The 72,089-nt window shown below is 42.7% G+C and overlaps 1 protein-coding gene and 1 long non-coding RNA gene across 2 annotated transcripts; both read left to right on the top strand.

Annotated features, from left to right (window-relative positions):
- On the top strand, positions 43,839 to 44,720 carry LOC110436466. Its single transcript, XM_021463567.1, has 4 exons — positions 43,839 to 43,862; positions 43,992 to 44,024; positions 44,146 to 44,338; positions 44,424 to 44,720. The coding sequence occupies exons 2-4, from the start codon at positions 43,993 to 43,995 to the stop codon at positions 44,718 to 44,720; spliced, it is 522 nt and encodes a 173-aa protein (XP_021319242.1). The 5' UTR covers positions 43,839 to 43,862; position 43,992.
- LOC8075243 lies at positions 49,094 to 51,904 on the top strand. Its single transcript, XR_002454072.1, has 6 exons — positions 49,094 to 49,624; positions 50,187 to 50,259; positions 50,358 to 50,513; positions 50,595 to 50,675; positions 50,824 to 50,926; positions 51,041 to 51,904. It is a non-coding gene; the product is annotated as an uncharacterized LOC8075243 (long non-coding RNA).

Below are 72,089 nucleotides of genomic sequence, written 5' to 3'. Positions count from 1 at the left end.
AGAATATCTATTGAGGTGCTTATCATATTTATATGTGGCTAAGTTATGCTGATCAGATTAATTATCTTTGTCACCATTCATACTTTATCTATATCTTTTATGTGACATTTATCCCTGTATGAAAGAGATAGATAAATGCTTTCAATTATACACGCAATGATAAATGCTCAATCTTATATTCTATTCTATAATCAACATTGATGTTTAGCAATCCCTTCCCAGTGGTAAAAATATAAATAACGATACCTGGAATACTTCCCGGTTAAAATGCTACATCGGTATTAATCTGTGCGCTTGCAAATCTCATTTATTATTTATTCTAAAGAGCAATTGCATATTTCAATACCGCGTCTCTCATGTCATGCTGGGGATGACAACTTGGCTTATGTGGCATGAGGGATAGGTTCGGCATTTTTGGCGCCGTTACCAGAATTAGAAAACAGAGTCTACTTTTGGTAGTGACGTTAAGAATGCCCAACAAGCATTTTTGGCGCCGTTGCCGGGGAAGGTTGATTACTAATCAGGAATGGATATGGAATTTCGAGTCATCATTCGAATCACTAATATGATTAAGATTATCAATTCTCTCATACAGTTTTACCCCGATATTTTTCTATTTTATTTTATATAGGGTAATGTATGAATAGAAAACATCTTCTAGGAAATTTTGTTGACAATCCCGAAGCGTTATTTAGAAAAACAAGAGCCAAGCTCAAGAAGAGATCATCAACACTTTAGCACGAAGCTTCATCCAATTAAGAAGATCACCGAAGTTTCACCAGGAACTTGTCTTCAGAATTCAAAGTCATGGCGAACAAATCGATCCGTGAGTTCTGAGCTCCCACTACGGACAATATCCGCACTGGACCTGCTGCAGAGATCGATGGCAACTTTGAGCTCAAGTCTGAACTTATCAACATGGTGCAATCCAACCAGTTCTGTGGGAAGGCACACGAAGATGCTAGTGCTCATCTCCAACATTTCCTGGAGATTTGCAGCACATTCACCATATCAGAAGTCCCCAGAGATGCTATACTACTTCGCCTCTTCCCATTCTCACTGTTAGGGAGAGCGAAGCAGTGGTTCTACGCTACAAAGAAGAAGAATACTACGTGGGCACTCTGCTCCACGAACTTTCTGGCTAAGTTCTTTCCCATGGGCAAGACCAATGCTCTCAGTGGGAAAATTACAAGTTTTCAGCAACAACATGATGAATCCGTTCCAGAAGCATGGGAGCGCTTCCAAGACTACATCCTAGAATGTCCCCATCATGGAATGGAGAGCTGGGTACTAATGCAGACATTTTATCATGGGCTCGACAATAGTGCCCGAGAGACCATGGATGCTGCAGCTGGAGGAGCATTCCTTTCACTCACCATATCACAAGCCACAGCTCTTGTGGAGAAGATGGCATCCAACCAAGGCTGGAATGAAGAAAGGACCCAGACATGCAACAGAGGTGGAGGTATGCATCAGCTCAAGGAGGTAGACATGCTGTCTGCCAAGTTAGACCTGCTCATGAATAAGCTCGATGATAAAGCTGGAGATAAGAAGGAAGTCATGCACATCTACGACTCTCACATGACTTGTGAGGAGTGTGGAGATACTGGACACTCAGACAATCACTGTCCTGAGATGCTTGAGGATGTGAACTACATCAATAATAACAACAACTACTACAACCGTCCTCAACAAAATCAAGGTTGGAATCAACAGAGGCCTAACTACTCAGGTAATTATCAAGGTAACAATTCTTACAATAATAATAATAATTTTCCACCTCTAAGAGAGTTAGTGTCTAATCAAGGAATGCTAATGGATAACCTATCTAAAAAATTGGCATCTAATGATAAAATATTTGAAAATATAAATAATAGAATGGATAATTTCTATACTGCCATCAAGAATCAAATTAGCTTTAATAAAATGATTGAATCTCAGTTAAATCAAATAGCTGCTGCTATTCCTGCTACTAACCCCGGTATACCATCACAACCGGAAGAATTAGAATATGCAAATCTTGTAGACATGTTTGATACAGGTAACTACTAGAGTAACCCCATTGCGGAAGTTACTACTGACCTTCTGCCGGTCAAGAGAGGCGATCCAGGACGCCCCGTCATCCCGATCTCCATCGGCACGGTGGACTTCCCAGATGCACTCTGCGACTTTGGCTCTAGTGTCAACATTATGCCCAGGGTACTCTATGAAAAATTCTTTACATATCCTTTATTGGAAACAACCATGTGTTTGCAGTTTGTAGATCAGGCGTTAAGTTTCCCAATGGGAATATTGAAGAACCTCTGTGTCCGAGTTGGTACCTTATATGCCCCAGCAGACTTCGTGGTGATAGAGACCGGTAATGATAAAAGGGCACCCGTCATCTTAGGGAGGCCATTCCTGAACACCTTGGGAGCTTTCATCTACGCTAGTGCTACCAAGATCAGTTTCTACATCAAAAGGAGAAAGGAGACATTTTCCTTCAAGAACAAGACTATACAAATCCCAGAGCAATCCCGACATGATCAAGGAAGAGGACCAACAGGAGGAACATAAATAAGCAAGTATGGACCAAGTCAGCTAAGATGGTCACTGCAGTTCAAGGAGGCCACGATCATCAACTTAAGTCACCGTTTCTAACCAAGAAGGACGACCCAGTCAACTATCAGCTTCTGTTCGGAACCATGCCCTTAAAACCAACATACATTCAGCTCCAGATGGCAAATCAGACATTCCAAAAGGTTGAAGGTATATTAACTGATGTCCCTGTCAAAATAGACGATCATTTTGTCCATACAGATTTTCAAATTATTGACATGGGAGAAGACGAGTACGATCCACCCATCATCCTGGGGAGACTGTTCCTCAGCACCGTTAAAGCAATCATCTACATTGGAACCAAAGAAGTCCACATGCACTCCCCCTCAGAGAAGATACGCCGCTATTTTACCGACCCTAATTATATAGTTGAAGACTCTAAGCAGGTCAGGACAAGAAGAAGACGATGCAACCGTAACCAGAAGAGGCAAATCATCAAGGACGGAAGGGCAGACTATGGAGGAGAAGTAGTAAGATCTGAAGACATACAGCTTGAACAGAATTACCCTGAGGAGACTGTAGCACCGAGTCAGGTGTGGAGATAGAAGATAACTATACATGAAGAGGAGGCGCCACCGGAAGCACCGACTACGCCACCCAACGAATCCCAGGACAACTGAGAAAACGGAGAGTCCCGTTCGGAGGACTTAAAAACACCGAATGCGTTGAGTTACCTTTTCCTTTCAAATTATCTAAAATAGTTTATTTAGTTAATCAGGCTCATACTCTCTGCTCTATAAAAAAATAGAGAGTAATATTTATTGAGAAGTTCGAGGTTTGGCCCATTACGAGACAAGTTCGAGGCTTGATCCGACAGCTTGGAGTTTCGTGCAAGGAAACAAGGCGTGGAGATCAAGTAGGATTCTAGTCGGTTAGAATAGAAATTGATATCGAACTATCTATGGCAATTGTAACCGACTAGGATTAATTTCCAGATCTGTAACCCTACCCTCCGGACTATATAAAAAGAGGCAAGGGACCCCCATAGACATCTCAACTCAACACAATTCGATACACAACAATACAATCAGACGCAGGACGTAGGTATTACGCCAACTCGGCGGCCGAACCTGGATAAAAAGCTTGTCCGTGTCTTGCGTCACCATCGAGTTCGTAGTTTGCGCACCGTCTACTGATAAACTACTACCGTGGGTATACCCCAAGGTAGACTGCCGACCAGCTTTCGTCGACAGTGGCGCGCCAGGCAGGGGGTGTGCGTACAACTTCTCCGACGAACAAGATGGTCATCGTTCCAGCTTCCGCGGCTGTGCCTGAAGGCCTCACGTTCACCGTCGGCCAGATCACGTGGACGACGCGTGACGGCGGTCTCATGACCACGGTTTCGGAAGGAACCCAGATCCAATCTGGGAAGACGGCGGCATCGGCTCCGACCACGCGGATGCTGGCACTGAGCACCCGACCACCGCTTCCGCGCTACAAGGGAAAGAAGATCGACAGCTCGGATCTTCTCCGAGCACTTGATCGCGCTGATTTCAAGCTTCTCGAAGCTTCCCGATTAGTAGATGGGATCTCGCGCCAGCTTGATCAAGTCGCACCGACGGATTGTTTCAACTCTTACCGGCCAACTCGTGTCATCACACATGTCGACGAAAGCTAGTCGGCAGTCTACCTTGGGGTATACCCACGGTAGTAGTTTATCGGTAGACGGTGCGCAAACTACGAACCCGATGGTGACGCAAGACACGGACAAGCTTTTTATCCAGGTTCGGCTGCCGAGTTGGCGTAATACCTACGTCCTGCGTCTGGTTGTATTGATTTGTGCTGAGAGAATATCTCCTGTCCTAGGGGGGTCCCTTGCCCCTCCTTATATAGTCTGGAGGGCAGGGTTACAGATCTAGAAACTAATCCTAGTCGGTTACAATTGCCATAGATAATTCGATATCAATTCCTATTCTAACCGACTAGAATCCTGCTTGATCTCCACGTCTTGTTTCCTTGCGCGAAACTCGGGCTGTCGGATCAAGCCTTGAACTCGTCTCGTAGCGGGCCAAGCTTCCTGGCTGAAGTCTAGCCGTAAGGGTATAGGGGTTTATACCCCCACAGCTAGTCCCCGAGCGCCATGTATTGTGATGCAACACGCCGTCTTGAGCTTCTTCGATCAGTGAGGCTTGACGTCTTCAATAAGCAGGAAAGTCGCCCAAACAGTTGCAACGGTATTTTGACCAACTCCAAAGACAGTTGATCAACATTGACATCGAAGAAGCAGGTTGTTCGAAGAATGCATGGTGCTCTAAAAAAGATTTTTTCCTGGTGAAGTGTGCCCACTTTACTTTTCTAAAAAGTATAGACCTCAAAAAAGCAAGCATATTCACCGCAAGGTGAAGTGTGCCCACTTAGTCCCCGAGCCTGGTAGTAGGTGACGTAGGCACGTGGTGCCAGGGTCAAAAGAAAAGTCCTCAAAGAAATTCTGAAACTGAGATGCATCGCCAGATGCATCGTACCGATGTAGTCCCCGAGCTTGCTGGAAGGCGAAGTATGAGCCTTGTAGCAAGGTCTAAAAAATTAAATTTACCAGTCCCCGAGCATATCATGCTCGTATGCAATTGAATAGACTAATCGACCAGTCCCCGAGCATATAACGCTCGATGGTCGGTACAGTCCCCGAATTCTCAAATTGGTGGGCTGGTCGACCAGTCCCCGAACGTATAGCGCTCGGTGGTCGGTGCAGTCCCAAAACTCTCAAATTGGTGGGCTGGTCGACCAGTCCCCGAGCGTATGGTGCTCGGTGGTCGGTGCAGTCCCCAAGTTCATAAATTGGTGAGCTGGTCGACCAGTCCCCGAGCGTATAGTGCTCGGTGGTCGGCACAGTCCCCGAGCACGGCGTAGGGACCGGTGGACAAGTCCCCGAGCGTGGTTGGGAACGTAAACGTGCTCGGTGGTCGGCACAGTCTTCGAGCACAGCATAGAGAGTAGTCGACAAATCCCCGAGCGTGGTTGGGAACGTAAACGTGCTCGGTGGTCGGAGCAGTCTCCGGGCACAGCGTAGGGAATAGTCGACGAATCCCCGAGCGTAGCTTGTCGACTGGGCCAAACCCCTGAAAAATAAATATAAAGAATAGGTAGTACATGATGTATAAATAAACTTTAGATAAAAATCAGTACTGAGATAAGTTTTAGATTTTTTGTTATAAAATTAGCACAAGTAGTTAATTCATCCTAGAGCTTGTACCAGCTCTGGTCTAGCCAACAATCAGCATGAGGTGCGGAACCTAGACACGCGTGGGATTGCCAGCCTCGCCAGAGAGCTACTGCCGACCACCCGGAACGCAGAGGGCGGATCTCGTGCACGTGTAGGGAGGAGTCGGAGACAGTACCGGCTCTGGAAAGCTCGTGTAGGAGAAAAAACTAGTGTGGCTAAACAAAAAGTTGTTTTTGAAGGATAATAAAAAATATTATGCCAAAAATAAATAAGATATTAGAAGTGTACTTATCTTTGGATGAAAGTCTGGTCGGTGACGACAAAATTGTCTGGCCCTCGAGCTTTTGGACTTGTTATCGTGACGGTGGTCGCGGTTGTCGTAGCGCCGTTCTTCGCGGCGATTATTATTGCGACTGGTGGTCAGAGCAAGTAGGCCAAACAACTTGGTCGTTAGCCCGAGCAGATCGATGTCGTCGATCTGCCACTCTTTGTAGTAGGGAAGCAGGTGACGCATTGTCGGCGTGGTCGGAGACGCTGCTGGTGTGGTCGAAACCATAGCCAGCGTGGTTGAAGCCGCCGCCGACGTCGATGAAGAAGTGGTTGGCGCAGATCGGATCTACATCTCCTCCGTGGTCGTGGCGGTGAAGCTGTTGAAGCTGACGGTGAACGTGAAGCCGCCCGCCATGGCCGCGAAGTCGGAGATGATGGCCATCTTGTTCGCCGGAAAAGTTGCACGCACACCCCCTACCTGGCGCGCCACTGTCGACGAAAGCTAGTCGGCAGTCTACCTTGGGGTATACCCACGGTAGTAGTTTATCGGTAGACGGTGCGCAAACTACGAACCCGATGGTGACGCAAGACACGGACAAGCTTTTTATCCAGGTTCGGCCGCCGAGTTGGCGTAATACCTACGTCCTGCGTCTGGTTGTATTGATTTGTGCTGAGAGAATATCTCCTGTCCTAGGGGGGGTCCCTTGCCCCTCCTTATATAGTCTGGAGGGCAGGGTTACAGATCTAGAAACTAATCCTAGTCGGTTACAATTGCCATAGATAATTCGATATCAATTCCTATTCTAACCGACTAGAATCCTGCTTGATCTCCACGTCTTGTTTCCTTGCGCGAAACTCGGGCTGTCGGATCAAGCCTTGAACTCGTCTCGTAGCGGGCCAAGCTTCCTGGCTGAAGTCTAGCCGTAAGGGTATAGGGGTTTATACCCCCACACGAACGGCTGGGAACGTCTCTGACGATAACCTCCACCCCCTCAGGACGGTCCGTCAAGCTCGAGGCTGATCTGGAGGAAGGTTATCCTTGCGGTCTGAACAACTCGGCCTCTCTCTACTCGCGGCACATCCAATCCCTTTTTAACAAGGCTGGTTGGTTGCCAAAGTGGAGCGGTCGACTAGCTCGTCACTACGTCAACATGGTGACGATCCGAGAACTACGGGACGGCCAGGCTTCCAGCACAAATTCGAGCACTGGTTCCGTTCCCACTGAAGTCATAAACTCCGAGGACGAGGACTATGACCTAGATTTACCACCGTATCCTCCGGGTTTCCTTCACTTCCCGGTCTTTCCACCTCGGCATGGAGACCTCGTTTTCAACGTCAGCGCCGACGAGCCGGCCGTCGACGGAGAAACAGACGAGCAGAGGCAGCTCCGCGAACAGCGCAACGCTGACCGCGCCCGACGACGCGCGGACGAGGAACGCCAACTCCCGCCACATAACCTCACCGACGCTTTCGACATGGTCGGGGATCAGCCAGTCTACAAAACACCAAGCGCCAACGTGGCTGTTGCCATGGCCAACTTAGATCGACTCCCTGATACTCCCGAATGCCAGGGCGTCTGATCCAGCGTTTGAGCACACCTGATCGCCGCAATGGGACAGACAGCCACCCTGCTCAAAAGAGTCCAAGCTATCTCCTACACAGAGGTCTCCTCCGACCAGACTCATCGCAGCCGGACCTCACCACAACCCAGCAGGCACCACCGCAGCCGTTCCCCCAACAATCATCGAAAAGAATCACGACGTGACGATGGCGGTCGGGATGCTGGAGGCCATCGCGAGCAGAATCGCGGGCGTGGTCAGGAAGTAAACCAGCACAGGGATCTTCGATACAACATCCCTCCCAAAGACGCCCGAGACCGCATCAACAGACGCGCCACGGAGAGAGCAGTCCATGAAAACCTGCGTCGTATTGAGTACGACGCAACGCACGGCCCCCCGGGCCTGAGACAGTTCTCTTCACATCTCCGCCAGGTCGTATGGCCCCGCAATTTCAAGCTCGAGAAACTCAAAAAATACGACGGCAAGGAAAACCCAGAAAACTGGATCACTCTTTACGAGATCGCCGTCCGATCAGCAGCAGGAGATGAGCACGTCATGGCCAACTACTTCCCAGTAGTACTCGACCAGGCTGGTCACCAGTGGCTCCTTGGCCTGCTCGAGGACTCTTTCGACTCTTGGGAAGAACTACGCCAGGCTTTCATCGACAACTTCATCGCCACATGCGAACAGCCTGGGAACAAGTACGACCTCGAAAGGATAAGGGACAAGAAAACGAGGCTCTGCGCGATTACATCCGACGATTCTCAGATATGCGCCTTAAGATCCCGAAGATTTCCCACGACGAGGCCATATCTGCTTTCATCAAGGGGCTACGCTTCCATGAAGCACTGAGGAACAAGCTGCTGCGCAAAAGGCCAACAACGATGGCCGAGCTCCTCGCCACGGCTAAAAATTACGCCGACGCTGACGACGCAGAAAAACTCATCCGAGACGATGCAAGAGGTCCCGACTAGCCTCCTCGACGAGATGATAGTCGAGGTCGTTTTGACAATAGGAACCATCGTCGCCCCGACAACCGAGAAGGCTGGGACAGGTGGCGTGACAATCGTGATGACTTCAGAGGCAAGCGCCCTCGCGACCACGACCACGAGGTGAATACGGTCAAGCGTCCCAATGCGCGGCGAGACTACCAAGAAGACTACAACAAGACGTTGAAGGGACCATGCTAACTACATCCAAAATCCAACCACACGATGGAGGAATGTCGCGTCCTAAAAAACATCTACACACGGCGGGCTGCTCAAGACGACCCCGCCAAGAAAAATGAGAAACAGGACGGGCGCGATCACGAAGATGAGGACGAGGACCAGGACAGAGACCCACGACACCAGTATGTCAGTCCCACTGACGTGGTCCACTCCATCTTCGGAGGAAAGGTCTCCATCGAATCTAAGCGAGAAAGAAAGCTCTTAAAGAGAGCCTGCCTCAACATAGACAGCACGGATGGCCTGATCACAGACCCGAAATTCCCTCCCTGGTCACACAGGGAAATCTCCTTCAGCAGGAAGGACCAGTGGGCCGCTATCCCGGAGCCAGGACGTTTCCCTCTAATCTTGGATCCTTGCATCGACAGCGTCAGATTCGAGCGCGTGCTCGTCGACGGGGGAAGCTCCATTGACATCCTCTTTCGCAACAGCTTCCCTGCTCTCAAGCTAACCCCGGCACAGCTAAGGCCCTACGATGCTCAGAACTGGGGAGTCATGCCAGGTCAAAGTTCAGTGCCCCTCGGACAGATAACACTGCCTGTCCAATTCGGCACGTCCGACCACTTTCGAACAGAGTTCGTCAATTTCGTGGTCGCCGACATCGACGGAACCTACCACGCCATACTGGGCCGACCATCGCTGACGAAGTTCATGGCAGTTCCACATTACTCATATCTGGTCCTCAAAATGCCTACAGAGAAGGGCGTCCTAACTGTCAGAGGCAATGTATACACCGCATATACTTGCGAGGAGGAGAGTTTCAAGGTCACTGAAGCAATTGATGTTTCAATTCGCATGGCAGAGACAGCAACCCAAGCTGCACAGCTACCTCCCGACCAGCTCCGACTACCCGAGCAGGAGACCGCCAGGAAGAATTCAAAATCCAAGGAGCACAAGGAAGTACAGCTGGTCGAAGGCAGCCCCGAGAAGACGGCACTCATCGGGGCCAACCTGGACCCTAAATAGGAAGACGCGCTCGTCAGGTTTCTAAGGGACAACGTAAGCGTTTTCGCATGGAAACCCGCAGACATGCCCGACGTCCCACGAAACCTGATCGAGCACTCCTTAAATGTCTCGAAGACCGCGAGACCCATCAAGCAAAAGCTGTGACGGTTCGCTAATGACAAAAAGGAGGCTATTAGGACAGAAAGAACACGGCTTCTAGCAGCCGGATTCATAAAAGAAGTGTATCATCCCGATTGGCTCGCCAATCCGGTTCTTGTACGCAAAAAGAATAATGAATGGAGAATGTGCGTTGATTACACTGATCTCAATAAACACTGTCCTAAAGATCCTTTTGGTCTCCCTCGCATCGACGAGGTGGTCGACTCAACAGCCGGATGCGAACTCCTCTCTTTTCTAGACTGCTACTCTGGTTATCACCAGATCTTGCTAAAGGAAGATGATCAGATCAAAACATCTTTCATTACTCCTTTCGGCGCATACTGCTACACGACCATGTCCTTTGGACTCAAAAACGCCAGAGTCACCTATCAACGGGCCACGAAGCAATGCCTCCACGACGAGATTCGCGATGACCTCGTCGAGGCTTATGTAGACGACGTCGTCGTCAAAACAAGGGACGCAAGCACCCTAATCGACAACTTAGACCGAACCTTCAAGGCACTAAACAAATACAAGTGGAAACTTAACCCCAAAAAGTGCATCTTTGGGGTCCCTTCTGGCCTACTACTCGGCAACGTCGTCAGCCACGACGGCATACGACCGAGTCCCTCAAAAGTCAAAGCAGTGCTCGATATGCGACCACCCAAGAATGTCAAGGACATTCAGAAGCTCACCAGATGTATGGCCGCTCTCAGCCGCTTCATTTCAAGACTAGGAGAAAAAGGTCTCCCCTTCTTCAAACTCTTGAAGGCATCGGAAAAATTCTCCTGGACAGAGGAAGCTGACGCTGCGTTCACCCAGCTCAAGACTTTCCTCACCTCTCCGCCAGTTCTCACAGCGCCTCAGCCCAATGAAGATCTACTCCTTTACATCGCAGCAACCGACAGGGTGGTCTCCACGACAATAGTGGTCGAGCGAGACGAGCCAGGTCACGTCTACAAGGTCCAAAGACCCGTTTACTTCATAAGCGAAGTCTTAAACGAGTCCAAGTCTAGATACCCACAAATACAGAAGCTCATATACGCCATTCTAATAACGTCGAGGAAGCTAAAGCACTACTTCGACGGCCATCGGGTCTTGGTAACTACCAGTTTTCCTCTTGGGGATATTCTGCGCAATAAAGACGCCAACGACAGAATCGTAAAATGGGCAATGGAATTACGCCCATTCTCCCTGGATTTTCAGAGCCGTACCATAGTCAAGTCTCAGGCCCTGGTCGATTTCATCGCAGAGTGGACAGATCTCAACGAGCCTCCCGTTTCCGACGTCTCCGACCACTAGTCAATGTTCTTCGATGGGTCCTTGAACATCAACGGCGCCGGCGCCGGAATACTTTTCGTGTCGCCTAACAAGGACAAACTGCGTTACGTCCTTAGGATCCTTTTTCCGGCGTCAAACAACGTCGCCGAGTACGAAGCATGCCTGCATGGCATACGACTAGCCGTTGAATTGGGAGTCAAACGCCTCTACGTCTATGGCGACTCCGCTTTAGTTAGCAACCAGCTCAACAAGGAATGGGACACAACCCACGAGAAGATGGATCTCTACTGCAAAGAAATCCGCAAATGGGAATCCAACTTCTATGGGATAGAGTACATCCATGTGGTCCGGGATAAAAACCAGGCAGCGGATGCGCTGTCAAAGTTAGGGTCATCTCGGGAACAGATCCCGTGAGGTGTTTTCGTCCAGGACATCTATGAGCCAAGTGTGGGCACAGACCTGGTCGAAAAGCAACCTATTGAGGCAATGCTCATAGACGACGCTACTCCGACAACCAATAGCCGTGATTGGCGCACCCCGTTCATCAGATATATATCGGACGGGTCAGGCTTTCAGGATAAAACGGAGAATGAGCGCCTCATTCGACGATCAAAGAATTACATACTGGTGGACGACAAACTTATGCGAAAAAATGCAAGTTTCGAAGTGTTGCTCAAATGCATATCCCAAGACAATGGCATCAAGCTCCTAGACGACATACATGCCGGATCCTGCGGCAACCATGCTACCTCCAGAACGCTGGTCGGGAAGGCTTTCAGAGCAGGTTTTTACTGGCCAACAGTGGTCACCGACGCAGAAAAACTGGTCCGACATTGTGAAGGATGCCAGTTCTTCGCCAAAAGGACCCACGTACCCGCTCATGAGATTCAAACTATCCCGTCATCCTGGCCTTTCGCCTGCTGGGGACTCGACACGATCGGGCCATTTAAACCGGCCCCCGGCAACTTCAAGTTCGTCTTCGTATTAATCGACAAGTTCTCGAAGTGGATCGAATACATGCCACTGGTCAAAGCAACCTCCGAGAAGGCTGTGGAGTTCCTCAGTCAAATCATACACAGATTCGGGATCCCCAACAGTATAATCACCGACTTGGGTACTCACTTCACTGGCACTACATTTTGGGACTTCTGCGATGACAGAGGCATAGTCATAAAATACGTGTCAGTAGCTCACCCACGAGCAAACGACCAAGTCGAGCGCGCGAACGGAATGATCATTGACGCCCTAAAGAAAAGGTTGTACACCGAGAACGACAGGGCACCTGGTCGATGGATGAAAGAGTTACCGGCTGTGGTCTGGGGTCTCCGAACACAGGCCAGTCGGAACACGGGGGTGTCACCCTACTTCATGGTTTACGGCACCGAGGCAGTGCTGCCGTCTGATATAACCTTCGGGTCTCCAAGAATTGAAAACTTCGACCAGTCAACAGCCGACAGCGCCAGGGAGCTCGAAATTAACTGCATGGAGGAAAAGCGTCTAAATTCATGTCTTCGAACAACAAAGTATCTTGCAGCCATCAGACGGTACCACAACAGGAACGTCAAGGATCGTTCTTTCGTGGTCGGCGATCTGGTACTCAGGTGGAAAACAAGCCAGGAAGGAATGCACAAGCTATCCACCCCCTGGGAAGGACCCTTTGTGGTCGCCGAAGTCACACGTCCTACATCCTACAGATTGGCGTATCCAGACGGAACACGCGTGCCAAATTCTTGGCACATAGACAAACTGCGCCGTTTTTATCCATAAGTTCCAGTAACTTTTGCTTGTAAGTTTCTTATAATTGGCAGTAATAAAAGTTTTCCTTTTTCGCTATACTTTGTTTACAAGCAGAGCTTTCGACGAGCACAACAATATCCTCTGCGACGGAGATCCTTAACGACTATCAATCAAACGCAGTGATACGTCACTCAGATAACTTTACAGCGCTCAAAATAATAGGTCATGACAAAATCAAACTTTATTACAAACTTTACATACATAGTTTACAATAAACACCCTGACGGGCAGTCACTAGTCTACTCCTACAGACTATCCTACTGGCCTACTGCTCGGGCGGATCACCCGCCTGGCCTTGCTGCCCGGACGAAGGGGTCGGGGCCACCGGCGCCTGGCTGGTCGAGACCGCAGGCGTCGACCGCCCATCTCCGGCAATAGACGCATGCTGCTGCTACTGCAGAAGTACGCATCCACTTATATCCACCCATTTCTATCTCCAGAACCACCCAAAAAATATTCTACTCCTAATCCGGGAGAGAATAGCCAAAAACATTTCTGTTTTTCCCCTGTGAAATAAATGCTCAAATTATCTTGGTTACTACCACTTGCTATATTATTTCAGGAGATGAGTGCTCTAAAAGAGAGAGAGAGAGAGAGAGAGAGAGAGAAAAGATACGAGGAAATAAAAAGGGGCAAGTGCCCGGAACCTCGAAAGAAAAGAAAAAGTGAGACGAGAGGTAAAAATGGATAAGTGTCCGACAGTAGAATTAGGTGTACAAGATACCCACCTGATAGGAAAGAAAAAGAACATATAGAGCATCTCATTCTCCTCAAAAAGTTTCAAAAGAGCAAGAAAAGTATGTATCCCCTCAAAAGAGCAAAAGTAGAATTAGACTTTCACCATTGTTATCACCATCATCACCATACACCATTCATTCGCCACACATGCACATCTTGATTTGACTTATTGACTTGTTTCTCTGGATCCATGGTTTGACTATACAATAAATGTCTTGTAAGTATGTATACTTTATCTCCCACCTATGAGCTCCAGATATCAAAAGCCTTATTAGAGTAGGATGAGAGAGAAGGCAATGTCACTATGCCTTATACCGCAAATACCACATAATTTGAGAGAAGGCATGTACCATCACTGCCTTGGTAAGGATCCAGAAATACCACAAAAGAGAGATCTGAGAGAATCATACAAGGAATCTCTGAGTTTTATTTGAAAATCTGCAAAAAAAAACTCCAGAGCTATAGCTGATCAAGAATAAGAGACATGACACTTGTATAGACCGTTCTATCTTTTAACTACTCAAGACAGAAGTAACGGTTTCAAGTCCCATGGTGAAAGGTAAAATAAGTAAGTTTTAAGTCTTGACAGTTTACTCTAACTCAGAGATGAGACCTTATTTGAAAGCGTGTGCATCGTCAATTTTAAAGGCACTCCAGCAACTTTTGATCCATCACTGAGACTATCCTTACTCAGGGACGAGCAAGAGGTAAGCTTGGGGGAGTTTGTTGACGGTCCTTAAGTATCAAATTTAATTATCAAATAAACAAAGAAAAGGATCCAAATACAACCGACACCCAGACTTAGGGTTTTATCTGACAGAATTCCACAAGTTTTGGTGTTTGTCTATTTCTGCAGGGGGTTATCAGGAATTATGGAAGAAAGGCCCACACGTCAGGTTTACATAGAGATATTAACGTGCCGCGCAATTATCTAACATCTAGAAGAGTCCAGAAGCCACGGGAACGAACGGGAGACCGGACGAGCTCGTGGGCAGGGCGCCCGCCCTCCCCCCTTGGGCGCCCGCCTGAAGGGTCGAGATGGCGGACTAGAGGGAGGGTGAATAGTCCTTTCTAAAACTTTAAAACATCGGCTAACCGAAACAAGTGCGGAATTAAAACTATCGGTCTAACCAAGACTACAGCCCTCTATCTAAGTTCTCTAGCACCTTGAAAAGATCCTAAACAAGCAAGCAAGGTGCTACCTTAGCAAGAGCTCACCTGACCAAATCTATAAGCAAGGTCACACAAACCTATGCAACTAGTGCTTTGCAAACCGGGGGAGCTCCTACACAAACTAGTGAGGCAAAGCGCACAAAGCCTAAGCTCACTAGCAAGCTCAATAACAAGGCAACCAATGCCAAATTAGAGAGCGCAAATTACTTAGCTACACAAACTAAGCAATGTGACTAACAAGGTTACACAAACCAAATTAGTCACGCAAGGGAACTATTTCTAGCTACACAAGCAAGAAGGTAACTAGCAAGCTACACAAGCTAACTAATTACAAGAGCAACTACATAAGCACAAGTATACGAATGTAAGAACAAGCTTGTGTTAGGGACTTTGTAAACCAATGGGAAGAACAATGTTGACACGATGATTTTCTCCTGAGGTTCACTTGGTTGCCACCAAGCTACGTCCCCGTTGAGACAAGCTCCAAGGTTGCCGCCGGTCCTCTTGCTAGTGGTGACCCGCAAGTCACACTCTCCCATGTGGAGTGCTTACCACAAGCTCTAGCACTTGACCCGGTCGGACCACTTGTCGCTCTTCACGTCTCGCTCAACTAGAGTTGCTCTTCGCGATCCCCACGGGATGAGCACCGTACCCCTCACAATCTCTTCTCCAGAGCACCTTACAATCTCCTTGCGTGCTTCGACGGAGTCACAAGCCACCAAGCCGTCTAGGAGGTGGCAACCTCCAAGAGTAACAAGCACCACCGGCTTGCAACACGAACACCTAGTGCCACTCGATGCAATCTCTCAATGCAACGCACTAGAATTGCTCACTCGCTATTGATTCACACTCTTGCAAGCACAAGTGAGTTAGAGGCTTTCCTAGCACTCCCCAAGCATGGACACTAAGTCCCAAGGGTGCTCAGCACCAGCCAAGGCCGGCCACCACTTCTATTTATAGCCCCAAGGGCTAAACTAGCCGTTGCCTCTTCACTGGGCAAAAGTCGTGAGCACCGGACTCACTGTAGATAGCACCAGACGCTGGAACAGTGCGTCCGGTGCTCTAGAAACAGCCACATGTCACTAGCCGTTTGAACTCGACCGTTGCCACCAACGGCTAGCACACGCACGCGCGTTTGGAACAGTAGCACCGGACGCTCTGCTGCTTCATACCGGACGCGTCCTGTGCGCACCGGACGCATACGTAGCGAGCAATGCAAACTTGCAGTAGCACCGGACTCTCAGCGTCAGGTGACACCGGACTCGTCCTGTGCGCACCGGACTCTCAGCGTCCTGTGCCACCGGACTCGTCCTATGCGCACCGGACTCTTAGCGTCCTGTGCCTACAGTTCAACTTGTTAGGTTGCTAACTTCTAGCTCCGAACTCCGAATTCGATGATCTTGGACATTTTGGAAAGCTTACTTAGAGTGCTATCCAATCTATATGAATACTCAATCAAAATCAAAATGGATCAAAGCAGTATTCCAATCTAAAAGCCATCCTAATGTCCGGAGAACACCGAAAGACTTCTCTCTCTTCTCCAAGTTGAACAAAATCAACTCCAACACCTTCTCCTTTGCAAATGTGCCAACACCACCATGTGCAAGTGTGTTAGCATTTTCACAAATATTTTCCCAAAGGAGTTAGCCTCTCAACTTGCCACGCCACTCCATCCTAACACGTATGCAAAGTTAGATTGCTCAAGTGGCACTAGATGACCGATATAAAAACAAGTTTGCCCCTCTTGATTGTACGGCCATCTATCCTAAATCCGGTCATAAACTTATCTACACACCTATGACCAGTGAAATGGAAAAGCCCTAGGTTATACTTTTGCCTTGCGCTTTCCATTCCATCTCCTCCAATGTTGATGCAACACATGCACCAACCAATCACCAAATGATATGATCCACTTCATATCATCACGTGACCGTATTGGTTCATCGATCTTGACCTCACTAGCTCTTCACCGTTGCCTCGGTACATCGGCGCCAAGTCTTACTCAAGCTTCACCGTCACACGCGGTCCCTCGCTTCAAAGCCTCTGACTTGCCCTTCACTCTTGCAACCGGTCCATCGAGCCAAGCCTCATCTTGATCTTCTCCACCTTGGTCACATGACTCCATGTCATGTCTCATATGCAATGAGCTCCTCCATCATCACATAATCACCTGTGGACTAATCTTCTGTGTATCTCACATAAACACTATTAGTCCACCTAAGTTGTCACTCAATTACCAAAGCCAAACAAGGACCTTTCACCGCCCTGGCCTCAGGGCCAATCAGCTTCAACTTCGTGGATCATGCTCCACCAACCTAAAGGACCAAGGAAAATTGTGCGATTAATGTCGGTTTGATCCGACGACCCACATTCACTTGGAAGGACTATATAAGCAGACCCCCTGGCCCCTGGAGGAGAGGACCTCTGAACCCTAATTCATTATTCATCTTGGGAGAAGAAGCCTCTGATCAAGCCCTAGAGCCACCACATCAATTAGATCTCTAGTTTAGCATAGCTACATAGGATTAGAACTAGAAGGAGACAATCTTCGATTGGTTTCCGGATCTGTCAAGAGGATTCTTGGTAATTCTCTATTGTTCTTCAATTGTTCATCTTTATTCTTCAATATTATGAATATGACTTTGTTCTACTTCAATATATTGATTATGACTTTGCTATACTTGTTTATATTCGCAATTATATTGTTCTTAGTTTATCATAGTTATATGCTTGGCTTAGTTAGATTGGAATTATATACATGTTTAGGATCGTATAACATTTATCCATGTGTACAGTGGGTAAATGATAAGTATTGTGTAGGCGTGGTGCCTATACCGTATTTATCTGTGATTGTACCCTATATGCCAGATCGTGGGGTAGTTCGTGGTAGTGACAGCTCCATTGATTCTTATATAGTCTCCCTCTTGTGTATATGGCTGGCAGAGCAACATTATTATAGGGGAGTGATTGCTATGTTTCTCATATTCCTTGATAATATCACTATGCATGGGCGTAGTTCTGTCTCGCATTGATTGCCAAGTATAATTGCACTAACTATGATATGCTAGACTTTATAGTTAAGAATAACTTAGGAAATATTCTTGTAGTTCGTCCTAATTCCATGCTAATGACTTGCTAGAATATCTATTGAGGTGCTTATCATATTTATTTGTGGCTAAGTTATGCTGATCAGATTAATTATCTTTGTCACCATTCATACTTTATCTATATCTTTTATGTGACATTTATCCCTGTATGAAATAGATAGATAAATGCTTTCAATTATACATGCAATGATAAATGCTCAATCCTATATTCTATTCTATAATCAACATTGATGTTTACCAATCCATTCCCAGTGGTAAAATATAAATAACGATACCTAGAATACTTCCCGGTTAAAATGCTACATCGGTATTAATCTGTGCGCTTGCAGATCTCATTTATTATTTATTCTAAAGAGCAATTGCATATTTCAATACCGCGTCTCTCATGTCATGCTGGGGATGACAACTTGACTTAAGTGGCATGAGGGATAGGTTTGGCATTTTTGGCGCCGTTATCAGAATTAGAAAACTAAGTCTACTTTTGGTAGTGACGTTAAGAACGCCCACCAAGCATTTTTGGCGCCGTTGCCGGGAAAGGTAGATTACTAATCAGGAATGGATATGGAATTTCGAGTCATCATTCACATCACTAATATGATTAAGATTATCAATTCTCTCATAGAGTTTTACCCCAATATTTTTCTATTTTATTTTATGCAGGGTAATGTCTGAATAGAAGACACCTTCCAGGAAATTTTGTTGACAATCCCAAAGCGTTATTCAGAAAAACAAGAGCCAAGCTCAAGAAGAGATCATCAACACTTCAGCACGAAGCTTCATCCAATTAAGAAGATCACCGAAGTTTCACCCGGAACTTGTCTTCAGAATTCGAAGTCATGGCGAACAAATCGATCCGTGAGTTCTCGGCTCCCACTAAAACAAGGAATTTTATAAAATGAGAGAGAGGTAGAAAGTAAAATATATTTATATACTTTTATAAAGATAAAAACTCTTCTTCTCTTTTTTTTCAAGGAGGATTAGAATATAATACCTGAGTGGGGGCACCTCCCCCAAGCTTGGATGATAGTGCGGGCCTATCAGATACAAATTCAGAGGAAGGTTTGGGTTGCCCCGGAATCTTTGATAAATATTTGATAAATACCGAAGACCTTTCGGCAAGGGCACAATGTTTATAGTCCGTTGGCGAGACTCTTCTTCCTTCAATGCCCTGTAGCTGCATGAACAAACTCAGAGGAAGGTTCGAGTTGCCCTAGAATCTTCGCCGTGTTGTTGACAGGGATAGAAGCAGCTATCTGAGACATCTGTGTTTCTAGCATTTTATTAAAGCTAGCTTGATTTTTAATAGACGAAGAAAGAGTTTCAAGCTTAGCATTTATATTTTCAAAAACTTTGTCGTTAAAGGACAACTTCTTGGTAAGATTCTCATTGATCTTAGCTTGTCCCAGAACGAGATCTTTCAAGGAAGGTTGATTTGAAAAAGAGTTTGAGAAGTTATTACCTTGTGGGCGGTGCTGATTGTACCACCCACTGTTACCTTGCTGAGGTGGCCTATACCCGTTGTTGACGAATGAAGCTTCTTCTTGGGTCTTAGGGTAATTGTTCCCTGAGTGGCCATTGTCACCACAGACTCCACACGATGTGTGTGAGTCTATGGCTTGGACGGTGTTGGTATTGATTATAGTGTCGTCCATCTTCTGTAATAGCAAATCGGTTTTTGCGGCCAACAGCTCCATCTCCTTCCTTCTCCCCAACTTTGGTTCGCCACCATCTTCTCGATGAGGGCGGTAGCTTGGGCAATGGTGAGAGAAAGGAAGGCACCTACAGCTGCGGCATCAACGTGCCCCTTTGACATGGCCGTAAGGCCTTCGTAGAAGTTCTGGAGCACTAGCCAGTCTTCCATTCCATGATGAGGACAGGCCCGGATGTACTCCTGGAGCCTTTCCCATGCTTCGGGGATGGACTCTAGTGAAGACTGCTGGAAGTTGGAGATCTTCCCCCTTAGAGCACTGGTTTTGCTCATGGGGAAGAACTTAGCGAGGAATGCCGCGGAACACTTTTTCCAGGTGTCTACAACTTCCTTGTTCTGGTAGAACCACTGTTTCGCCTTTCCCGTGAGGGAGAAAGGAAACAGAGCCCGATGCTGTCTTGTGCGACGTCTTTGATGACGATAGTGTCGCACAACTCAAGGAAGTGTTGAAGGTGAGCGTTGGCATCTTCGCTTGGCAAGCCACAGAACTGACTTGCCTGCACCATCGAGATGAGGCCAGTACGGATCTCAAAGTTGCCATTCCCAACATTGACAGCGGGCCCAACGGGCATGTTGGCAACAGCGGGAGTGGAGTAGTCACGGAGAGTCTTGGCCATCGCGAAAAGTACGGTTGGTGTAGGGGTGAGTGGTTTGTCTGTCGGTGACGTAGCAGAGGATGAAGTGATGAATGCCTTTTTCTTCCCTACTAGTTTCTCTGGATTGCTGAGGAAGTTGTCCGGTAGGTCAAAACTAGTCATACACTATCCTATTTTCATTCCAATAAAAAGATGGAAGAAAACTGCAAAGTTAGCCTGTTTAAACTATGACTACCCATGCTTATTATGCAATCAATGTTATTTCCAGCAAGATGTTAAATGCCTTCCCCGACAACGGCCCCAGAAATGCTTGTTGGTGTTTCTTAGCGAAACCACTAAAGATAGAGTTTGAGTCCATCCCTAATGATAACACTATAAACGTTCTTGGTATATCCTAACCACCATCACTTCAGAATGATAACCCAAGGCTCTTTACGGCGCGGGCCTAGACAGTGCAGTCTGGTATTCATGATTAGTAATGCCAGATTGGCCTTCCTAATAAAGATGGCAACAGGGCCCCCATCCCCGATTCCCCGTGGGGAATTCCCCTATTAGGGGATGGGGATGGGAGTAGATTACTCCCCACGGGGATCTAAACGGTATAAAATTTGTCCCCATCGGGGATGGCGGGGACGGGGATGGTTCCCTGCTCCCGGCCCCCGATCCCCGTAACCCCACTCCGCTTCGTCTAGGATTTAGGAAACTAGCAAGCAGCGCAACCCACATAGCCCATGTAAAGATCCAAGTCATAGCCTACAATATATATGCTCTACTAACCCTAAATCGCAACTACGCGGGCCTCTAGTCCTCCACTCTTTCAGCCATCGCCGCCACCACTCTACAGAGACACAGCACTGCCGCATACTAGCACCAGCAGCGCCGCAGGCCCTCCACCAGCGACCCTCCAGCGGCAGTGACGGCGCATACGCGCGGCGGCGATGCGTCCACCCATGCAGACGCCCTCCCCCACGGGCAGCGGCGGCGTGTCCACATGCAGATCCACGAGAGCAGCGGCGCATCGGCATCAGCTACGCAGGTTACAGCGAACGGGAGAAGACAGTAGAGAAAGATGGCCGTTGGCTTCTTGTCGTGTTCTCCTTTTTTTCTCATCCTGCCTGTAGCCTGCTAGTGGAGAGCAAAGTTATATCTTGCTGGGTCTCCTTTTTCTCATCTTAGTTGTGTATGTGTGAGATTTTCTCTTTTTACGATTTGGCAGCTGTGAGTTTTGATTTGGCCGCAAAGTAGATGTGATTTGTAAAATGAAATGATCTTATTTCCGCCTGATGTAAGATGCATTTGTGGAACATTTCTTCTTCTAGATTGTTGGTTTGAGTTTTTTTTCCAAACTTATACCGAGGACGGGGACCCCGTCGGGGAGGTATTCCTCGCTCGGGTTCGGGGATGGGGAGACCATGTCCCCCGTGAGCTTTCGCGGGGACGGGGAAAAAATTTTCTCACGGGGACGGGGATGGGAAGACGATACCCGACGGGGATTTCCCCGTTGCCATCTTGACTTTCTAACCATCCTTACTTACGATATGCAAAGCTGTGGCCCGGCGCCGGGTGAGTGCACAAGGATTGCAATCTTAAGTAAGGTACTTAGGTACGCCAATCGATAGCTCAGTATAAGAATAACTCTGCAAGCGCATAGAACTATCATTGTAGCATTTCAACCCGTAAATGGGTGTCGTATTTATAATTCACGTAGGAAGGCATTTATATCTAGCATGGTTATAACATGATTACTTATTAAAATGCATGGTAGGCATAGAGTAAACAGGGGTAAGATATGATATTTGGAGATAGTGGACACACATCTGGGTCATCCTCAAGGATAAAAGATAAAATAAAGAATAAAAGAATATAACTACTGAGCAGGCATGGTTCGTATATAACCGTGCTAAGAACTGTTAGTAAGTCATTTAACTAGCATGTCTAGAGATAGGATCAGGTTTGAGATGATAGGGAGATCCCCATAGCTGGTCTGCCACCAAATAGAGACTTTACATGACTCCTACCGAATATCCGAACGTGGGGGAATACGAAGGATGACATGGTTGTCACCACCCTGCCACCTACCCCTCTGCCCGTGGGATACCCGCATATCCACTGATCTCTGCATACCTGAACACCATGTTCACGTATTTGGAAACAACTCTTAACCCCCGCGGGCCTCAACCCTTCGGATTGACAGGCTAGGTTAAGAGCAACCGGAACGGCCCAGTGAACCATCATCTCATCCCTAATTCTACTTCTATTCATATAAGTTAGATGAACGATGAAGAACAGGGATGAATATATCAAGAACATAGCACAAGAACTAAGAACTAGTTCATATACTATGAACATGATATAGACATAACTATACTCTAGTTCATAAGCACAATTATATAAAGATAACAAGAACTTGCTCATGGAAGAAGACTGATTATGATTCATACCAAGAGGATCCTTTCTTCCTAGGAGACAAGCTCTCCTTGGTAGCTCTTGTCTTGCTCTACTACTAGTCTAATACTAAAGATATAAGTGAGAGGTGTGAGGAAATGTAGACTCCAAATTATGTGTGTTTTACAAATGAGGGGGAGCCATCTATTTATAACTCAACTAGAACGGTTCGGGAGATCTAAATATGGTAGTAGGTGAAACCGTCCTATGCATGGCGGCATGCAACCGCCAGAGAAAGGTGGGGCCGGTTTGCCGCCACCAAGGTTGCGCCCGCAACCAGGTGCGCCCGCAACCTGGTGGGCCCCACCTGGCCACCGCCTTCGCGTGGCTTGCTCCCTGCTGGACCCCTCCTTTGTTGCTTCAGTTACGATTGGGTCCAGTTCGATGTTGAAGGTGGGCTTCTTGTTTATTTTTGATTGCGCACTTGTGAATTCGTCTTTTGTAAATTGCGCTTTCTTTATTTTATTGTTTTCTTCCACTTGTCACATTATAAATCCTGCAAAACAAAATACCATGGTACAAGTGGAACTATGTCAATAGCAAAAGCATATGTGATTTAAATATGTTTATTCCTCTTCTTTTTAGTCTAAGTTGGCAGTATAAAATCCTCCATAGTGACTGCCAACAGACAGCCGATAGTGTCTCGGTCCATTGCAGAGGCGGAATATCGAGCAGTCGCGAATGGAGTCGCCGAAGCTTGCTGGTTGTGTCAACTACTGATAGAGCTTCGTTGCCCACTCCGTCGTGCTATAGTGGTTTATTGTGATAATGTCAGCACCGTTTATCTCTCCACCAACCCGGTTAAGCATCAGCGAACCAAGCATATTGAGATCGACCTCCACTTCGTTATAGAACTAGTCGCCCTTGGTGAAGTCCGTGTTCTCCACGTTCCTACTACGTCCCAGTACGCCGACATCTTCACCAAAGGTTTGCTAACCTCCGTGTTCACGGAGTTTAGGTCCAGTCTTAATGTTCGCAGTGCTCACAGTTCAGACTGCGGGGAAGTGTTGAATACTATAATTAGCCATAATTGTTGAATACTATAATTAGCCATAGCTCTACTAGTCATGGCATGCCAACGGCATGAGCACGATGACCATGCACGGCGCTCCTCCCGGGCAAGCCAGTGAGCGCAATCACCACAGGACCGGCGCCTGCGAGGTAAGCCCGTCACTGTGATCTTGTAATTGTGTATATAATTAAACACATGTAAGCCATGAGTAAAGATTATCTGTTTGTATTCATTCTTCTTTTAAATTTCATCATTGATCGATGTTTTTAATATAAGCTACTTCAAGTTAATATTTTTTTTTATTGCAAGAGGTTGTAGTAGAGTTAAGTTGATGTAGCATTTTTGTTCAGTTTTCCCTAAATTTTTTCCTTGGTTTCGTTCCTGCCTAATATGAAAAGGTCCGATGTAACTGGGTTCATGTTTAGCCCGCAGGAAAGTTTAGTTCCCAAAGCTTTTTGGTTTCGGGACCATAGTATTTTTATTTTTATTTGACAAACATTGTCTAATTATAGAGTAGGTAGGCTTAAAAGATTCATATCGAGATTTACATATAAACAGTGCAATTAATTTTTTATTTTCGTTTATATTTAGTGTTCAATGCATGTGTCGTAAGATTCGACATGACGGAGAATTTTAAAAATTTTTTGGTTTTTGGGTAGACTAAACAAGGCCTTAGTAGGGTATTGTACTAGAATTTTCCTGGGAAATAGTATCTCATTGCACATTTGTCAAGGGCTACGTCAAATTTACTTGTACACAAAAAAAAAATGCAGACGAGACCTGTACGCTAGCTAGTACTTCCTCCATTCAAATTAAAATTATTCCAAAAAATCTTATAAAGTCAAAATATTTTCAAGTTTAACTAAAATCATAGAAAAAATACTAAAATTTATAATATTAAATGAGTATACTATAAAAGAATAATTAAAAAAGAATCTAATAATATTTAGTTAGTATTATAATAACAGTTATTTATTATATAAATTTGGTAAAACTTAATAAAATTTGACTCTTGCAATGAGTTATAATTTGGAACGCAACCGAGGGAGTACTTGGCAGCGACCGAACAACGAGTCTCCTTCCGGCACCGGCCTCTCCGCCTGTTATCCTCATCGACCGCGAGACAAGAGGAGCACGTCGCGACCCGCCGTGCAAAAGGGTGGCGCCGGACGCATGACGCCTCACCCCATCGCCGTCGTCTACCGGCCGATGAGGACGCGCGGAACGAATAATCCTGGCCGAGTTGCCCGGTGGCGTGCCTCACCCTCCGCTTTTCTCGTGTCACACGATCGATGCACTGTCGTCGCTGCCGTATCCGCGTATGTCACGACTCTACTCTGGCCATACGTACATGCATACCGTGTTTATCGCAGGCGTTTCTGCTCAACGAACGGCGACCTGTTAAGTACGTACAATGCCTCCTGGTACTATAAAGCATTGTGATTGACCGGCCGGTACTGTTATTACATTGACTCGTCACAGTCAGTTTGACGTGCACTTGCAGGCTTGCAGCTGCCTACTGATGGAGCTCATCCGATGGAGATGCAAAGAACACGGACGAAACCGACACGGGGATGGAATGGATCGGCGGGAATCGGATCGGACGCTCTTGGACGAGAACGAGAGGGAGCCTTTTCCAGCGGCATCCACCATGTGCGACGGGACCGGCTCCGACATGTCGGGCGTGGCTCCCAACGCCGTGCAGCGACCCACGAACCAACCCGTTACTACCTTGGGTGCACGGTACGGAGGTGCTGTTCCTCGTCCCGTCTCGCTGTTGGTTGGGTTGACGGATCACATGGCGTGCGTTCGATCGGAGGGCGTGTCCGTGTCACGTCAACAGCTGAACTCGATGCTCCACTGTGTCGTCGTCGTCGATAGTACAGTACATGGCAGATAGGCGGTGGTGTGCTTGGACGACGAGTATCTACCTGCCTGCCTGGACGCTGGACCTGGATGGATGGTGGCGATGCACAAAAACCAGAAAGGGATCGGCGAACAAGGCGTGATGGACACGACCGAGAAAACGCATCGTGTCGCCCTCGGTCGCTACTGTACTGTACCAGATGCCGCTGCCGGTCGCTGTACTAGCCTGTGTCCGTGTCCTGCACGTCCATCGTCCTCGCGCGCGCGGCTGCGGGCGCTTAAGTTTGCGGAATTTTATCAAAAACAACAAAAAAAAAAAGTTTACGTCTACCCACGAGAGGTCTCCGTTTAGTTTCGAAAAGATTTCGAATTTTATACGGTAACACTTTCGTTTGTTTGTAGTAAATATTATCCAATTATAGATTAACTAGGCTCAAAAGATTTATCTCGCGATTTATAAATAAACTGTGTAATTAGTTTTTGTTTTTATTTATATCTAATGCTTCATGCATGTGTCCTAAGATTCGATGTTACGAGCTATCTTGAAAAATTTTTGAATTTCGGGCTGAACTAAACAAGGCCTCCATCTAACGTGACACGCGTGGATTAATGCTCATCGGTCCAGAGTGGATCTTGGTTTTTAGTTTGCAGAGATGCAGGGATTTTTCCGGGTAGAAAACTACTCTTAGAGCAACCTCAATGTATATGAACCAAGTAGTCTATATACATGGGGCCTACATAAGTAGTTCATAGCTATTATTTTTTGCTCACAATGTTTAGCCAATAAAGTAGTCCATAAGGTAGGGTCCACTAGAGATTAAAAATTATTCTTTCTAACCATCTCTTGTATCATGACACAAGAGAGAGAGCATGGAGAGAGAAAATAACATTTCTTTATTGCTTATGGGTAGTCCATAGAGCTATGGGTAGCTTTTGTTATAGACTGCTATATGGAGTACGTTCATAATGTTTCAGTTAACTGATAGAGGATATTTTATTCCCTATGGATTCTGAGCATTGTGGTTGCCCTAATGCGTGCGTCGTCACCCGTCCATATGTTTCTGTACACAAGTACTGCGGTGGGGATGTGATAGCTGAGGGGTTGGCAACCGGCGAGAGAGTTTGCTCCACGCATATTTTTTGCGCTGTGCTTCAAGCGAGAAAATCATATTTTGGCCTTGTAAACTTTTTGGTTTCAGAACTGTAGTATTTTTGTTTTTATTTGACAAACATTATCTAATCATGAAGTAACTAGGCTTAAAAGATTTATCTCACGATTTATAGGTAAACTGTGTAATTAGTTTTTATTTTCATTTATATTTAGTGCTCCATGCATGTGCCGCAAAATTTAATGTGACAGGGAATCTTGAAAAATTTTAGTTTTTAGGGTGAACTAAACAAGGCCTTTATCTTTGAGTTGTCAGCGTTGGAAATGCAACCCTATCCTAGGCTCCTAGCTACAACGTATCCATAAAAAAAGTCATTTTTGACAAAGTTTAAATAAAATATCAATAATATAAATCATGAATAACTTTGTTATTGAATTTATAAATATAAAATCACATGAAGAAATTTGTTTTAAAATATATTTTTATAAATATATATATATACATACTACTTTTTGATAAATATTTTTATAAAAATAAAGAACCAAAGTTAAACTTTCGTATTACTATCCTAAATAATTTTTTTGTGAGTACGAAGAAAGTGTACGAAGGCATGGTTAACAATTTTACACGATACTATCACGCATGACTACGAATTCTACATCACTAGTTTATTAACCCGTCTCTTGCTGGGGCTAGAATCTTACTAATTTAGGATGGAGGGAATATTAATTACTATATGGTGACAGTAACAATCACTCAAACTTACACAACGTTGCTCGACATATGATAGTGGATCTTGAATTGAGATGTTGAACATGCGTGGATGTAGGGGTATTCCCTAGTATCTCTGAGAATATCCAACTATTTTGGTATATATGAATGTATAATACTATAATATATAATATTTTTCTATATTTAAGCTCAAAACAGGTAAAAAAAACTAGCATATTGGTTTAAAGTTGCCGATTTGCAGTGTTTTAGCTATATTTTAAGCCTATAGATTCTACTTTTTTATAACATAGAGATAGGAATATCTAGGTTTTAAATTTTTGCTCCGCCAGTGATGTGGGATAGTAGAAAAATAGTTCTAAACTCAAGGGTATGCTACTTTCTCCATCCCAAATTATAAGTCATTCTAAGAATTTTAGAGAGTTAAACCATCTCAAGTTTGACAAATTTATATGGTAGGGTAATAACATTTATGATCTCAACTATTAGGTTCTTCATTAGTTATATTTTCATAGTATATCTATTTGATGTCATAAAACTTTGTAATTTTTTCTATAATTTTGGTCAAACTTAAGATGCTTTGACTTTCCAAGATTCTTAGAATAACTTACAATTTGGGATGGAGGGAGTACTAATTAAGCCTAGCATCACGGCTTACTCAAAAAAAATTATCAGCTGAAGGAGGCTACGTCAACTTTTAGTCTGGACTGACCTCACTAGTGTTAGGAAAATGTTGATTAGCTCTATCTATCATATAGTACCTTTTTTAAAAAACGAAAAGAAATGGAGCCTACAATTATCTTATTTTATACTTTTATAAAGCTAAATCCCACTAGAGATTCTCTTAACATGCAAGGTATCCACATCAAATATCCACTAAAACTTACAATTATAGCCAACTAGCATATGTACTTATGATAAATCATCTCTTCATCTACTAACATGCATTTAGTTGTTCATATTGATGTGTCAAACTATTCAACAAAATTAATTTAAGATAATTTCATTCATGTAACTATAAATATAAATAGTCTAATTTTTTTTTAAACTATCTGAAAGCTCCCGCAGCAACGTACGAGATATTCTCCTAGTTTATACTATTAATAAGGGAGAGGTTTGGCGAAACATACTGTACAAATACAAATCTAACAAAAGTAAGACTCGACTAAATTGTTGGTATGAGTATAACCGTGCTTTTAAATGGATTTTTACAATCATTAGTACATACACCCTCCATCCCACAAATAAACACATTTCTTTAACTTCTATGATTCATGTTTGACCGTTCGGTTTATTCAAAAGATTTTAATAAATATCATTTATTTTTTATGACTTATTTTATTGTCAGATATATTTTTATAATGATTTATTTATTTTATAATTTGCAAAAAAATAAATAAGATGAATAGTTAAATATGAACCATATCAATCAAAGAAATGTATTTATTTATAAGACAGAGGGAGTAAGGGGCTGTTTGGTTTACCGCCACCGTTCGCCATGCCTCACCTGCGGCAGCCACAACACCGAGGCTACTGTTTGGTTTTCTGGCCATGTGCGCCATGCCATAAAGTGTGGCTGCCATCATCCTGTGGCTGCTGTTTGCTTTTGGTTAATTTTGTGGCTGCCGTAGCTGTTTCCAGTAAAAAAACTCGCCACCAGTGTGGTGGCCAAATTCACCGCCACACACGCCACAAGTTTGGCGCTGGTGCTCATCACTGTAGCATGGCAGCCATGCAAAAGCTGGCAGGGCCATGTGTGGCGTGGCAAGTTTCGGTAGTGAACCAAACAGCCCCTAAGTCGTTAGGAGAACATATATCATGATTGTGGAAACATGCAATAAAAATACGAGTATAGTTTACCGTCCTATATATATATATATACAAATGATTTTGGTTGGAAAATATATACAAATGAACTAGCACAGTCCGAACTGGTATTTTGAAGAACTTGTGTCCACATGCTGCGTGCGCCAGTCATTTACGGCCGTCCTTGAGTCTTTTTCTTTTGTTTCCTTTTCTCAAGCATATCCAGGGTGAGGCCCGGGCCCGCGATAAAATGACGCAGCAGGCCTCGGTCGGGCCCCACGGGGCTGGGCTCCCGTCGCGCGGCACAAAATTCCCGAAAGGCACCACACACGCATGACGCATCTCGCATCGCCATCTTTCTCCTGTCTTTCCTTTGCTGCTCGGGAGGAGGACCAGAGAGAAAAAGAAGGAAAAGGAATTGTCAGGCGAGGGGACCCACGCAGGATATAATCAGTGGCGCACGAATTGTCACTGACCCGCTCGGTTTGTGTGTGGCTGTGGGTGTGAACGCGCGTGATGCCGTCGTGTGCATCGCAGTCGTGGCTGTAGTCGTGACTGGCCTTGTTTAGGACTTGTTTAGTTCAAAAAAAAATTTACAAAATTTTTTAGATTTCTCGTCACATTAAATCTTTTGGACGCATACATAAAGTATTAAATATAGACAAAAATTAAAACTAATTGCATAGTTTGGTCAGAATTAACGAGACAAATCTTTTTAATCTAGTTAGTACATGATTAGATAATATTTGTCAAATACAAATGAAATTTGTACTATTCATATTTTGCAAAATATTTTGGAACTAAACAAGGCCCTAGTATCATCATACGGTAAGGCCTTGTTTAGCTTCAATTTTTTTTACAAAATAGACATTGTATTTGTATTTGATAAATATTGTTCAATTATAGATTAACTAGATTGAAAAAATTAATCTCGCATAATACAGATAAATTATATAATTAATTATTATTTTTATTTATATATACGCAAGACTTGATGCGGACCTAGAATTCTATCATAGCCTCATAGGGTATGCCACGAAAAACTTTTATGCAATTTGGTGAAACCATTTTTAATATGACAAAACCATATTCTAATTTAGCAAAACCACATGCATTAAATAACATTGATAAGCCTTAAATTCAAAGATTAAGCTAGAAACGACGACAAATAGTTTAAATAATGAAATACAAATAGTTTAGTGATCAAAACATAACTTCTTCCATTGTTTCATAAAAATGACTATATATATTAGCAACACCTTACATCTTTATGCCGAATATAAGACGACAATAGCTCAAATATTACTATTTATGATATTAGAGGAGCTGGTTTAGTTTGGTGAACAAAACAAAGCTTCAACTTCTATATTAGCACCCTCTTCAGCACACATCATACACCATTGAGCAAGTACCATAGTTAATTTGTACAGAATAAAAAATTGGTAGAAAAAATCATAACTGTTGCACAAGTGCCATAGCTAATTTGTAGAGCATAAAAAATAGAACAATTAAAAATTTGTACAGAATAAAAATATTGATAGGGAAATAAAAGATATATTAAGTAAAAAAAAGATAACTACCATAGTTAATTTTTTTTTTACGGAAAGCCATAGTTAATTTGTGGAGGATAAAGCTATAGAAAAATGAAAATTAAATTGCAGCTCGATAGTATACGCGCACGACTTTAGAAAGCAAAAAAATAACTGTTGATCCACTTAGAAAACAGGAAAAAAAAACTTATAATGGAAAACAATAAATCATGAATGATCTAGAAAAAAATGAATATAAAAAATTAAAGTGCACCACATGAGATTTGAACTTTCAACCTTATGCCTAGAAGACAAACTACAAACCAGCAAGAATACAAGCTCGTTATTCTCTTAGAGGATAACTATTTAATATATTTTTATATTAATATATTTAGTGTAAAAGACACCATCTGCCCTATAGTGTATGCCGTGGTCCACCTGCCATACTTTGTGGGTCCGCCTTTGACTTGATGTGACGAATAACCTAAAATTTTTTTGTATTTTTTTTTTAAAACTAAGGCAACAATCTTGTCTCGATGGTGCGAAACGCGCGCGGGTCAAAATGCCTGGGCTACCTGCGGTCCATTTGACGATGGTTGTGCTGCTCGGCGCGACGCGTCCGGCAAATCACGCAGCGTCGTATTCCCTACGTATTCCGTACTACTGTATATACTAGCGTTGGATGACCGATCTGCACGTGGATGGTCTTCGGTTACTCACCGGGATTTCACGAGATGTCATGTATGCATATTTAGCGTCATGTCAGTAAAACTATACTTTTTGCATGAAACGAAAAAAGAGAGAAACAAGTAGTTTCACCATGGTGAAACCGCGCGGGCATTGTTTTCCACGCGGTGAAACGGGATGAAATTCCCATTGAAGACTAAATCGTTTCACCATCTTGCATGTGATCCAATTATTTTGCAGTAATTAAATGTTTTGCTCAGCCTAAGGCCAGTCTCAGTGGCCCGTTTCAATGCACTGTTTCAAAAGCAATTCCGCTGACAGGGCATCAATGAAACAAATAATGAAACAACCTCCACAATTCATGAGTTTCACCTTGATGTTTCCTAAGCTGGGCAATGAAACGATTTAGCCATCAGTGGGGATTTCATCCCGTTTCACCGCGTGGGAAACAACGCCCACGGGATTTCACCATGGTGAAACTACTTCCTTCTCTCTCCTCTTTGTTTCATACAAAAAGTGCAGTTTTGCCGATATGACGCTTTAATAAATGAGCATGACATCTTGATGAAACCTCCACTGAGACTGGCATATGAAACGTCAAGGTGAAACTCATGTATTGTGGAGGTTGTTTCATTATTTGTTTCATGGATGCCCTATTAGTAGATTTGTTTAAGAAATATTGCATTAAAACTGTCCACTGCCTAATCCTTGCATGAATCCGCTCGGCATTAAAACTGTCCACTGCCTAATCGCATGTGGTGTGTGATGTGCATGCATGTCTCATTTGCCAGCCGCCTTACCAACCGTACGATGCGAGCCCACTGTGTTGCATTGGTTCGTTGTGCTAGCTGATGACGATGAAGTAATGTTTAGTGATGACAGATCAGCAGCTCGAAAATGGAGCAGCAGCGTTGCCAACGCCGCTGTCACATGTTACCGACGACCCCGCATCATGCGCAAGGGCAGTGGCACGAGCGAATCGCGGCGCAGCGCAGTGCGGTCGTCGGTGCACAGACAGCACAGCACGGTGACCACCAACCACTCTGCCCCCCCTCGCTCGCTCTGTCACACGTGATGTAACAGCCGTTAAAACATGCACGCATTAAAAGAGTTGACTGTTTCAACAGTTCCGTCGTCGGTTCTCTGCATTGTTCATCGCCATTCGCCGCACCTGCCAGCACTGTAACACAGCTCGGATCTCACTGTGCATGACACCGTACCGTCAGGGGACGCCATGCATTGCAAGCTCGACCGCAGACGAGGTTCACGCTTCACGGGGTCGCACATGCATGTGATGCACGCCACAATGCCGCTGCATGCCCTGCTGATCCATCATCCATCCCAGCGACCGGCGTGCATGCCTCCTCTCTCGTCTCCTCTGGTCCGGCCGATCTCATCAGGAGCAGTTTTCCCACTATTTTTTTCTTTATTTCCCCTGTCAAGCTCATGCACATGTCGGCACACCCTGACCATCGACCACAACTGCATCGTACGGATTTAGATAGGCGTACACGAGGCATTCATTTTTGTAAGCCCTTGTTTAATTTGCAATTGTTTTTTTGACAATTATTATCTAATTAGGATTAATTAGGCTCAAAAGATTCGTCTCGCAAATTACATATAAACTGTGAAATTAGTTTTTATTTTTATCTATATTTAATGCTTAATACATACGTTTAAAAATTATATGTGACTAGAAATTTAAAAAAATTTTGGAAACTAAACTAGACCTAAGGCCTTGTTTAGATGTGAAAACTTTTTAGATTTCGCTACTGTAGCACTTTCATTTGTTTGTGGCAAATATTGTCTAATCATAGACTAACTAAGATAAAAAAAATTCATCTCCCGATTTAAGGCAAAATGTGTAATTAGTTTTTATTTTCGTCTAAATTTAATGCTTCATACATATGCCATAAGATTCGATGTGACGGAGAATCTTGAAAACATTTTGGATAGTGGAAACTAAACAAGGCTTACATATTGGTCAATATGCAGTTTTTAACTGCAAAGGTCAACTCACAGAAGATCGGCACTCGATCGTAGACTCTGATCGAATTATATATGCAAATCTGGTAGATGAGCCATCAGCCATGCCATCAAAATTGAGGCACATTCCAACTCGATTGGCCTGAACCTTTACCAATTCTACTCTACTCTATGGTGCCTAAGAGCAGGTACAATAATGGGCTTATAGCCAAGCTAATGCTGATGTGGAGGAGAGAAGAGAGGAGAGAGATGATAGCTTGGCTCTTAGTTAAGCACCAAGCTGGGCACGGATGCATAGGTAGTAGTGGGCCCAAAAAGCAAATGTTGTGAGAAGAAAGAAGAAAGAGAATGTGTTTTAGAGACAAGTAGGAGACAACTTATTGTATAACTTGGCTCTAATTATTTGGCTTATAGCCAAGCACTTGGCTCTATTATTGACCTTGCTCTAAGCAGCAGTACAGTACTCCTTTGGAGACGTGCCAATCAACCAATTATCGAGTGCACGGCAGGCCATTCAAGTTGTAACGTGCCCGTACTAGTAGATGCCAAGGCTGTATGTAGGTGGGGCTTTGGCTGTGGATCTAACTACTCCTATCCATTTCCACAATTATGATTGTGTATCCGTTCAATTTTCAACTGGTTCAGACGACATGTGACACTCGTGGCAACTTCACAGCCTGTCTGGACAATATTTTATGGTGATGAGGTCAATTACTATCAAAGAACAGGGACGGCAAGAAAGTCTAATTTGCTGTTTCCATGAAACCGGCCGGCCATGCTATTAAAAAATGTTCCATGAACAACGACTCATATATGTACAATACTAACGGTTCATTTTAAATTTAATATTATAAGTTCATATCCGTACTGCACATAATTGATAGAGAAATTTCAACATTTTGATCAGTGGGAGATGTTAGTACATAACAAATAATGTCACGGCCTCTTGGGTGTTTAAGGCCAGGCTCAATGGGAGTTTCATGTGAATTTCATTTGCATTAAATAGGTTGCCACATAAGTTGTTTTGATGACATGACAATGTATTTAAGAAGAGAGATAAGATGAAACTCTCTTGACACGATTACCAACTCTCTATGAGTCTTGGAATTAAATGCTTATGAAACTATGAAATGAAACTCTTCATTGAGAGTGGGTGTTTCATTCAAGTTTCATTTTATTTCATATGACATGGCAGTCTTGTAAACAACTCCATGAAACTCTTCACTGAGACTGGCCTAAGTAAATACAGTAGTGGCTGAGCTCAGAGTTGTTGGCCCACATTGGGATTGGCTAAATGTATAATAAAATTCAATAATGGTCATCGATTTTGAAATTAGTTTGAAATGCAGCACTCTCGTTGTTCAATGCCCTCATTAATTGAGAAAATCTCTAGTACTTCCACATGAGCCTACAAATCAGCAGGAGATTCAACTACTTTCTGTCATTTTTTTCTAGAGCATGCTTAGCACGTATTTCAGAAAACTTTATAGTTTACAAGGCGACTCTATATTGTGAGATGTCATTGACTCATTGTGCAAGGCGCGGACCGATCAATTGGGATTTGCCCTCGTGCCTTTGCATCACGCTTTGCCACTGACAGGCGGTGATATTGATTCGCCATCAAAGGTTCTGCTGTTGCGCTCCTTCTCCAGTTCCTAGGAGACACTGCTTTCTCTCATTGCAGTACCAAAATGAGCTCATTGTTGCGTGTAAAGCATGATGAAGCTTACTAGTTGCTATCAGAGCTGACACACTTTGGGGTCTTCTCTAGACTAGACGGGTCCAAAAGTTTTAGTCCAATCTCAATACATAGTTATATGTTTCGACGTTTCTAAGAGTACCATGTCATCTAGAGTTATTTTTCTGATGATGAATGAAACAACCTCTTGCATTTTATAGTTACAATTATGTTGTTTCATAGGCTAGTTATCATATTCAATGAGTGCCAGAGTGTCGTTATTGGATGATTGTTTGGATGAAATGAAACTTTTGCCCATCAATACTGTGGAACAGTTTCTCATATCTATAACTCTTATCAAGCTAAATTCCACTAGATAAATTCTCTCTTCATGCAAGGTGTTCACATCATTCCCCATTAAGTGACCCATTAAATATTCTATCTCTTCATGCAAGGTGTCCACATCATTCCCCACTAAGTCCATGTCATCCCATATTAATTACAAAAAAAATGATCATGTCATCTATACATGTGAAATACTTTATATCTTTAATCTATTAACATACAAGTCATGTATATACACTATTTGTTTCATCACCAATTAATTCCTCTATAATGTAACTAAATATTAGTTTTTGTTCTATTAGCTTAGCAAATTTTTACTAGATCCAATATAATAAAATACATGCAAGTCAAATTACATAATAGACTGATACCATATAGTAATGCTATATATATACACTACCAGAAAACAAAGTATCCTTGAGGGCCAGCAATTTCCTTGAGGGGCGAAATTAAACCCCCAAGGATATACAATTACCTTGAGGGTTGTATAAAACACCCAAGAAAATGCATATTCTTGAGTGCTAAACCAAACCGCCAAGTTAAATCTGTATTTCCTTGAGTGCTAGTTGAAACCGCCAAGGTAATTCTATATTTCCTTGAGTGTTATTATAAACCACTAAAGGTAATTCACATTTCCTTGGGTGTAACTAGAAACCGCCAAGGAAATTCTAGTTTCTTTAGGTGCAAACCCTCAAGTAAATTATTGTAGCTGCCAAGGAAAAAACAGTTTATAGTCATATTTCTCTTAACCACCAAAATAGTGAACTCATTGCATTCTTGTTAGTTAGATATTGCATTTTATAGACATAAATGCTCCTTTGACATGTTTGGAAAATGATATATATTTGTTGTTAGTAAATTAATCCATTAAAAGTTATAATTTTGTGTTGTTATGCATTAGAGAATGCATATACTAACACTTAGCTTGAGATGCCTGCTTATTTTAAAGCTAAAATGTAACATACTTATATCGTATGGAGGCAAAGTTTATATCAAAGTTATAGAGCCTGAAGAGATATACAACTTCTTAGTTGATGAAATTTTCATTTGAAATTATTTGAGGTCCATAAAATATGTTTTAAATTATTAGAATTTTGAATTTTAATTTTTTTGAATCTTTCAAATGACCTCAGATAGAGATACAACCTAAACCAAAGTTATAGTACTCGATGAGATACAAAACTTTATAATTCTAACTTTTTTCATTTGAAATCATTTAGGTTCTCTAATATTTATTACAAGATCCGCTAAAGTGAAAACAAAAAGAAAGAAACATTCACTTGGTCACAAAAGACTAAGTGGTGTAGTGGTAAGTTAGTTTCACATGGAATCTCACATCATGAGTTCGAATCTCACTTAAAACAAATATGAGATTGTTTCTCTTTTTTCCATGCTAATCCTTGAGGGTTATCGGCACTCAAGAAAATATCTATCCTTGGGTGTCTTTACATTTTATTGGGTGCCATCGGCACTCAAGGAAACCTATATCCTTGAGTGTTCTTACATTTTCTTGAGTGTCATTGGCACTCAAGGAAACCTATATCCTTGGGTGTCGTTATATTTTCTTGACGATGCTAAAAATCTGACCACTGATTTATTTTCTTGACGGTTTAACCCTCAAGGAAATGATTTGTGGCGGCCGGCACTCAAGAAAATAGTATTTCCTTGTCTCTCTACTCTTGGCGGCCATTTCTTGAGTGCTAGCCGTCAATATTGATTTTCTTGGCGGTTTTAGGGGTTTCCTTGAGGGTTTTTGACCCTCAAGGGTATTCAGTTTTTTGCACGACAAACAATTTGTCTTTTTTTTTAGATTTTGCCCTCCAAATTTTTTCTACTGTACACACTCACCATTTGTAACTCCATACTTAAATTTCATAAAATTTAAAACATGTTTGCTATATTTTTGCAATTAACAGTATTTATTTTTATTTTTCTAGATGCGGAATTTAAACTACGAGTCAGTGAAATAGTTGGAAAAAAATATCAAAAAATGATATTCATATTACCCAACCCTTTCTGCACATTCGAAACAGAAATGACTTTCGAATGCCGTGGTTAGGAGACACGACGCCGAACGTGCTTCGGTACTTTTTAAAAATTCTAATAAATACTATTTTATTCTGTAAATCCTGAAACTTGTACATATGTCATGTTATCATACATAGAGGCCATAGAAAAGTTTGAGAAGATTTCAAACAAGTTGTCACGTATGATGTGTAGAAATCGGATAATCTCCGGATAAGTTTGAGAGAGTTATGAGTGAAGGAGCATGAGTTGGAGTAGATTCGACTTTTATATTTGAGTTTGATTTCAAAACTTTTTCTATTAATTATTTTCAGCATTTATTGATTTTGAAACGAGAAAATTTTAATTGAAAATTTTAAAATTTGAAATTTTTAATAACCTCGAATGGAAAAACTCTCAAAATAAACTTTGTAGATCTAAAAAAGTTATGAAATTTTGTAGTTGACAACTTTATGTTTTGGAATCATCTTGTCATGCAAGAATTCAAATTTTGTAAACGGCCTCGGATGGAGAAACTCCCTAAATAAAAATTGTAGATCCCAAAACGTTATGAAACTTTGTAGTTGACAACCTTTTGATTTGAAATAATTTAAAATCTCAAATAATCAATTTACACATAATTTGGTATAATATTTGAAGAACCGAAATGCAATCTAAACACGAGTCATATTGTGGAGCAGTGGTAAAGAGTGGAGACACGCGAGAGAGGGGTCACGGGTTCGAATCCTATGGGACACAAAGACGTAAAAAAAATTCAGAACTTGGCTAGTGCTAGCCTCCTGCAAAAAAATCCTTTTTTTGGATTTTTTTCATTTTTATCTGTGCCAAACCTAGGAAGAGGGTTTGCCGTGTGCTCAACCCTAGCACACAACAAACATTGAGACTTTGTCATGTGCGTGCATGCTGACACACGGCAAACCCTGCCGTCAAGCCGTCTCGTGCCGCCCGTCGTCTTTTTGTTGTGTGTGTCAAGATTGAGTCACAGTAAAGCTTCACTGTGTGCCCACAATTTGGCTGTGAGTAAAGATATGGTTCACCGTGGAAGAGTTTGTCGTGTGTTCTTCGCTGTGAGCAGCACACGGTAAAGCCTTCGTCGTGTGTGGTTTGTGCTTTACAGTGTACGGCAGGCACATGGCGACCCCCACATCCGATAATGAGGGAGGGGGTCACTGGTTTAGGGAAAAACTAGGTTGTCTCACTCTAGTATTTATGTGTTACTATTATATGTGGTTCATGTTTGTTTTTACCTGATAAGATCAGAATTTACTAAGGTTTGTGTTGACGATAAAATATGCCGTCACACAAGGATGTCCGTGTGCAACTCGCAAAGGCATACCTTGCAGTACCTATGTGAAAATTGGCTAGTTATGTGAAAATCGACTTGTTGGTAGGCTAAAACCATATAGAGCTTGCCGAGAGGGACTCATCGACGCAAGCAAACCTTGGGTTGATCTAACCTCAACAGACTAGTTATAGCTACTTCAGTGCCATTAAGGTAAAGGAGGACAATAAATAGAATTCAGAAGAGATTAGGGGTTCAGAAGTAAATGAGATAAATTAATTTTGTGTTTGATGGATTGGATATTATGATTTATTAGTAAATGGCCTTTATACTTCTAGCTAGGATGGGATCATGTGGAGGGATGATTGTTCTAACTTGGGCTTTGTTTAGTTCACCCCAAAAAACCAAAAAGTTTTCAAGATTTCCCGTCACATCAGATCTTGCGGCATATGCATAAAGCATTAAATATAGACGAAAATAAAAACTAATTACACAGTTTGCCTGTAAATCGCTAGACGAATCTTTTGACCCTAGTTAGTCTATAATTGGATAATATTTGCCACAAACAAACGAAAGTGCTACAGTAGCGAAATGCAAAAAAAATTCACATCTAAACATGGCCTTGTAAATGCTGCTCCATTAGGCCTTGTTTAGTTTCCAAAAAAATTTACAAAATTTTTCAGATTCCCCGTCACATCGAATCTTTAAACGCATGCATGGAGTATTAAATATAGACGAAAATAAAAACTAATTACACAGTTTGATCGAAATTGACGAAATGAATCTTTTGAGTCTAATTAATTCATAATTGGACAATATTTGTCAAATACAAACGAAAGTGCTACAGTGTCGATTTTGCCAAATTTTTTAGAACTAGCATGGCTCCACACTGCTATCGCCAAATAGCATCCGCATGCAGGAAAAGGAGCTGGAGAATCAACTGGCTACTCATCATCAACCAACACATCCTGCAAGATCTATCCGACCAATCTTTTGTTCAATCAAAAATCCAAACGTCCAGATGCGTTCAATGTTCTTGGCCCCATGCGTCCACTCGTGCCCCCCATGTCGCCTCTAGTCTCCAGCGCACTCGCTCTCACTCAAATCTGTCACTGCTGCGCCAACTTGCATGCATGCATCCGGTCGATCCCCGGACAAGTTCTGGAGTTCCGGACGAGTACAAAACCATGCACACACACACAACACACCCATACGGATCATGCATGCATGATGCATGTGGTGTTCTAGCCAATACCAGCTGCAACGCTACCCGTTGCTCATTCGTACAGCACGATGTGAAGCCTGAAGGAAACAATTATTTGTCGGTTGTCGCACATGCGCATGCCTGCCTGCCTGCCCTGCTTGCTTGCCATTCCCAAAGATACATCAGCTGATGCTAATCGTAAAGTACTGTACTGGCTGCTACTCCTACTGTACTAAACTAATATCAGTAAACTGTATTGTAGCTGCCTCATAAGCTGTACGGTATATTCCTAGCCTGCTTGTGAGTGTCGTCGTTGAGACGACGATGGCACGATTCCATGAATCATGCGTTGGGCCACTGGTATACCGGCATATATTAACCGGCCGGAAGGAGAGCAACGCTAACTCTACTAATAGTATCTTAGTCCTCAAATAAATTTAACTTCTAATTTCAACCAAATCTCTCCCTAACTATAGAGACAAAATTTGCCACCAAAATTTTTGTCCACCTCTAATCTCCTTCAGGGTTTCTGTCTTTTGTCCATCTAATAGCCTTTCGCGGAATGACTGACAAATTCGGTCGATAAGCTCAAACGAAAATGCTCTAAAACTCTAAATCATATAACAATAACATTAGTATCATTAGGTGTATCATGAATTTTTCTATACTTATTTAATACATAAATGTTTATTATTCTTTATATAAGGCTAGTTCAAAATTTAAAAATATTTAACCTAAGATAATTTTAAAAATCGATTTATTTAGGGAATGGCAAAGCTAGCTAGGTTCAGCTTGAGATGATGCTGAGACAGAGCATGGTGGTGTCAGGTGTGCACTTGACTCCAAAACACATGCCTGCACGCCACTTAGCAAGGCGCAGAGTGAGGCCTTTACGGGACCGGCACCACTAAATACTAGTATAATTTGCGTGGTCGATGCGGAACAGTATAAGATTTGCGCGTATCTGTATATTATTTAATCCATTGTGGCGTCTGATCTTGGGCCACACGCTAGCAAGATCAACTAAACTGCACGTCGTCAAATAATAAACTCTTTGAAAACGAAGTTGATGATGATGGCACTGGCAGCAACCGGGAGTGTGCACAAAAACAATCCAGAATAATCCCCGGCCGTCATGCCATTGTCTAATTCTACTACTCCTAGAATCTAGATACAGTAATTATATGTTGGATTATTGGGGACTGGCAGCAACTCACGGAGTTGTTGTGGTGGCATACGTATCTAGTGAAAGGTCCTAATATGGCTAGAGGGGAGGTGAATAGCCTATTTAAAAAATTCTACAAACTCACTAGAGCAAAAGGTTAGTAAATAACAAGGCGAAACTTTTTGCTCTAGCTCTAAAGGGGTGTTTGCAAGCCACCTACCCAACAATTCTTGTTGCTAAGATCTCTATGCACACAAGAACTAAGACTTTACAAGTTACACTAGAGAACTAAGCTACACAAGTCAAAGTAAGCAACTAAACTAATTACACTAGTTTGCGGTAAGTAAAGATAAGATGAGATATTTATACCGCCGTGTAGGGGATGAACCAATCACCAATATAAACAATCAAGCACTGGGAGAATGCCAATCAAACACAATTGAGACACCGAATTTTCTCCCGAGGTTCACGTGCTTGCCGGTACGCTACGTCCCCGTTGTGTCGACCAACACTTGGTGGTTCGGTGGCTAAGAGGTGTAGCACGAACCTCGTCCTCACTAGAACACCACAAGAACCTACCCACAAGTGAGGTAGCTCAAGACACGAGCAATCCACTAATGTTGCCTCTGGCTCTCCGCCGAGGTAGGCACAAAACCTCTCACAATCACCGGGAGATGGCCACGAACAATCACCAACTCGTGCCAATCCTCCTCCGCTGCTCCAAACCGTCTAGGTGGCGGCAACCACCAAGAGTAACAAGAAAACCGCAGCCAAATCGATCCCCAAGTGCCACTAGATGCAATCACTCAAGCAAATGCACTTGGAATCACTCCCAATCTTACAAAGATGTTTAATCTATGAAGGAGATGAGTGGGAGGAGTTTGCTTAGGCTCACAAGGATGTCAAGTATGTTAGAATGCCAAGAGTCTAAGCGCCAAGCCGGCCAAACACGTATTTATAGCCCCTCAAACAAATAGAGCCGTTGGCTCTTTTACTGGGCAAAACTCGGGGGCACCAGACGCTCACAGGAAGCCACCGGACGCTCAACACCCAGCGTCCGGTGCTCAGCTGACCGCCACGTGTCACTAGCCATTTGAAGTCGACCGTTGCCGCCAACGGCTACTTCGCACGCGCGCCTGCACAGCACCACCGGACGATGGGCACCGGACGGTCCGGTGCTCACCGGACTCGTGCGCAGAGAGTTTGTCAAACTCGCGACCTCACCGGACGCTAGGCACCGGACGGTCCGGTGCTCACCGGACTCGTCGCAGAGAGGGTTGCAAAAACCCCTCACACCGGACGCTAACCACCGGACACTCTCAGAGTGCGTCCGGTGCTTAACCTTAGCAGGGTCAAGCTCACCGGACGCTGAGGCCAGCGTCCGGTGCCTCCGCACTCAGCGTCCGGTGAGTGTTTCTCAGTGAGAAAACACTCTCGCGACTTCTCTAAAATTTCCCACCGGCGCAATAGAAAATATACACTTATTTTTCTCAAAAGCGCCGACACCCCTCTCAACCCTAGGAACTCCACCTCCTTTGTAAAAGTGCTAACACCAACAAGTGTAAACCAACATGTGCACGTGTGTTAGCATTTTCACAATCAATTTTCTTCGAAGGAGTTAAGTTAGCTCACTAGGTTCTAAATGCATGCACATGAACAATGACACCTAGTGGCACTTGATAACCGCTTAGCCAAAGAATTCCCCTCTTTATAGTACGGCTATCTATCCTAAATGTGATCACACCCTCTATGGTGTCTTGATCACTAAAACCAAAACCCTAAGCAATACCTTTGCCTTGATCTCCATAGGGTTTGTTTTTCTCTTTCTTCTTTTCCAAGTTGAGCACTTGATCATCTTGTGGTTATCACCATCATCACCGTGATCATCACTTGCTCCATCACTTGGCATGTACCAACCTTATTAAGTCTACACACTTAGTATAGAGGTTAGTACTTAGGGTTTCATCAATTATCCAAAACCAAACTAGGGCTTTCATCTAGGCAAAGGACGATTAAAATATTGAAACATGCATGCAGGTTAACACTACAAATCCACAATAATCCTTATATATAAATATTAAAAGAAACACCACAATAATCCCATACAGGCCTGGTGACCAGAGGGCCAACGTGTGCAGAGCAATGGGAAATTATTAAAGTTATCAAACAGCGCGTCAACCTTTGAATAAGATGGCCACCTTGATTGAGTCCCAATCCATCATGGTCGGATGTGGCACTGCCGGCCGGGTTTGGTTGACCAAATCAAAGGTTGGACGTACTTTGCTTCCAATTTTTTATAATTTGGTCCTTTTTTTGAAAAAAGTTCACAATTGGACCTTTGGAAAACTTAAATGCAGAAATGGACCCAGAGGGTCGACGCCATGCATCATGGCGTCGAGGTATCACGTCTCGACGCCATGGATCACGGCGCCGAGATCCTGGGTGCGGCCAACGTAGTTTCTGACGTGGATCTGACGTGGCAGGGAGCTCGGCGCCACAGATCACGGCGCCGAGCTCCCTACTACATACCAGCCGACGGACTTCGCTACCCGTGGACGCATTGTTCAGATTTTCATCTCCCCTCTCGGCTCTTTCTCTCCAAAAACCGAGCAAGAATTTGGATTCAATATTGTGACCATCAAAAGTTTGATTTTTTCCATAGATCTTGAAGAGCCAGGTATACTCTTTCACATATTAGTTTTTGACACATTGATTTGACCTATATTACACGTATGTTGTAAACTTAGATATATACCATTTCTAGATTTTTGAATGGATGATTAATATTTATATTATGCAATCGTAGAATGCCACGTCGTGGAAAAAGTAGCAAACCAAGGTAACCTTTCGACATGTTTCGATAAATTTCATTCATTATTATTTATCATTTGGTAAATTCTAGTTTTCGGTTGAATCGTTAATTGCTATGATTTCTTAGAATTGAATTCTTTGAACTGTAGCTATGGCCGGACGACCGGGAGTCCGTACATCCACAAGCCGCTTCCTAGCGGTGTTCCAGTACCTATGTGCTTTTGTGGTGATCCTTGCAAGGTAGAAATTTCGGAAGACGAGGAAACCTATCGGCAGAGGTATTGGATGTGTTCCAATTTTGCCTGGGAGCCTACGCCAAAACAACGCCGCAGTAACTTTATTGTAAGTTAATTTGTCTATTGTGCACTTAGTATTTTGTGTCCTATGAAGCATGATTTAATTTTTTGAACAAATATATTTCTTGCAGACCCCTCCACCATTGTGTGATTTTGAGCAGTGGATCGACACTGATATTAAGGAGTCCGACAAGCGGCTTCTACAAGGCCTAAAGGAGTGGGATGCAGAGCGTGCAGAGATATTAGAGAAGAGACGTAGAGAGGAGGCTCAAAAGAGGGAGCACAAGGAAGAGGAGGAAAGAAGACGTGTTGCTGCGGCTCGGGAGGAGAGGGAAAAGAAGCTTCAGCGTGTGCGCCGAGCGAAGGCAGCGATGGATGAGAATCCAGATTCCGAGAGGAAGGGAAAGTGGCCTTGTTGCACTCAGTAGTTACATTACCTTCTTGTTCTTTGTTTGGTTCATGGACAATATTGTTTTGTGTTGGACTTTTCAATTTTTTGTCATGTAATGCACTTTAGCAATTTTAATTTGGTTTCATTATTAGTAGACAATATTTTTATTTGAGTATTGCATGGGCAATGAAATGAGGATAATTAGTTGAAATGGAAGTTAACGAGCTAGTATATTGCATAACTAGTAGCGCACATCACATTGAATGGCATGTCAAAACATGCACCAAACAAGGGTGCAGAGGTCCAAGACTAAACCTAACATGCCTTAGGTAATTCAAGCAATTAACAAGCACAGGAAATGGCATGTGAGAACATATACCACACAAAGGTACATAGTTCTTTCGACTAACCCTAACATGCCTTAGGTGATTAAACCAAACAACAAATATATGCCTTAGTTCAGTTCGACCTAGTAGTGTGGCCACATAGCAATCTGTGTTGCCCCTTCTCCATAGTATCCTCCCGTTGTTGGTGGTGGTGGTGGGGGTGGTGGTGAAGGAGGGCCCTTGTTCTTGTGATTTGGGTATGTGCAGTATGGATCATTGCATATTGTGTTTTGGGAGCCAGTAGCATTGCTGTTGTCGTCCTCTTCGTCGTCCATGTAACCACTGCTAACTTCCATTTCTAAATCAAAGATACGGTCCTGCAGGTAGTAGATGTACTCTGCATGGGGATGAATAGGTCTAGGATCGACCCATCTGGTGAAGCCACAGTTCTCTTTTGACAAGGATGACTGCAATAAGTATGTAGCTTTAGCACAAAAGAGTATCTTATTGAAGGTTGAATTACTAATATGACTTACCCATGCTCGTGGACATTTGAAGAAACGACGCCCTCCATCTATCCCCTCTGTGTACATCTGCACCAAACAATCCTCACCATGCATGCATTTTGGCCACTCTTCTTTTCGGTCATCATATGCCCTCAGTGGTGCCTCTTTAGTAAAATCATGTTTGCTCTCAAGGGGGAACCTATCATAAATTGCTTCCTCAAAGTCTTTAGGACCAAGAGGACCCTCCCAAACAAAGGGATTACCCTTCATCGCCGCCTTTCCCTTCCCTCTAGACGACCCTCCAGACATTTTTACTTCTTCCAGCCTCATTGGGACCGGATTGAGCATCAGAAACGACAACCACATCTTCCACACCCACGTCCTGGATGGGTATCAGAGAAGCTGAGGGTGCCGGATTGTCCGGTTCCGGCGAGAACCCACCAATGGGTGGTTGCCAATTAAGAGGAGAATCCACTAGAGGGCCTGGCTCCTTGGACAGGTTGCGCACAACCAAATCCAAACATTTAAACTCACTCTTCATGACAGTTTTGACATATTTGTCCCATTGAACCTCGGATACAATTGGGACCAACCGCCTAAAAATTGTCCCTGACCCGCCATGGTGAATGACCCCCTCAACTAAGATTTCTTCTTCATTCGAATTACATTTAAGCTCATCACGAGCACTACCCATCAATTCAGAAAACAAGGGCCGCTCATCAAACATCAAAGGGACCGTTTGCATTCCAACAAAATCAACATTGCCAAACTAAACTTTCTCCACACTTCCTCCATGATATAAGGTTACTAAATTATCCATCTAATTGATATACAAAACAACCATGTTACTAGGTATATAACTAATACAAATAAAACACCTAAATATCTATCTAAGTAAATACGTATGTAACTAACTATATAACTAAAATTACAAACTAGATTTATCTAACTAAATTACATAATTAAATTCTAGAAATATTACATAAACTACTCTAAATTAAATAAACAACTCTAAATTACATAACAATATTCATATAAATAATACCAATATAGAAAATTGCTACATGAATTATTTCAAAAATTATACAACTTAGAAAACTAACTACATTATCTAAACAATTATACAACTAGAAAAAAAATTTACCTGACCAAAGCAGCGCCGGGGCCGGGGCAGTCGCGGAGCCGTCCGGTGACAGCCGCGGGGCTGGCCGGGCCGGCCGCGGGGCCAGCCGGGGGCAGCCGCGGGGCGCGGCCTGGGCACCGGCGGGGGCGCGGCCGGGGGCAGGGGCCGCGGCGGCCGGGGGCAGCGGGCGCGGCCGGCGTGGGCAGCGGCCGGGGGAAGCGGCGGCGGCCGCGGCGGGCGTGCGCAGCGGCTCGGCGGGGCGGGCCGGCCGGGGGCGGCGGCGGCAGGCGCGCTGCGGCGGGGGGGCGTGGCGGGCGGGCGGCCTCGGAACCGAAGAGGACGAGGTGGCCGCGGGCGGTATTTTGTCTCAATACCTCGGCGCCAGGATCTGTGGCGCCGAGCTCGGTGCCGTGATCTGTGGCGCCGAGCTCGGTGCCATGATCTGTGGCGCCGATCTTTTTTTTTGCCACTGCCACGTCAGAATGTACGTTGGCCGCATCCAGGACCTCGGCGCCGTGATCCATGGCGTCGAGGCGTGATACCTCGACGCCATGATGCATGGCGTCGACACCCTGGGTTCATTTCTGCATTTAAGTTTTTCAGAGGTCCAATTGTGAAAATTTTTCAAAAAAGAGTCAAATTGTAAAAAATTGGGTACTTTGCTGCAGATGGAACGCACATCTCAAGGCACACCGGCCAAGTTTTTCCCTTGGATTCCATGAGAAGAAAACAAGTTTACGCCTTGTTTACTGAAAATAGTTTGAATTTCAATACTGTAACATTTTTGTTTTTATTTAACAAATATTATCCAATCATAAACTAACTAGGCTCAAAAGATTCATTTCTTGATTTACAGGCAAATTGTGCAATTAATTTTTATTTTCGTCTATATTTAAGGTTTTATGCATGTGCCGCAAGATTCGATTTGACGGAGAATTTTAATTTTTTTTGTTTTTAGGGTGAACTAAACAAGGCCTTAGTTTATATATTGTGCACTCCAATCTGCTAGGGGCAGTGCAGGGTGATTTTATTTCCTTCATTGCAAGCACGCATCTCAACTACTAGTCATGGCCCAACTTGCCTTGAGAGAGAATATATATATATATATATATATATATATATATATATATATATATATATATAGGCACAACTATTCATGGATGATCCGACAAGTTTAGCTTGACAACCTGCAACAACACAACAACAGGAGGCGACGATTTATTATTAGGGTGGGCCTTGCGTGCATGCATGTAGCGACATTTCTACAGTGTCCCTACTCCACGACAAGGTGATGGATGGATGGATCGTCGTATACAGTTGTTTCTTGTTTGCTCACTGTACGTGTAGGCTCTCAGCTCGCAGTGTGCTAGTATCTGCTATGGGCTTGCTGCACATGAAACGCCGGGGCAATTAACCACAGGCACGTGCGACGACAGTGACTTATCAGTAATCCATTGCACTAGTCGTCGTCGCCAACTCGCTATCAAAAGGCGGCTTGTGCTCGTAGCGTGCGTGCCTTCATATTATATATAGTCCTTGTCCGCCGTGAAACATGCCGTGCAAAATCGGTGTGCATGCGCGCATATGATGGTGCCTAGCTACGCTGTGCCGCTAACTGTGTCCCCACGTTATCATGTCAAGACGTCAGCCTCCTAGTCCTAGATAGAGGTCTGAAGCCTCACACCTGGGCCTTGTTTAGATCCTAGGGCTTGTTTAGTTCCAAAAAATTTTACAAAATTTTTCAGATTCCTCGTCACATCGAATCTTTACACGTATGTACGAAGTATTAAATATAGACGAAAATAAAAACTAATTGCACAGTTTAGTCGAAATTGATGAGACGAATCTTTTAAACCTAGTTAGTCCATGATTGAACAATATTTGTCAAATACAAACAAAAGTGCTACAGTGTCGATTTCTCAAAATTTTTTGCAACTAAACAAGGCCCTAAAAGATTCTCCGTCACATCAAATCTTTAAACGCATGCATAGAGTATTAAATATAGACGAAAATAAAAACAAATTGCACAGTTTGGTCGGAATTGATGAGACGAATCTTTTGAGCCTAGTTACTTCATGATTAGACAATATTTGTCAAATACAAACGAAAGTGTTACTATTCCTATTTTGCAAAATTTTTTAGAACTAAACAAGGCCCTAATTGGACTCATTCTCCCCTAAACCATCCGACAGCTTCCAAGAGGAAAAGCATGGTCCACGTCACCCAAAATTACCGCGGCCGTCCGATCTAGAATTGTGTGGCTATGATCGTTTGAAGCCGCTTCGGTTCGAATCCGCTTCTTGCAGATCCTCGTCGCTCTCCATTGATTTTGCTAGCTTCTGCAGCTTCTCAACTGAATCCGGTCCATCAAATATATACAAGAGCTTCTGCTTCTACTTCAGGACTTCAAGAAACTTCTCTCCCCATCCTCTCTAACCTCTTCGCTCCCTCCGTCTCTTCCCACGCGACCGAGGCGATGGGGCGAGGCGACCTCGGTGGTGGCTGGTTCTCGGTGCGGCGGCGGCCAGCCTCATCCTCCTCCACACCCCTCCCTCCTCGCACTGCAAGGGCAGGGCGATGGCGGCCCTCGCCGGGTCTTGCGCCGGTGCATCGGTTCGTCGCCCCCGGCCACGTTGCTGAAACCCTACCTGCCACTTGCTGACCCACGCCGCCGCCCCGTCCTTCACCGTCGCCTCCTCTACCCGCCCGGTCCCGGCGGCCGCTCTTCCCCTGGAACTCTCTTCTCTTCCCCACTGTTTCCACTTCTCCTTCCTCTCCCTCCCCCTCCACGTGGGTGAATCCTAGCAACGGGCGCTTGCCCTAGCACCCGGCAGCTGGCACACCAGAGGTTCGGCGAGGTTCGGCGCCTTGCTGACGCTGGGTCGTACATGCTATGCAGCCCACGCTTGGACCGTGCACAAGCACGGGACCCCTGGTGCCGTCAGCTTGCTCCGACCCCTCCTATTCCTACTCAACGCCTCTCCAGGTTTGGAATCTTGCAGTGCGGTGATTACTCTTTTTCCCCTCATGCTATGCAACTTACTTTGAATGGCTGAATTGAAATAGAAGATTTATGAAACAATTGCTAATTCACATATATGATACTCTTAGTCTGAGAATTTGTACCACTGTGGACAGTTATGTTGTAGTTAGTATTGCATAACTGAAAATAGTAACAGTATATATATAAACAAAGAGTACACAGTAGTGCTCTAGAAAAGGCCCCAAATTAGACATGCTGTGTTTAGCAAGCCAACACATCAGAATGACATTATATAATTTTGTGGATTCTTAGCTGTTGTCATGTGTTTACCTAAGCACTGATGCATTCAAATTGCTTTATTAAGTATCCTGTGGGCCACAAAGCAACATACTCCAACATATGAGCTAGAATACCCTTTATATGGAAAATGCCTGTATAAAAAACTATATCTTGGAAAACTATGAATCATTATGACAGTCACATATGCACTTTCAGCCAAAATTACTGCAGTACAAGCTAAAGAGGAGTCTCTAGATTTTGTGTTGATAATTTTGGCTATGATCAGGTTCCATGCGCTCTCCCAATTTTGGCTACCACCAGTTTGAGGATAGAAACCTCACATAGATACACAATTTCAGGTACAGTTGTATGTTTTCTGAAATTGCTCTCTCAACTCGAGGCAACCTTGTCTCAAAGATCACTTACTTTTTTCCTGTTGTCATGTGATGGAAAAAAGAGGCTATTGCTAAAGTAGATGGTTACAATGGAGGTTGTTCAATGGACTAGCTTGTGGGGATTTTTCAAGAACGAGTATGAAACAGAGAAGAATCTGTTGGGAGGAGCTTTAGGTGCCAAAGCTGCGGGAGATTTGAAGCTTAGCATCACTGACCATGTATTGCTTTATGTTTGGTCTATAGTTATAGTTATTTTGCTCTATATGTGTCCATTGAATCTGAATTTTTGCTCTGTTTAGGATATCTCTTGGTTGTCTCCAAGTACTATGCGAGGATTACCCTCAGTAGGCTTGCAGAATCTTCTTTCCCTGAGTTTGTAGGTTTGTATTTTTCACCTTTGTATGATATTGTATTTTCTTTGTGATGCCAGTTGTGGCATCCTTTGTGTTTAAACCACTACATGCCAACCACCTGCATTTTATAGCTGCAGCTAAGATCTTTAACTGTCCCTACACATTACTCTTTCAGGAGGCAGAGAAGCATCTTTCAGTCATGGTGAACTAGACCATTTTATGTTCCGCCAATATGTAACCGGTGTCTAATCTCCAAGCATTTCCAATGTTATCAAAAGGTCCCATATTTTTCATTGCAAAGGAGCACTGTTCCCTTCTATAAATTCTACATTGTTCAAATATATGTGTATCTAAAATATTCTCTGTTTAGCAATCGGGTGTCATCTTTTCAGGTTTCCCCTCCTAGGTCATAGGATCAGGATGACAATAAATAAATTAGAAACTGCATGCTACACTCTACCAACATGACAAAGGTAAGAGGTTAGCATTTAGGTTATTTTTTAGATGCTTTGTGTTCGTGCCTCTGAGTGACGATGACATAAATATTGTTGGCTATATAATATTCTTATTTGGAAGATATATTTATCCTACTGCCTGCTAAAAAAATGTAGAATGCAACTTTTTCCTTTTCTTGACTTTCTGTTCCAATGTTTATATACAGAAAGTTGAAAGTACTAAAACTTTAGGGTTATGAAAATGGCATACAGTGACAAAAAAACTTGGTTTGCTAAAATTTATTATGTCTTCAAATAAATATTTCTATTAGGCAGCAACTTCGATTTGGTGTGTTCCTGTGAGCCATCCATGGTGAAGCTGCCCTGTACTTTAGAGAGTAAGGTCTTCAATAACGATGCTCTCGTATTCTCAAATCTGGATTCAGTTTATTATATGGCCCTAATTCTTGTTCCTTCGATTGATATTGTGCTTGCTGAGGGTGCTGCTCGACAAAATGGTGTGACATTGGAAATCTCCTTGGAGGAGATTAGCTGCACACTGCATGTAGAAGTAGTCAACTGCTGGTTGCTCATGGTTGCTCATTGCAGGATTCAGGTTAGATGTTTGACATCCTGGGTAAGGAAAGATTAGGAAAGATTGTAACCTATTTCTATGGAACAACATAAGATGCATCAGCAGTGCAATATCATGAATAGGTAATGTATTATAAGATTATGTTGTTGGAGGACATATGCTGTAAGCTGCATGAATATAGCAGTTTCTGCTTTTCCTTTTGCCTTATACCAATGAAATTTAGTTGACTCACGCTGTCAATTAGGGTGGATTAGATTCTTTTTGGTTCATATACCTAGGATCAGTGTTTGTGGTTATTGCTCTCTGATCCTAAACAATACATGTTTTATTGATTGAAATTTTTTTTATTTAGACATGCATATTAAAACACAACAATTCCTATTTCTTATCACATGATAGTATTTATTTTGTACTATTGCTTGTGGCATTGTTAGTTTACTCTTAAATTACATAGACATACTGGTTTAATGTGTAGAGAGGGTCTGCATTTTACATGAAGGTTTGTCATTTCAGATATGGAACATATGTATCATCTTTGGTTTTGTAACGGACAACCTGCATATAAACCTAAGTTTGCTCACTCACCCGTCCGCGCGATGGCGCGCGGGTTCCACTAGTAAACTACTACGGATTCACATGCTGCGATTCAACAGCACGCTGTGCGGCCGTGCTGTTGCTGTTGTGCTCCATCAACAAAGCGACGACCTGACGGCCGGAAAACCCGAGAAACACACGAGCGCAAAGGGCCAGATGCATGCATGGCCACTGGTGGTGGCGGCGTCGTGCGTGCTGCAGTGGAGCTGCAGAAGCCGTTGCTTGCCAACAGGAATCGCGATGCTTTGAGATCTCCAAATAGGCAAATACCAAATGTACGAGTATACGTACGATACGGTGAGAGACGACCCGGAAACCAACAAACTAACCATGTGATCGAGCGGTTGCCCTTTGGATATGTTTGTGATTAGACGCCAGATAAGCCACTCACTGATTGAATACCACATGTGTGATACATACATGTACAGAACTACTATGACTTGCACTAGGAGTAGTTCAGTAGTGCCACCAACACCGTAGAAATGCAGGCAGTGCCAGGCAGGCATATCTTTCGTCTTTCCATGTCGCCTTGTTCGCTTGGACTTATTAAGTTATTAGCCGAACCTGTCAGCCATTTAGTGGTATTTTTCTTTTATAATAAATCAGTCGGCCATTCAGCGATGTTTTTCTCTTATAATAAATCAGCCAACAGTCACTCTCATCATAATTCCCCCATTTTTTGAACCTCGGCCTTGTTTAGTTCCAAAAAAATTTGCAAAATTTTTCAGATTCTCCGTCTCATCGAATTTTTAGACGTATGCATGAAGTATTAAATATAAAAGAAAATAAAAACTAATTACACAGTTTAATCGGAATTGACGAGATGAATCTTTTGAGCCTAGTTAGTCCATGATTGGACAATATTTGTCAAATACAAACGAAAGTGCTACAGTGTCGATTTTTTCAAAAATTTTTGGACTAAACAAGGCCCTCATGTAGATTTCGTCCTATTATGTAGCACTATTCTGCATAATTTCAGCGAATCATTAATGTTGTTTCATCTTTTGTTCAAAATTTTTTTTTCTCTCACAGTACTTTAGCATAAGGCCTTGTTTAGTTCCGAAAAGATTTCAGATTTTGGTACTGTAGTATTTTCGTTTGTTTGTGGCAAATACTATCCAATCATAAACTAACTAGGCCCAAAAGATTCGTCTCGTAAATTACAGATAAACTGTGTAAATAGTTTTTGTTTTCTTTTATATTTAGTGCTTCATGTATGTACCACAAGATTTGATGTGACGAGGAATCTTGAAAAGTTTTTGAATTTTGAGGTCAACTAAACAAGGCATCAAAAACCAATTTCAGCGAAACGGTGCGTTTAGGCCCTGTTTAGATTGGAGATGAAAATTTTTTGGGTGTCACATCGGATGTGTCGGAAGAATGTCGGGAGAGGTTTTTAGAAACTAATAAAAAACAAATTACATAGCTTATCATGAAACTACAAGACAAATCTATTAAGCATAATTAATCTATTATTAGCACATGTGAGTTACTGTAGCACTTAAGGCTAATCATAGAGTAATTAGGCTTAAAAGATTCGTCTCACGTTTTTCAATCAAACTGTGTAATTAGTTTATTTTTTTATGTACATTTAATGTTCCATGTATGTGTCCAAAGATTCGATGGGATGGACGAAAAAATTTTGGATAAGGAACTAAACAGGGCCTTATACAACAACGTTGAGTCAAAGTATCAGTGGCCGAGCTGTTGATTCACCTAAAATTTGCCATCTTGTTGCCATGGAAATGACACGGAAAACCTTTTGTTGTTTCCTTATTTTCCCCATGAAAGCATATCATACAACACGATAAGAACCCACCAAAACATTGGACATGCATAATTTTCTGCTGGTGTTCATGTAGCACATGATATGTACTACTAGTAAAGTAGCTATTCTGTTGATGAAGCGATCGATCAATTAAGGTCGCACCAATCTGTACGTACAAACTGCAAACGAAGAGGACTAGCACAATGATAGTATCGGACAGGCTATGCGCAGATCATCAATTCGCGGCAAACATGGGGTGTGTTCTTTCGAGTCTTTGGACCATTGCCTGCATTAGCTCATGGAGAGGGGCAACCATAACGCCCTGTACAACGCAGGAAATCGAGTAGGGCTGACGAACCGCGCTGGGGCACACTGCTGTCTGTTTTCGGCCAGGACCCTGTGTGATGGCACGGCGGGCCAGCATCAGGCCTTGTTTAGTTCGCAAAAATTTTCAATATTCTCCGTCACATTAAATTTTTGGTCGCATGCATGGAGCATTAAATATAGATAAAAATAAAAACTAATTGCACAGTTTACCTGTAATTTGTAAGATGAATCTTTTGAGCCTAGTTACTCTATGATTGGACAATGTTTGTCAAATAAAAACGAAAATGCTACAGTAGCAAAAACTCAAAAATTTTGCAAACTAAACAAGGCCTCAGTGTCGAATTGATTTTGGATCATTAAAGTTATCAAAAACAGTAGCAATAAAGTATTGGCACAAAAAGAGATCTCAGATCTGGGGAAATTGAAGGTGCTGCATGCTTGACCTCCAAGGGACCATCATGTAGAGTATGTGATCGCCGTCCTTTGAGCAAGACGGCCGGGGACGCCAAATAATAAATACCCCAGGCCGGGACGGAGACGACGGCGATGGGCCACCAAGAAGCAAGAAACCAACCCGTCCGTGGCCCGCGGAGATACTCACGTCTCCGTCTCCCCCAGCTCTCCTCTCCAGCCAGCAGCGCCAAGAGAAACTGCCGCGCGCGCGGCGTCTGCATCCGTTCATGATGGTGTCTCTGTACCACCGATCAGATCAGACGTTCGTTTCCGTGCGATGCGTGCCTGTCGCAGTGTCCCAGCGTCTGTCGCTGCATGATCATGATCGCATGCAAGAGACCCATGTCGTCTTTAGGTTTTTTTTTCCTGCCCCCACGCCACGAGGTCATCACCGTCGGAGCGTCGGACAGCGCGCACCGCAAGTTGGGTTGCGTCGGTGGGAGCTGAAGGCAATCAACCATCAAAAATTGGCCGTTGGATACTTGTATGCAATTGAGCTTCCGCTCGTCGTCTCCAGCAGCTGCTGACTCTGCAGTTGACCTGTTGTTGTTTCCTCGTCCATGTAGATTGTGTTTCCACCTCGAGATGGCAACACTTTCCAAACTCGATTTCCAATCTTACTGTTATTAATTAGAGGCATTAAAGGAGGCACCGTGTTAACTCTAACCACGTGCAAGGAAAAAAGATAATCCCTAGAAATTCTCACAATAATCACAAATATCTAACCTTTAATTTGGTATACTCTAATCACCATCTCGAGATCTATTATAATTTATGAAAAAAAATTTACCCACATGTGCAATTATGAAAAATACTTAAAGTAACCCCCTAATTTGCATATAAATTATACACATCTACCATTACGGAAGATTTTTCAAAATAACTCCGTAAATTTGTATATAAATTACCAACACTTGTTATTCTAAAAAACAATTCAAAATAACCCCCCTAAAATTGTATCTAAATTACCCATTTTGTTATTATGAAGCATAACTCATAATAACCACCTCACATTGCATCTAAATTACCCACCTCTCTCAAATCTATATGTAAAGACTATTATAAGCTATTACAAAAAAAAATCAATATCCATAAAGTATGAGAGAGATATATTCATAAATTATGAACTTCTACAACTATGAAATTAAATAATCAGAATGCTATGTTTATCCATGTATATACAAGACATATATATATATTATTTCTAAATTACAAACTTCTACAATTGTGAAGTTAAATAACTATAATGCTACATTTGACCATGTAAACTAACTAAACATATATACATTAGCATAAATATTTATTTAAGTAGCTTAATTAAAATCACATAGCAATAACATAACAATGTCAATTCCCTTTAAATAATATTAATACTCCCTAATAGTGAATTTCACAGTTGTTTTCAAATAACTTTATACATTTTAACTAAATGATTATGTAATTATCAATAAAAATTGAATTAAAAAACTAGAGTTTCTATTTAATATGTGGAAAAAATTGTACAACCTGGTTAAAAGTCCAAAGCTAAACTATAATTTATGAAGTCACAAAAAGGGATTCAATAAGAGTTCATATCTTATGATTAGGTTACAACTAAATGCACGTCATGCTAAAAAAGATAAATACTATAAATTCTAGCTAAAGGACTTTAATGGCACCTCCACGTTAATCTCGACAAGGCACAATAGGAAAGTAAAAGATAGATCCTAGAAATTTCTCATAAAAATCAGAAAACATTTGATTATCAATTCAGTATAACCTAATCACCATTGATAACAGTAGCTATTAGATCTATTCTGTTTTCAAAATATTTACCCACATTTGCTATTACATAAAACAACATAACTAACTCATGACCCTATATTTGAAGTACCCACAAATACTGTTAAGAAACATGATCTAAAGTAGACCTGAATTTGCATCTAATTACCCATGTATTCCTATTACAACAAATGATAATTTATGTAACACAATTTTTATCTCATTAGTAAGAAAAATAAATATCCTCTCAAATCTACATCTAAAAGATAATCAATATCTTCTATTAAAAATTGTTTAAATAATAATGGAGCATGTAGATGTTTGCACATTACCCACTTCTATTATTAGTAATATATTAAGATTGATTAATGTAAGCATACACATTGTGTCAGCATGCATGAGCAAAAATAGATATATGTTATGTTTGAGCAATAAAATATTTTCCTAACAACTCCGCTAACAATTTTGTTAGAAACCATATTAGTAACCATGCCATAATTCATAGGATGTTACTTTATCCATATTTATATATTTAAACTAAATCTTTGACATGTCTATATTGATAGTATAACAATAATTGCACATATAATTCTTTGAAAGGAAAATTCAATCATCTTAAGATTTGTGGGAGACTACTGATGACTATATTTTTCGCCCCATTAACATTACTCTACACTAATTCGATCATTATAAGGCTTAATAAGGTTTAAAATTCTCTTAGCTTAGCACTGCTACCCCATCTGATCTCATTTCAAGCTCTATCACTTATCTTAGGTGACATGGTGCAAGTTTCAAATGATTGTATATGCTATTGTAGTATTTCGTAATGTACTATATAGCCTAAAATCCTTATTTTAAAATAGTCTAAAATGAGAGTCAGTAAAACATACAACAAGCACAAAAGTTTAAACTTGAGGAAAAGATCCGTAGCAGTTAATAAAAGTTAAAAAACATCAAAATTTAGATTCATGACTTAATATATGTGATGCAATAAGAGTAACGTAGTTAATGGCAAGGTTTCAAACTAATTACATATTAAAGTCCACAAGGTGCCATGAAAAATTAAAAATATGAATATGTATGAAAAATATAAGTCAGTCTCTTGCAAAAAAAGTAATTAATAAGTTTATGATCATTAGATATAGACTAAAAAGTATCTATTGTGTCTATTCTGTGGAAAATAAACAAAGAAAAAGAATACAATTTAATATAAATATTTTTTATTAAATAAATATATTATATTATTAGTGTTATATTTTTTAAAATTCTAACCCATGCAAGAGCACGGGTTGATGGACTAGTGGAGAATAATTTAAACTGGAATGGAATCAACTTTATCATCACAAGAAGCTAAATAGGGACAAAACTCTCCCTATCAGGTTTGGCTCATTCTCAGGGTCCATTTGGTTTGGGTTTTGGGAGCATCCTTTGCTTCCTAGAAGTAAAGTCAACAAAGGCCCCAGAATGGCCTAGCAGCTTTGTTAGACCTGAGCATTTCGTAGGACAGATCGAAAAAAGTCCGATTATTTTGGGCAAAAAGTCCCACCCATTACTATCCCACTAGGCAAGTTGAGCCTATTTTTTTGGGCTGGACATGGGCTTGCACAGGTCGCCCGTGTATTTTATAGTGTAAAATAACTAAAAATAATATTTCGGGATGGCCTCGAGCCATGAAAATTTTTTCTGGGCAGCAGGATTTGTGCCTGTGCCGTGTCCAGAAAGGCCAAAATCCATCGGGCTTAGGCCGGTCTAGGCTCAATTTGCTTAGCTATACCAAGCAGCTTCCACGTAGTGAAAAATTGAAATCCCCTAAAGACCTACTTTTAGAGGCTTCGAGAGCAAAAAGTTTAATTTGAAAATATTATTAGCCTACCACTATTAAGTGGAAAATACCGGTTCATTTTTCTTTCTCTTGTCCCTATCGACACAGAAGTCTCACCGTTCGCTCATCCTAGGCGATGCCGGCTAAGGTTGCACGAGCTTCCTCCAGCGAGGTCCCCTACATGCAAACACAAGGTTCATCTAGTGCTCTCTGGGCGGCATCCTCCAGCAAGTGCGAGGCGCCCTCCATCCCAGGCACCACTGTTCCCCGTGGCTAAGAGACCGGCTGCTCGTTGCCATCCCCCAAGCTGCTGCACCCCTCCCTCGTGGCCCCTCCCTCTCCGACAATGGCCCCAGCCTGCCTTGGATCCATTATCGGTGAGGGCCACTAGTCTCCTCAGATCTGACGGCTAGCACCCTAATTGCATCCATCAGCAAGCCCCAAAAATGTAGTCGTCGGTGAGCCCACTCCCTTGACTGCGACCAGGGCCTCCCCTGATTGCTCCAGCATAGCCTCGTCTCTTGAGTCCACAGGAAGAAGGGGCTGACGAGCAGCGCTGATTGTAAGTGTGAAAGCCCAAGTTTGGTTTTGGTAATTAATGACACCAAGTTGCTAATGCCTTGTGTTTAAGTGATTTGAGTTCAGCATAGCAACACATGTGATGAAGGTGCATTGTGGCATGGAAAGGTGACCACATGATCACAAAGGGATGAAGCATGAAGTGAAGATCATGGTGATAGACGAGGAGCAAAGTTATCAAGGCAAAGGTATAAACATAGGGTTTTACTTTTGTCGGTCTAAGTTGAGTAGAGAAGTGATTGACCGGGTTTAGGATAGATAGCCGACTATCTAGAGGGGAAATCACGGTCATCTCTCGAATCAAGTGCTACTAGGTCTACATCTTGAGCATATGCATTATGATCTAGTAAAGTGCTAACTTAACTCCTTTGGGTGAAAATGTTTGTGAAAAGCTAACACACTTGCACCTTGGTGGTGGACACTCGTTTGTGTTAGCACATTTACAAAGGAGGTGGTTTTCCTAGGGTTGAGAGGGATGTGGGTTCCTCTCTCCCTCCGACCGAGCTTGCGAGGCGGGATTCGGCGCTTTTGAGAAAAATAAGTGTATATTTTCTATTGCGCCGATGGGAAATTTGGAGAAGTCGCGGGAGTGTTTTTCACTGAGAAACACTCACCGGACGCTGTGTGCGGAGGCACCGGACGCTAGCTTCAGAGTCCGGTGTGCTTGACCCTGCTAGGGCTGAGCACCGGACGCTCTCTAAGTGCGTCCGGTGTGAGGAGATTTTGCAACTCTCTCTGCGCATGAGTCCGGTGAGCACCGGATGCGTCTGGTGTGGACTAGCTTAGCGTCCGGTGACCCTACAAGTTTGCAAAGCTCTCTGCGCACGAGTCCGGTGTGCACCGGACGCGTTTGGTGTGGACCTGCAGAGCGTCCGGTGCTGTGCAGGTAGCCGTTAGAGACTGACACGCGAGATTCAAGAAGGACACGTGGCCAACCCCTGAGCACCGGACGCTGGGGGTCGAGCGTCCTGTGATCACTTGGTAGCGTCCGGTGCCCCCGTTTTTAGCTCAGTGAAAACAGCCAACGGCTAGTTCTTTGAGGGGGCTTATAAATAGATGGTGGCCGGCTTTGGGAGGTTATCTCTTGCACATTTGATTACTTGAGACATACATTGAGCTAGAGAACACTCCCTTCACTCATCTCCTTGCTTGATTGCTCATCTTAGTGAGATTGAGTGAGATTCAAGTTCATTGCTTTGAGAGTTGCATTTAGTGGCACTTGATTCTTGAGTTTGCTGTGGATTTCTTGTTACTCTTGGGTGTTTCCCGACACCCTAAACGGCTTGGAGCAGCGGTGGTGTTGAGCTCGTGATTGGAGATTGTTTCGAGCCTCACCAAGTGATTTGTGAGGGGTTCTTGAGCCTTCTCCGCGGGAGATCGCAAATTGGTTACTCTAGTGGATTGCTCGTGGCTTGGAGGATCCCCATCTTGTGAGTGGATGTGCGTCACCCACTGAGGGTTTGTCTTTGGATTGTCAATTAGCTCGTGATCCATCAAGTGGGTGTATCGCCACAACGAGGACTAGCTTGCCGGGAAGCAAGTGAACCTCGGTAAAAATCTTGTGTCATCTCTTGCCGAGGATTCTCTTGTGATTGTGAGTGATTGGTTGGATATATCTCTACTCTACAACATTGGTATAACAATCACTCTTCACTCCTTTACTTTCTTGTTGTTGTGCTTTAGTGTTTAGCCTTGTACTAGTTTGTATAGGTGGCTTGCATAGCTTAGTTGAGCTAGTGCTAGAATTGCTTCGCCTTTTATTTTACTAACTCACTTGCTTAGTGAAGTTTGTAGAATTTTTAAATAGGCTATTCACCCCCTCTAGCCACTTGGACCTTTCAAGTGGTATCAGAGCCGAGGCACCGTTTATTTGAGGCTTAAAAACCTACGGTGAAGAAATGGCTCTAAGTTTGCATATCAACAACACTAAGAAGGCACCTTTCTTTGATGGCACAAATTATGCATATTGGAAGGTCAAGATGACCGCACATCTTAAGTCAATCAATAGAGAGGTTTGGAAGGTGACCGAAACAAAGTTTGAGGTTGCAAATGAGAATGCACCAACACCGGTCGAAGAAAAGAAGCTTCAATGCAATGGCATTGCAATTAGTGCTCTTCATAAAGCTCTTGATGACAAGACCTTTGAGCAAATCAAGAACATTGTGGTTGCTAATGATGCATGGGCAAAATTAGAAGAAACATTTGAAGGCACCAAAGGTACTAAGACCGCCAAAGCTTACATCCTCCAAGAGAAGTTCTCAAGCTTCAAGATGCAAGAAGATGAAAGTGTGCCGGAGATGTTTCACCGGTTGCAAGTTATTGTGAATGAGCTCAAGGCACTTGGGGAAGAAGTGAAGGATAGTCAATTATCTATGAAGTTCTTAAGAAGCTTGCCCAAGAGATTTGACACTTTGATCACCGTGCTAGTCAAGACAACTCTTAGTGAATCAACTCCCCAACAAGTCTTTCAAGAGGTGATGACGGATGATGCCTATAGAGAAGATGATGAAAAGGATGAGTTGATCAAGAAGAAGAAGAAGGATGGTGAGAAGAAGAAAAGTGTGGCATTCAAGGCCTCTACATCCAAGGGCAAAGCTAAGCAAGAATCATCAAGTGAAGAAGAAGCAAGCTCTTGTGATAGTGATAATGATGAGGAGATGGCTCTTCTTGTCAAAAGATTTGGCAAGTTTATGAAGAAGAAGGGCTATCGGGCAAGAAGGAAGAAGAGCTCCTCCAAGAAAAATGACCATTCTATGAGGTGCTTTAGATGCCATAGCAAGGATCATCTCATCGCCAAGTGTCCTTATGATAGTGATGATGAAGATGCTATCAACAAGGAAAGAAAGAAGCAAAAGAAGAAGCAAGAAAAGAAGGAAGGCTCAAACAAGAAGAAGGGTGATGCCCATGTTGCAACTTGGGATTGTGATGACTCCTCAAGTGATGAGGAGAGCACCAAGAAGAAGGCGCATGCTAGCATTGCCATTCAAGGAAAAAGCTCCATCTTCGACACTCCATCATGGATTCTCTTGTGATTGTGAGTGATTGGTTGGATATATCTCTACTCTACAACGTTGGTATAACAATCACTCTTCACTCCTTTACTTTCTTGTTGTTGTGCTTTAGTGTTTAGCCTTGTACTAGTTTGTATAGGTGGCTTGCATAGCTTAGTTGAGCTAGTGCTAGAATTGCTTCGCCTTTTGTTTTACTAACTCACTTGCTTAGTGAAGTTTGTAGAATTTTTAAATAGGCTATTCACCCCCCTCTAGCCATTTTGACCTTTCAAAGTGAGAGAGGAAGAGGGTTGAGTTGGGTGAACTATGAATGACAGTGGGGGTTCTCTCATTAGTGTTTTCTAAAAGCCACATCTGTTCCACTAAATGGCTTTCAAATTTTTCACAAATCACAACAACTTTTCTAAAAACTACAGTTTAACCAAACACACCCTCATTACCCGCTCCCCACGGAGCCCTGGTTAGGTGAGATGTATCTAACCATCTGTGTGCTAGGAAACCCCATCCATCCATTCATTCCTTCCTAACCCAAATATTTCTAAAAATAATAGAAAATTTATATTTAGATGTACTCCCTCCATAACCATAAAGAATGTCATTTAGGACAACGATATAGTCTCCAAAGCCTAACTTTGACTCCTTAGTTTTATAAAATTATTTATCAAAAGTGGTATATATATATTTATGATAGTATTTTTAAGACAAATCTATTCATATGGTTTTTATATTTCCAAACTCAGCAAATTAAAAGTTATTCATGATTTATATTCCCAATGTTTAACCCAAACCTTGTTCAAAACGACTTTCTTTATAGGTACGGAGGGAGTACATTTTAGTGGTTTGATGGTTGTGGTCCTCTTTTGTGATGCAATTGTTCATTCAAATTTCTTGATAGTTTTAGATGTATTCACTTTTAAATAGCCTGCTATCAAAATCTTGCAGAGTAATATGAACAAAAGTTCTTGATAATTTCGTAATCCTTCCAATGACATATATCATGTGAGCAGATGTATATAATCACTCCATTTATTTTTGTTTTTCTAGACTAGTAGTGTTTTGTGGATAGAAAGTTAAATTATGTTGCAAGTTTGTTTTGGGTATCTTAGTTTCTTCAAAGTTGAAATATTATAATACAAGAGATGTAAATCTTAGTGTTCTAAAACTATTGTCAAAGGTTTAGATTTTTTTGGAGTAGTGGTTTATTCACATGAAAAGTGTGAAGTAGAGTTGCTGCTATCGATTGAATGTTTGGTTGTTGTTTTGGGGGAAACAGTGGCATAGGCTGTAAAAGTGCTTTTATGTGTTGTTGTTTCTTGATTGTATGGTTATATATTCTGAGGTGATGACTTTGGAAAAGGTGGTGCACCTTTGGACCATTGTTAGCATGTCCTTGCTCTTCGGTGAAGGCAAGTAAATGTAGTGATGTGATCTCCATGCTTTGGTAATGTTGTTTGGTTTGCCTCCACATAATTTCAATACCATACTCTAAGCAATATGGTCTGAACTACCTTTTATTAATTCATATTTGAATATGTTGTCTCTCTTATTAATACTTCTTGTTTATGTCACTATCATGGATTTTAAATTGTGCTTAACTCAATTTTAATGTAAATATCCTTGTTAAGGTGGTTTGCTCGCTGATATTTTTTTTCATAAACCCCATATGTTTGTTTTCCCCCTCTCAGATACGTGAGCTTTGATGATGCATTGCTGGATGGGAGTAGCAACATATGTGCACTTTCTGTGATATTCACATCTTTTTGTACACATGTGTTGTAATACAAAAATAGTTGATTGCATAACTATTTGAACAGACTAGTGTGGTAGAACCGCCTGAATTATGATGGCACACGTGTGCCTTTCATTCTTAAGATCTCTGACTATTGTCCATGGGAACCAGATAATTCCGGCAGCCTATCGGGCGTCGTCGACAAACCCTGAGTCATCCACTCTTACCTCCGAGCAGAATCATTACAGAAGACATTACAGTATTACAATTGATACAAATATATTATATTAGAGTAAAAGTGTGGTAGTCTTACAAATCATATTGTGAACAACAACCCTTGTTACTCGCGCTAATGTTACAGTAACCAACTCGACCATTGTTGTTTTTGTTGTGTTCTTCCTACACCCTTTCTCAAAACATATAATACATATATCCCTTCATGAGCAGCCGCCACCTCATGCTCATATGAGAGAAGACTGGAGAATAGAGAATGGAGAAGAGGGAGGGAGTTAGGGTTTGACCGTCGTCATTGGCGGACTCAAGGGGGGGGCTGGGGTGGTTGCAGCCCCCCTCTTGGACTCAAAATGTTATTTAACAGATTTTTTTAGCAAAAGACTCCATGTATTTGGTATTTTTCTATGTTTATTTTATAAATTTTTGTTTTTGAGCACTTTGAATCAATATTGAATTATCAATCTTAGCTATATCTATTAGTGTACTAGATTGAGCGAGCAAAAAATTTTTTTAGCTATGTTATTTAGCCCCTCTTGGTCTGTTTCTAGATCCGCCACTGACCGTCGTTCATTGCCATATCTATTCTTCCTCTAGAATCGGTTGCTCTTTCTGTTTTCCCTCAATCCCCATGTTCTTGATGATGACATCGTGTGTTGAGTAGATCAAAGTTGACAGGAGGTAGTAGACTTTAATACCTTTATTTTGGCATAGAGATCACCTTTGTAGCCCTATAGTTTGTGAGATATGATCATTGCTTGATGATGTAGTGGTGCTGTCAAATTTATGGACAATTTTAGATGCATTCAGTTATGCAATATCAAGTCCAGAATCTCGAGGAATGATCTATCTGAAAGTTGTAATAAATTCCATAAGCTTTTTGGATTGGTAAGCTTTATAAATTTTGGATAAGTATATCTCCAGTTATCCATGTCTTAGTTAGCTACTATTTTTGTATTGTCAGAAAAGTTTAGTAAGCTTCTTGCCTTGTTTTGGGTATCTTAATTTCTTCAAAATCTGAAAGTTATAACATAAAATCTATAGATCATGTTGTTTTGTATATTCTGAGAAAGTGTAACACCCCGAAATCCACAGACACTCTTGATGCTACTAAACTTCACAAACAACAACCACACATGATAAATAAAGATTTTGGTAGCAACTGCTTTTGTATTTATAATAAGCAACACGGAAGAAAGATACATAGATAATCAAAATTAGCAAGAACATCCTAACAAAAATATGAATTACCTTTAAACATTTGTTCTCAAGTCTAATGAACAAAATCAAATTATTATCTTTTAAAACACGAAGTCTCTAAATGAAAAAGTGTGAGGCATGCATCTAATCCTCTTCCCTTCAAAGCAAGCATCAAGTACCCTAGAATTCATATTAAGTGCATTCTAACTTCACTCTTGATCTAATCATAGACTAGAATTCATACTTTGAATGAACCACTTGAAATTTTGAAGGACCCTAATTATCACTTTGAAAGTTTATGGACCCAAAAAAGAATGTGAGAAAGGTTTGAGGACCCACAATGTATTTTATTGCTTACAAAAAAAATCTATATGGGCACTAGAAACTAACTTCACCATGTTTGCCATAACAACTATTTTTTCTTTCATCTCAACGCCACTTCAGTCCCAACCATTAGGTCTCATTGCCGTTGGGGTGTCTCCCAAAGAGATCTTTTCAAAACTAACCATTTTTTCTTGCCCCTTCCTCCCTCCCAACCATCACCCACTCACCACCCACAATATTTTGCTATTGTCTCATTTCCCTTCTTGCACCATTCAATACTCTTTGTTCTGTCTCTAGCAAAGTATATTGTTGATATTTGTAGATTCGTATGAAAAATACCTAGAAAATATCATGATTTTGAAGGTTTTAAGAATATATATGATATTAGTGAACAAACATATGCATCAAAGAATGTTGCAGCATTCAATACTCTTTGTTCTTTCTCCTCTAGCAAAGTAGATTATTGAGATTTGTAGATTCCTATGAAAAATACCAAGAAAATATCATGATTTTGAAAGGTTTTAAGAATATATATATGATATGAGTGAACAAACATATGCATCAAAGAATGTTTCAAAATTAGATATAACAACTATTTTTATTGGCCGTGATAGAATTTACTTGTCCCTACCTATGCTCCTGCAGAAAGATGCAAATGTCAAAATTTCATGCATAAGTGTGAGACCCATAACAAAATTCCTTCTCTTTGCTGTCTCCTTCGTTGGTTGAGATTGTAACACAATATGTACTCAACAAGACATGTTTTATGTTAACAATTGTTGAAGTGGGTAGTTTATAAGCATATCTTAGCACTTTAGGATATTTTTTAGTTATGAAGGCGGTAGAAAATTTAGAGGCTATTAAGGTGTTATTTTTGTTATTTTAGTAAGTGTAAAGTTCATGGTCGGTCCTCCAACTTGTGGAGCTGTATCATCTTGTTCTCCGAACTAAAAAATATGTTATTTTAGTATATCAACTCTGTTTAAGTCCCATATTCATTCCAAACTGGATTGGATACACATGTCACCTCTATCTCTCATCTTTAATTTGTCATCTCTCTCATGTCCATAGTTAGCTCGTCGTCGCGTCTCTACTTCGGTTGCTGCTCTCTCCATGCATATGATTGTTGCCACCTTGGTCCGCCCCGTCGACCTCGATGAGTAGCTGATGGTGCGGTGAGATCATGGGCGGTGGTGCATACTAGGCTCGAGGACAAACGCTAGGCGGCGGCGGTTGTTGTTGATGGCCACAACAACTGCTCGCTCGCATGCGCTCGAAATTGTAGTTGTGGCTCACCCGTGTGCCTATGCGCCGCGGCAGCTGCTCGCTTTGTGTCTGTGTGGCGGCAATGGCAGCTCACCTACGCACCTGTGCAACCGCAACAGTGTCTCACTTGCCTGATAGTAGCCACGGTGGCGATGCATGCTTGGACGGCCAGGTGATGGCGATGATGCATCCGCATGGCCAGGCGAGGCTAGCATCACGACTAGATGAGTGGAAGAAGATGTTTTTTAAAACAACCCCTCATAAATTTTATAAATATTAGTGAAATTTTTGTGTCTAGGCAATTTTGTATATAACCCTCGCTAATCTTCTACTTCAATCAATCAAGTCTTATCTTAGTACACGAGCACAAATCTGTACCTAATACGAGACCCAAACAAAGTTTGAGGATCAAAAGGGCATAATTTTTGAGTCTGGAAATCAGGATGACACCCCTCACAAGTTGGAGGACCGACCATAAACTTTACTCTTTTAGTAACAATGGATGTGAGTAATTGATATAAAAAATTATAGTGGTACGTACTTTTGATTAATTTAGGGTATATGTTGATAATTAGATGCAAATTTAGGGGTTCTTTTAGGTTATTTTAATAATTACTGAGATGGATAATTTATATGAAAATTTACTGTTGGTGCAAAAGTAGATCTGCAAACACAAAGGGCTAATACCCGATTCAAACGTTAAGGCGTGCCAGCCGATTTGACCTTACTATCGGCAAAGGTGATAACTCGAACACTTTGGTCCCGACAACAGCGATGTGCCCGGATGTCACGGCCAAGAGGTGTTCACGCGGAACTTGAGAATACGCCGAGCTTAAGTCGATGAATTCTTAAGAACTCGTAATGAAAAAGGAAAATATGACGAAGTCGTCGAAAAAGTAGATGCTGGAATATGAGTAAAAACTTATGTTTGATTGATTGACAGATATTTTATTACAAGGCCCTAGGGTCTACATTTATACCCTGCTCAAAGAGCTACAATCAGACACGACTAGGACTTGAATTCCAATTTAAATAGAATCCATATACATAGCGAATTTAAACATCTATGGAAAACATAAAACTATCCTCCCATGACAAACCAGGACACCACCATAGGTCAATCGGCAACCTTCACGTTCCCCTTCCGAATTATCGGCAGACTTTTCATCATAGTCATCGGCAAAGACCAACACTGACCATCGGCACGAACGCATCACCACCTCTGGACTTAGTCACATTCAGCTGTCTCTTCATCGGCAACCGTCCTCATCGGCAACTCCCCTGCAGACTAATTACTGTTGCCCATCTGCCGATCTATACTTTACCGATCCCTAGGCACGTGTCTAAAACCGGTGTCAACACATGCCCCCAATTTCAGAGTATGAAATCATTATTGCTCCGAAGTTCTCTGCAGTAATGATGCCTTTCCGCAATTAATTCTCTCAATTTGGTAACCGACCATTGAAGCTGAACAACCCTGACCCGATTCTTCCACAGATTCCTCGAATTCCTCAACCTCCCAAACTGGACATCTCCACTTTACTCACCCATCGGCAATATTACCGTTAGAGTGAGCTACCGATGGACCGACCAGGAGATCTTGCACAGTAACATATCTCCAAAATCATGACCATGTTGACAGTCCTTAATGCTCACATTTAACCATCAACTAATCATGGAAAAGGATCTAAATGGAACCAACACCTAGATTTAGGGTTTTATCTGACAGAATTCCACGAGTTTTGGTGTTTGTCTATTTCTGCAGGGGGTTATCAGGAAATAAGGAAGAAAGGCCCACATGTCGGGTTTACATAGAGATATTAACGTGCCGCGCAATTTTCTACCATCTAGAAGACTCCAGAAGCCACGGGAACGAACGAGCGACGTAACGGAGCAGGGCACTGGGCGCCCGCCCTCCCCCCTGGACCAAACAGAGTCCAATTCGGGGACAACACTCCACCGACCTAATCTTTCAAGGAAAACCAGACGATCAATGTCGGTTTGATCCGACGGCCCAGATTCACTTGAAGGGACTATAAAACCAGACCCCCCTGGCCCCTGGAGATCATACCTCTTCTACAGAATCAAAGCTAGGGTTTCAATTCTTCATCCAAGTAGAGAGGATCCCTCTAGTTCTTCTAGTTCTACCTCTAGTTCATCTAGATCTAGTTCTAGTTCATCTAGTTCTAGTTCTAGTTCCTCTAGTTCTAGTTCTAGTTAGTTCTAGTTGTAATCTAGAAAATAGGGAGAGAGAAGAGGAGAGCGGAGGAGGAGCCGGATCTGTCGGATCTTCCTCAACATTATACTTTTGCAGCATCTGGTTCGTTCTTCATCGTTCTCCAGGTTCTTCAATTCATAATTCCTGAGTTCTCTAATTACTTTTATTTACATTCAAGTTATTTATTGGATTCTCGCTTGCATCAAGTGCTCTAATCTTTGAAACATTAGAGTAGTAATTAATAGATTAGACGTGGTGTTTAGTCTTGCAATTACCTAGAATTGCACCCAATCCTGCGGATTGTTGTGGTAGCCCTAGGGTAGTGACAGCCCTAACGGTCGACGTATTCCACCACGTTCGGATCGGTGTTTGTAGGACCGTAGTCGGAGCTTCCTAGCCCCCTTCTCATCTCTTTCTGTGGTTAGTGTTCTGATGTCCCGAAATAGATAATCTGGAAGTAATTCTTGATTCTTAGATCAACTAGAGAACTCTCAGGAAACTTCCTCTCTTTCCCACCAAAAATAATTATATAGTTATCCTTGGGCGATCTTGGATCTTAATTAGTACACTCACGTTCCCTGTGGAAAATCGATACTCTGGAATACTCCCGGGTGAAAGCTACATCGGTATCCGTGCGCTTGCGGATTTTTCTGTTTGCGTTTAAAATACCCAACAGACCGCTTGCCGTCAAATCACCTGCGCAATCCCTTGATTACCGTGCGAACAGTTACCATATCCATCTGAGCATCCTCGGATTTCACGGATGCAGCAAAGAGATAAGTCAGATTTGCCCTTGTCCGTTTTGTCCTATAAATACTTCCTTCTCGGGTACCATTTCTCCATCTTATCATTCTACAGCCCAAAATCCATTTTCTTGGCGGCGGCACCACCCGAAGACTCCAAGAACTTCATCGAAGGCCTTCTTCACCAACCCCCAAGGATCCGATCTTCTCTTTTTCAAGAAAATGGCCATCAACTTCATCGTGCCTGAGGTCAGTTCATCACCTCTCCCCTGTACTTTTATTGCACTCCTGTTCATCCACAGTTCATCCTACTGAATACTCTCCCTTTTCTCTTGTTCTTCTTTTTATCCCCAAAACCTCTAGGATTTGTCCAATAGGATCGTCATCCCTACCGATCAGCCGCATCTCCAATGTCTTGGTCCATTAGGGAACCCAGATCCTACCGATCTGATAAACGCAGAGACAAACAGAATCCCCTTTAGAGCCGAGAATTTTTCTCTAGATCTGTGGAGAGATGCCTTCCGTTCTTGGCCCAGTCCTACCAAAGGATGGAAGGATTGGTTCCTGAGAGTTAATAACTCGAATGAAGTTCAATGGGGTGAACGGAAACTAGATCAATGCATCAGATTGTCTCTTGCTGATATGGATAGAAATGAATCACTCCTGATAGCTGCCTCATACTTCTGGTCAGACACCCTCAATGCTTTTATGTTTGGTCATGGCCCCGCTTCCCCTACACTTGCCGATGTACTCATGCTTACCGGTTTAGATATATCTTCCGCCGATAGTACCCACCTGTTTGACACCAAACCGAGCGTTAAGGTGGAAACTCGCTCTATCGGCGGTTGGTCAGGGTATATTCAGAAGTACCGAAGAACTAGACCTGTCAATATAAAGGAGCAAACCACTTTCCTGAATATGTGGCTAGATAAGTTTGTATTCTGTGGTCGATCGGCAGGACCAACTTCTGTCTATCTATCGGCAGCAGAAAGATTAGCTAATGGTGGTCGATTTCCCCTTGGCCGATACCTGCTCGGCTCTGCTTATCACCTCCTCCATCAGGTAGCCCAGAAATTACTGCTTGGTCAACCCATCGACAACTTAGGGGGTCCCTAGTGGTTCATCAATATGTGGCTTAGTCTCCACATGCACAAGCGCCTTGAGTTTGATCTCTTTGCACAACGCTTCCCCAGGGATATAGCAGAGGACTATAAACTGGACGAAGAAGAATCGGCAACTCGTTCCCCTCTGAACTTTGGCGAAGCCGTTATAGTTTTGCCCGGCACAGGTGGTAACGCAGACCAGTTTAGCCGATTCTTTCAAACTCTGTATGAGGGTCTGACCAGAGAACAGCGATCATGAATGCCTTCTGAAGATCCAAACACCAGATTTCCCTTGGTCTTCCATCCCTTCAATGATGCTCTCAACAAGGACCATGAGGTGATGATGGCAATTATCACCCCGAGAGCTATACCGGTGAATTTCTTCGGCAGTGGGAAAGCTTCAAATGTGACTTATGAATTCTACAACCCATCGGCACTAGCTCGTCAACTGGCTTTCGGCCAACTGCCGATTGCACTTTGCTACGCCGATGTAATAAAGCCGAGGGAGATTATCACCAGCCATCTGGAATGGATCAGGGTAGCCCAACTCCCACCAAACAGATGTTGATTTATCGGCTTGGATCCCAGCTATCTTCATCACTCAGACATACAAACAGTGGTGGGAAGAATGGAAAGAGCACCTGTTCTGTAGATCGGCTCTTACATACCGTGGCATGATCGACCCCCAATACAAAGTCCCCGATAACACTGTAAGTATCTCAAAACCGATGTTTCAATTTCTTCACTGCCTTTTTCAATCGGTAACCCCTTTTCTTTGTCATATATAGGTTGACGACACACCACCATCGGTCAGCAGGAGTGGCAAGCCGATTGAGCTTTTTCCATCAGGCCCGATCTCCTCGATCGACAACAACGCTCCAACCTTGGCTGCCATAATGCATCGAGGTGTGCGCCTCAAGAAAGTCACCACCAGACGAACGAAGACATCCCCATCGGTAGCCGCCACTGCCTTAGCACAAGCCTTTAAGGTAAAGTTTTTAATTCTTCAACTTATAACGATTCCATTCTTATACCCCGTTGTACTTGTACTCACAAAACTTCTTACTATTGTATCAGCACACTGGCACATCAGCAAAAACTAGAAGTACGACTGCCGATGCCTCCCAGTCCAGCCAACCAAAGAGAAAAGGCTCCAAGAGTACCAGAACCCAAGCGAAGCGCCAGAGAACAGCAACACCTTCCCCTCCTCCGAGGTCACTGTTTTAATTATCAAATAAACAAAGAAAAGGATCCAAATGAAATCAACATCTAGACTTAGGGTT

The sequence above is a fragment of the Sorghum bicolor genome, chromosome 6 (genome assembly GCF_000003195.3).
Source record: "Sorghum bicolor cultivar BTx623 chromosome 6, Sorghum_bicolor_NCBIv3, whole genome shotgun sequence".
Taxonomy (NCBI): Eukaryota; Viridiplantae; Streptophyta; class Magnoliopsida; order Poales; family Poaceae; genus Sorghum; species Sorghum bicolor.
Note: the sequence above shows the minus strand (reverse complement) of the source record. Positions and strands in the feature narration are given on the sequence as shown.

Bases quoted from the DNA above. Each gene is read 5' to 3' on its own strand.
- LOC110436466 (XM_021463567.1), top strand. From the start codon at position 43,993: ATGCCACGTCGTGGAAAAAGTAGCAAACCAAG. The intron at 44,025-44,145 runs GTAACCTTTCGA...TTTGAACTGTAG, and splicing joins GGAAAAAGTAGCAAACCAAG to CTATGGCCGGACGACCGGGA. The intron at 44,339-44,423 runs GTAAGTTAATTT...TATTTCTTGCAG, and splicing joins AACGCCGCAGTAACTTTATT to ACCCCTCCACCATTGTGTGA.